Here is a 72,089-nt window from a genome sequence, read left to right as displayed (position 1 = left end):
TCAGAAACTCCATCTTTGGAGCTCTCTCCTTTCCTAAATAGTGACTTTGTTTTCTTAAAAATATACTATCTCCCCTTTCCTTTTGCTACATTTATTTAAAGGAAAGACCGAGGCCAAAATCGGTACCCGAAAGTACCTTTACAAAATATTACAGAAACAAGTCAATCGTCCAAAATCTAAACAAACTAGAAATGATAAAGGATCCTTTTGACTCTTGAACACTCAAGGGTCGAAACTTCTTGTCATCTTGCTACTTAGGTAATGTTCTGATACACCTTTCCACCTGCTGCCTCTGCCATGCCCACTTCTATCCTGTCGCTGTCCGTCATCAGATTATCCGGTGTTTGACCGCTGGATCAGAGAAAGGCTCCAACTCCTCTTTGGCAGTAGCGAAACAAGCTGTTTCCAGATTGTTTGGCTTCATCTTTACTTATCTGTGAAAAACATTAATCAGCCCTTCATTCTCGCAATATAACAGAAAAACACCCCCATTCATTTATAAATATCGTGTTAAAACTTAGTCAATTTCATGCCTAACAGCGACCCTAGTCTAAATCGACCGCAGGTAAATGGCTCTTTCTAGCGACCCTAGTCTAAATCGACCACAGGTATATAGCTCTTTCTAGCGACCCTAGTCTAAATCGACCGCAAGTATATAGCTCTTTCTAGCGACCCTAGTCTTTATCTCGACCGCAGGTATTCTTTCGTTTTTCATATCTCGAAATCAATCGTTCGACCCTAATCTCTACATCGATCGTAGGCGTTTTCTTGTATTGCAGATCTCCAAATCGAACATCCGACCCTAATCTATACATCGATCACAGGCGTCCTTTCGTTTGCATATCTCCAAATCAACCGTTTGACCCTAATCTCTACATCGATCGTAGGTGTTTTCTTGTATTGCAGATCTCCAAATCGAACATCCGACCCTAATCTATACATCGATCACAGGCGTCCTTTTGTTTGCATATCTCCAAATCAACCGTTCGACCCTAATCTCTACATCGATCCTAGACGTTTTCTTGTATTGCAGATCTCCAAATCGAACATCCGACCCTAATCTATACATCGATCGCAGACGTCCTTTCGTTTGCATATCTCCAAATCAACCGTTCGACCCTAATCTATATATCGATCGCATGCGTTATTTGTTGATGATAGTTGGGCTTTATCACTCGTCCGAAAGTTTTTGACCGCAGTCGCTTTGATATTTGGGCTTTATCACTCGTCCGAGAGTTTTTTACCGCAATCCCTTGATGCCGTAGGCCGGAGTCTGTAGCGGGGCCTGTGCCCATTGATAATGTCGTAGACCGCAGTCCGTAGCGGGGCATGTGCCCATTGGTGATGCCGTAGACCATAGTCCGTAGTGGGGCCTGTGCCCATTGATAATGCCATAGACCGCAGCCCGCAGCTGGGCCTGTGCCCATTGGTGATATCGTAGACCGCAGTCCGTAGCGGGGCCTGCGCCCATTGGTGATGCCGTAGACCGCAGTCTGTAGCGGGGCCTGTGCCCATTGATGATGCCATGACAGCAGTCTGTAGTGGGGCATGTGCCCATTGATAATGCCATAGACCGCAGTCCGCAGCGGGGCCTGTGCCCATTGCCGTAGACCGCAGTCCATAGCGGGGCATGTGCCCATTGCCATAGACCGCAGTCCGTAGCGGGGCTTGTGCCCATTGATAATGTCGTAGACCGCAGTCCGTAGTGGGGCCTGTGCCCATTGATGATGCCGTAGACCGCAGTCCGTAGCGGGGCCTGTTCCCATAGCTTGAATTTGAATTTGCCTATCTGAGCCTGCCTAGACTTGCACGGATTTCATGGAGCTATCCGGGTATTTCCACGTGCGGCTTGACTTGAGTCACGCCCATTACTTGGTGAGTATTTTTATTGTATAACCTCGTGTAGTGATATGTATGCACATGATTATGAATGAATGTATATATATTTTTCTTCTCTTTTCTTTTTTATTGCTTTGCTCCTATTTTTCTTTACAGGGAGACCTCCATTCTATTGACCGGAGAGTATAGGAGAGTGTGGCGGTCGGGCGAGAGGAGTCACTGCGGGATGATGACGCTCAGATCGGACGCCATAATGAGGGGATGGAGGATGAGCGCTCTAGCTGAGAGGAGTGAAGCCGGGCGACCGAGGAGAGGAGCCGTGTGGATATAGAGGCTCGGCGAGCTGCTAAGGAGAGTTTGCGGATTGCGGTGGAGGGCCGCATAGTTTCAGATGAGGGTTGGCGGGCGGCTATGGATGCCTATCGAGTTGCCTAAGAGGCCTTAGCTGAGGAGCGGGCTACTTACTTCACAGATTTTGATCCGCTAGGGCACTTTTGGGATCTTGGATTTCCTCCGCATTGATATGACGGTCATTGTTTTGCCTTGTATCATCCCGATGTATAACTTGTATATATGGAAAGGAGTGGATATCGGTGTAGGCTTTTTATCTCTAGTTAGAGAAAGGGAATGTATAACTCATGATTTATAATACAATGCATTCAATCGATTATAACTATTCCAATCATTCTCTTCAAATATATTCATGCCTTTATTTATTTACAAACAACAGAAATACTTAGCCAATTATACATCATTTTTGTAATTGCTCAAGATATAACTACTGTTACCAGGACCCGCCTTTTTTCGGTTTTCAGATCCCAGCGATTTTTCAACTCTCCTTTTATTATCCCGGAATTTTCAAATGAGCACCCTCTTGGGTTTTCACTCATTGGGATGTCCCTTATTGTTGCATAGATCGCCCTTTGCGGGTTTTCAACCTATCGGGAATTTTTATTTCTCTTTTTTTTACGAAAAGTATTTCTTAAGCCTATCCAGATTGGTAGGCTCGGAGAACTCAATGCCATCCCTCGTGGTTAGTTTCATCGCCCCCTTGCTTAGCATATTCTTCACGAGAAACGGTCCTTCCCAGTTTGGCCTAAACTTGTCCCCAGGGTCGGTGTGCGTCATCCGGATCTATTTCAGCACCATGTCTCCTTCTTTGATAGGACTAACCTTAACCCTTTTGTTGAAGGCTCGGGCCATCCTCCTCTGATATAGCTGTATGTGGTAAAGGGCCTCCATCCTCTTCTCGTCGACCAATGCCAAATGTTCATACCGTTTCTTCACCCATTCCACTTCGGGAATCTCTGCTTCTACCGCGATTCTCAGCGATCGCTTCTCAATCTCGATCGGCAAAACTGCTTCTGCCCCATATACTAAGGAGAACGGTGTTGCCCCAGTAGATGTTCTGATAGTCGTGTGATAGGCCCACAAAGCAAGTGGAAGCTGTTCGTGCCAATTCCGATGTGACTCCACGGTCTTTACGAGAATCCTCTTTAGGTTCTTATTTACCGCCTCTACGGCCCCATTAGCTTGCGGGTGGTATGGAGAAGATCTGTGGTGCTCAATACCATACTCTTGGAAGAGATTTTTCACTTCTCCCTGAAACTGGACCCCGTTATCTATGATCATGTGATGAGGCACCCCGAACCTTGTGATTAGATGTTTTTCGATAAACTTCCTCATCTGCTTAGATCCCAACTTACTAAACGATTATGCCTCGACCCACTTGGTGAAGTCATCAATGGCCACTGCGATGAACTTGTGTCCGTTTGATGCATTAGGTCTCACCTCGCCGATGATATCGATACCCCAAGCCGCAAATGGCCAAACCGGTGCCAACACGTGCAGTTCCATAGCTGACAGGTGATTATAATCCCAATGGATTTGACAATCATGGCATTTCTTCGCATATTCGTTGCAATATCTTTCCATGGTGAGCAAATAGAAGCCTTGCCTTACGATTTTCTTTGCTAACACTGCTCCTCCCATATGGGCTCCACAAATTCCCGAGTGCACTGATTCCATCGCTTCACGGGCTTCTCCCTCGTCTAAACATCTCAATTGTAATCCATCGACGTGCCTTTTGTAGAGCAAGTCATTGTGGATGACGAACTGCTGGGCTAACCTTCTGATCACGGCCTGATCCCTAAGCTCTGATTCTGCCGGATAAGTTCCACTTTTCATGAAGTTCACGATGTCGAAATACCAAGGCTTTTTGTTGTCCTCAGATGAGACTCTAGCAAGTGCACTAGATACAAGTAATAAAATGATAAGTAGAGTATCGTCTCCACAGGGATTGATGACCAAATTTTACTAGAAAAACCTTGCAGAACATGGTGTTTGTGGTGTGTGATTTCCTTTAGTTGAGAAATATTGTGATGTGGTAACAACAATACTAATTAAGATATTCAGTGTAATAAAATGAGTTTTGATACTGATAAAAAGAGAGAATAGGCTAGGCCTCAGCGGAACAGGTTACTTTCAGCCTCTAAACATCCTATTTATTCATGAATGACATAAAGTGAAGTCAAGGTCTCTGTTTTAAAGCTCACTTAAGTCAACTTTCGTGTGTTCTTAAGATTCTAAGATGTACTACAACCTTAAGGGCCCTTAATGTTGGTTCTTTCTTGCATTACGAGCGAAACAACATTTCTGTTTAGAAAACCCTTGATACAATCCCCTAATATTCCTATTTCGGGTCTTAGACATTTGATAGAGAGTTCGGTGAAGATGAAAGTAGTGTCCTATCATTCATCTTACACTAAGATACATGAATATAATCATGTGAATAAAAGCTTTATCAAACACAACATCATATATTATCATTCATTCATAAAAAGGAAAAATAGAAGACTTACATAACCAGCCCTTGCTGGCCAAGCCCGTTCAGTTGACTACTCAGTCATAATGATGAGTGAACAACCACAGAAACTACAATAAATCTCCATTAATGGAGTTAGGTCTCCAAATTAAAGAGAACTCTCGTGAAGATGAAGTTTCAGCTCCCCAAAAAGTTATCTCTCTCTCCTCTCACAGTAATCCATTTAATTAGGAGGAAAGAAACATAAAATATACTAAAAAGTACTAAAAAGTACACTAAACAGACCGTTCTGACAGATTATGGACACTTGAACACTTCAAGGCCCAAATATTCTTTAACAAGCTAGATCTCCACTGGTCCCACGTCTTTGCTTGGTTGTCTTCCATCTCTTTACATGCTATTGCCCTTTGGTTCATAGATTTCCCTTTACTTTTTCCTACAACGGGCTGTTTAACAGCTTTCTTCACAAAATCTGCAAAAAAAGGTTCTTTAGTCCTAAATTAATAACAATTAACAGCCCATAAGCCCATTTTTAGTGAAATAACATATGGTTATTAGGATCAATTATGAACCCATCACTTTTCATCCACTCCTAACAACATTACATCTTCATAGCACGGTTTGTGGGACCTCCTCAACACCAGAGGCTTTGAGGCAAGGTTCCGAGGATTATCCCATACCGACACCAACGTGGCCAAAGCATCCGCCACTTGGTTCTACGCTCGAGGAATATGATAAAAGCGGCACTCGCTGAACCCATAGGCCTTGGAGGTGCTTGGTTCATCCACCGCTCCCGTAGTTGCCTCAGTAGTGATTACCTGCTCCTCGGCATTCAGGTCAAGCATCATGATCTCCTCCATGAAGCAGCTTGCCTCTCCTTTGCCCCAGCTGGTGACATCGTTGAAGATCTCGAAGCCTGACAGGACCTTTCCTTCAGCCACTCGGTCCGACCTCGTCATAATAGCAATTTCCGGCTCTTCATCAGACTCATCCCAGATATTGACTGGAGCTGTTTGATTGATACCTTCCTCGTCCAAGGAACTTCCCCAAATATCTACGACCATCAGATCCATCATGTGAGGGATGTTCGGATTTATGTAGGAAGGGTCCGACGATCCATACCGAGCCCAGCCTATCAGTTCGTCATAATCCTTTAAGAACACCCTACTCAACCTCTTTGCCATAAGTGGAATAGCCCCTTTTCGGATGCACATGAGTTGCTCCTGATCGCTCAAGGTGGCCTGACACGAGGCATACTTGAACCTCCATCTTCTTGCGTAATCCACGAATGCTTCCTCGGGAAACTGCTTGATCCTTTCTAAATCCTCCAACGACCCTATCCACGGAATGTATGTCTCGTATCTCAATACAAAGGCCTCCATGAGGGATCCCCAGTCCCCTTTTGTCTTTCCCGAGAGCATTCGGTGCCATATCAAAGCTTCTCCTATGAGCGTCTTTGGAAAATGCTGAACCAACTCGCTTTGATAGAGTCCCACATCATACATGTAGGCACGGAAATAGTTTATGTGATCGATGGGGTTCTCATCTCCCTTGTACTTAGCCATGGTCGATACCACCTCAGGTGTCTCCTCATCGGGTAACACAGGCATTTCCTCTGGATGTCCCCATGCGGTGTACTTCTTGATGAATCTCTTAGTCATTTCAGCGCAATTCGTCTTGACGTTCATCAGAAGAGACATATACCACACCAGTGATTCTCCTGCCAACGAGTTGCAAAACAAACTCGTAATTTCCTCCTCTTTGAAGCCCAGGGGACCCATAGCAGACAGATAAAAATGCAAGTGCTCCATGGGGTCCTTGCCTTCATTATACTTGCTGACAGTTGGCAACGGGCGTTTGATAGGCCCAATTTGCATCGCACTATGTTTCACCGCCCGTGCTTTGGCTTTTCTGTACTTCATCAAAAACAAGCTTGACATCAGTGACCAATCATGCTTAGTCGATTCAGGTAGCAACTGAAACCACCTCAAAGGTTCACCCACTAGCGATAGATAGAACCACGGAGCGACATCTTCCACCTCATATGGCTCTCTAAACATGGCGCAAACATATCCGAACAAATGGGCTTCGGGATCTTCTATCCCACTGAACAAACTTAACACAGGCCTGACCCTCTGAGATGACACCTCTTTAGATTTTCCTTTGTCATTTATCACCTCCTCTGTTAGTCCTTCTCCTAAGACGGATACATACGACCCACTTCCCATCTTGATCTTTTCATCGGAATCCAACATTTCCTCTTCATCATTCCCGGAGGGTTCTACTATCAAGCTTCCTTCCAGTCCAGATCCGATTATGCTTACCCTATGATTAGGCAATGGATTGCGCCTAGCGGAAGGGTTCGCTAACGATGGATCAACTGTCTTCTTTTCCTCTCGCTTTCTCTTTCCCGAACGACTTGTCACATAATCCTGATAGTCATCCTCGTTCCCGAAACGAGGATCCTTGTTCGCACCATTCTTGACACGTTTACTACCACTCTTACCATCTTTCAGTGCCAGCCCCGTTAGCTGGACTAAAATTGCAGTCAACTGATCGCTGATGTCGTTTACGACTCTTTCTAACCCTGCAATTCTCTCATCTGGCGTAGACATACTGACGGAATACCGAGCTGACTTGAACAAAGATGATTTAGAAGCCACTACTCTCGATTTAGAATTGACAATCTGTAACTGGTCGAACTGTCTGACTAGCCGATTACTCTCATGGAACCACAACCTCTTAATGATGACGTCTGCACGAGCGATACCCATTAGTATGTATGCATGATTTTATATGTATGATTCGTGGTGTGTGCATTTATTATTTACGGATATATAAGATAAGAAGAACAAATGTCAGTCTAATTACACGTATCACAACATCTCTCTTCCACCCTTATTCCTCCACACACTCGATGGTCCAAGTCTCTTTCCTAGGATTTTGGTTTGGGGGCTCACATTGCGGTCCAAGGGACGCGTGATGCCGTCGATTATTACGGAAAAATAAATCATCCATCAAACAATACAATTCATTCTGACGCATCAACGTTCAGTGACTAAGATATCGACCAAATTAGATTGTCCTTTTGAATAACTCATCTTTTGTTACTTCGCGAGACGCATTAGTTCGGGTTTTGACACCCTTTGAGCGCATCTCGGATTAGGCGTGGTACGAGTTATTCTTTTGGTTCATGTTTCGTTATTGACAATGATTCGTCCCCTTTTATTCGCGTGGGTTCGTATCTCGATTTTTAGATTACAACGGGATCTTTCGGATCTATCGAGAGACACAACCACGTGTTTGTTTAGTGATGATATCACTTTTGTATTTTATTTTAGGGAACGGAATCACCGCGTAACATGTTTGTTTCTAGCGTCAAAATCCGCTTGCTCGTTTTAGCTACGTGAAAAGACGATGAGTCTTATTCGAGCGCACGACAATCTTTCGGCTAGTAACAACTCTTTATTTCTTCCTATTCACGGGATATAACATCCTAGCGTGGTTATAGAAAATCAACGTTTCGTTTAATCACATGCTTATTCGAAACAAGGATATTACCGTTCTTTTCACTTTGGCACAAACTAAGCAAACACGCAAATCGGGCCATATTTCTTGTAGTTTTGGTAACGGTCGAAATGATTGAGCCATTAGTCAAACCCACAGTCTCGTCCATATGGTGCAATTATGCGGTTTAGCTTAATTCGGCTTCGTGATTTTTAAGCGGCGTATATGCCAGTTCGAGGCACGTATTTAACGATATTGGTTCATTTTCTTTAACTACTCTCGGGATTGACATATATCGTAGATACGGAAAGATTTTGGTCGTTTTTATTTTTCTTTTATTTTCTTAGTCACTTTTACGGATACGTCCATTTCTCCTTAAAACAACACAAGGTGTAATGTAAGAGCTCGTTTTTTATTCAAAAGGGACGGGCCACGTTTACTAAACTCCTTACGTTACAACAGGGCCGTTCAAAACAAAAATGTTCTTCGTTTTTGTTTTGTCATAATCTTGATTTATCCCAACGTATTTAAAGAATGTGAATAACGGCTATCGTTAATATAGTCTTTTGAATCGAGATATAACTATCCTTAATACCAAACTGATTCGTACTAATACGTGCTTACGTCATAACGTATTTCCTGAACATGTGCCTTCTTCGGGACACGGAAAGGGACCAGGCGGGTCGCACAAGTTCATTCATATGAGATGACTCGTCTTTAGTTCAAATCGTTTCGATGTTTTGGGTTGTTTGTGTATCGGTTTAAGAGTATATATTAACGTCTCGTTTCATTTTCTTTATGTATTTTAGGATTAGACACGTATCATGGTAATTTGAAAACACGAATTGATTCATTTATCATATCAAAATTAGTAACGGGTAATCCTATGGCAACTTCTAAGGCTACTATATGCTGACACGGCTGATCGCGGGACCTCACAGGACCGCACAAATTCGCCCCTAACGAATGGATGGGGACCCTTTGGCGCCTTACTGCAAGGGGGAACTTACACTAGCCTCTTTCGAGCGACGAATGGACTCTCAATAAAGGTTTCGCGGAAATTACCCAAAAGGTTTTGCAATAATGCTTATGAATGCATACGTAAAGAAATAATACGATCCGTCCCCATTATGGGCTTAATACACGCCTTCCGGACTCAAATTTCTCGCTTCCCCAGCAGAGTCGCCACTTGTAGGTGTCGCGGCCTCACCCGAAAGACCCAAGGGGTGGACACCATTGACGACAGATGCTGTGATTGGCGTCGAAAGCAACCAATCGCGGAATCAAGTTGCTCGGCAGGGCCGAAGCTCGGAGTATGAAAGAGTCGCCACCCACGAATGGGAAATGAACACCGATCCGTTGCGGAAGACCGGTGAGGGTTTGGGAAATTTGGTTACGAGCCGAGAAGGCTAGCTCCTTTCTGAAGAAAGGCTACTAGGCACCCCGACATCGCCTAGTTCTGAACCACCGGCCTCCTACTTAGCATGTTAGGCGCTAACGGACTAATCGTATATTTCAAGTTTAAAATTCATTTGAAACCTTTTCTTTCTCGTTTTGAAAACCGTTTTGAGCATATTATTGAAAGCCACTTTAGTAAAGAATCACCCATTTACATGAATTAGGATATATAGAAGAAAGAGGGAGATAGAAGGAAGAATTGATTTATTTACAATGTGAATTATGCTTTAAGCTATACATTCAATCTAAATTAATCTCACTCCCCGAAAGAAGGTTTATTTACATGGTTTGTACCTTAATCGCCGTTGGAACGATTTAGATACGTTTCAAAACCCTGTTAATTTACATGCTTTTCACTCGAATCGCCGTTGGAACGATTCGAGTGTTTGAAAACGTGAAATAAGAAGCTTTAACCAAAAACGTGATTAAGCATACAAGTCCATTTATTTTTGTACAAAGCCGTTTAGATGGGAAAATGATTCAAAACTCTATTATTTACAAGAAAAACAGTTTTAATTACAAGGTTCGCTTAATCCATCGTTGGAACGGATTAAGGTTTCAAAATGTGATATTTAAGGAAGTCGTTTAAAAAGGATAACGAACCAAAACCTTTTGTTTAGGAACCTCTAAAACCATTAATTTAAATAACCAAATTGAAATCTCTTTTTGTGATTTATTTTCCCCTTTATCACTCAATTAATCCATACTTGAGCACAATTACAACCACTTACAAGTCAAGTCCAAATTCACTCAACCAAATACATTTGAAGTAGAGACATTTTGGTAAAAATGGTATTTACACCTATAGATTAAAAATAAGGTAAAACATAATATACACTATGGTCATTGATATGTACTAACAAAAAGGAAAATAATACTAAGTATAGTATACTTATTATTAAAACATGTAAAAATAATGAATAAGGCTCATAAATAAGAAAATAGCATTTGACCCAAAATAGTTTTTACATAAGAAAATAACCTTTAACCCCAAAATAGACGTTATGATAAATATATAGAAAATAACCCCTAATAACCTAAAAGCATTTAGTACTTAATTGTTCCCAAGGTTCAAATCAATAACCTCCCAAAATAATAACTAAACCCAAAAAAAAACTATATATATACGTGTAATTTTACAAAGAACCAAATTAATACAAATGAAATTTAAATGGAAAATAGATAGATATATAATACATAATTATTAGTTATAGAACCCCAAAATAATTTTAATAAATATACTACATCGTTAGGGGGCGCTGTTAGTTACCTTCTAACCGACACCCAATCCTCTGGGGCTTTCTTGTGATTTTTATTTTTAAACCAATGGAACCAACCGCTTTAACCGTCCATTGTGGGTTTTCGTCACAGGTCCTCCGACTCGGTGTCTACACCAGGGTCACGGTAATGGTAGGGGTAGGGGTTGTAGGTTATGGTTTGGGACATGGAACATAGGCTCTTTAACAGGAAGATTAGTTGAAATTGTAGATGTTATGAAGAGGAGGAGAATAAATATAATGTGCCTACAAGAAACTAAGTGGGTTGGAGCTAAGGCTAGAGAGATAGCTCCTTGGGGTTATAAGCTTTGGTACTCAGGAAAGGATCATGGTAGAAATGGAATAGGTATTCTTATTGATAGGGAGTATATTGATGATGTAGTAGCGGTGTCTAGAAAGAGCGATAGAATTATGAGTGTTAATCTTATGATAGGGGATGAGGTTGTGAATGTCATAAGTGCATATGCGCCATAAATAGGATTAGATGTCTCTATAAGACAAGCTTTTTGGGAGGACTTGGAAGAAGTGTTGCAACAGGTTCTTAGGGATGAAAAGATGGTACTAGGTGGTGATCTCATTGGACACGTGGGTTCTAAGCGAGATGGGATTGAGAGTGTTCATGGAGGGCATGGTTTTGGAGATAAAAATGAAGCAGGAAATGATATTTTGGAATTCGCATCAGCCTATGACTTGAGTATCATGAACATATTGTTTATGAAAAGAACATCCCACTTAGTGACTCATCGGAGTGGTGGTAATGCGAGCCAAATCGACTTCTTCCTAGTAAGGAGTGCTTGGAGGAAGAGTTATATTGACTGTAAGGTGATCCCTGGTGAGAGTACGACAACCCAACATAGAGTAGTAGTGCTTGATTTTCGAAGTAGGAGATGTTTAAGAAAATGAACACCACAAGTGGAGACTAAGATTAAGTGGTGGAAACTGCAAGGGGAGAGTCAACAAAAATTTGTGGATGAGATGGCCAAAAAAGATATTTGGACTCGTAATATGGATCTAGATATAGATTCGATATGGACTAAGATGGAGCATAGTATAAGGGAAGTAGCGAAGGAAGTTCTAGGTAAATCTAAAGGTAGCATACCACTGGGTAAGGACACATCTTGGTGGACAGAAGAAGTGCGACAAGCAGTAAAGAGTAAGCGAGAATCCTATAAAATATTGGGGAAATGTAGGAGTGGTGAGAACTACGAAAAGTACAAAGAGGCTAAAAGAGAAGTAAAGAAGGTCATACGAGAGGCTAGAGCAAAGGTGAATCAGGATTTATATACAAGGTTGGATACGAAGGAATGGGAAACAGACATATATAGAATTGCTTGGATGAGAGATAGGAAGACGCAAGATCTCGGAAAAGTTAAATGTATGAAGGATGAGGACCAAAAAGTCCTAGTTGGAGATAAGGATATCAATGAACGATAGTGGTCCTATTTTGATGACTTATTTAATGGAGATCGCAGACAATATGTTGTAGATATAAGTATCCCTCACGATATGATAAATCGTGACTCCATGCGGAGAATTCAAAAGGGGAAGTCAAAATGGCATTAAATAAAATAAGATTGAAGAAAGCAGTAGGACCTGATGACATCCCTATTGAGATTTGGAGATGTTTGAGAGAGAGAGGAATCGAATGGTTGATGCCGTTCTTCAACAAAATTTGGAGACACAATAAGATGCCATCAGAATGGAGGAAAAGTATTCTAATCCCTTTATATAAGAACAAAGGTGATGTCCAAGATTGTGCCAACTATCGAGGAATCAAATTAATGAGTCACATTATGAAACTTTGGGAGCGAGTGATTGAACAAAGGCTAAGGAGGATAGTGAAGATCTCGGAAAACCAGTTTGACTTTATGCCGAGAAGATCAACTATGGAAGCCATCCATCTAATGAGACAATTAATAGAGCACTATCGAAATAAGAAGAAGATTTGCATATGGTTTTCATTGACTTGGAGAAGGCATATGATAAGGTACCAAGAAAAGTACTTTGGTGGACCTTAATAAGGAAAGGCATTTCGCGAAAATATATTGACATTATAAAGGACATGTATGAGGGAGCATGCACGAGTGTACGTACCAGTGTTGGGAAGACTGAAGAGTTCCCTATTACGATTAGAGTGCAACAAGGTTCTGCACTAAGCCCATTTCTTTTTGCCATCGTTATGGATGAAATAATGAGTTCACTTCAAAATGGTATACCATGGTGCATGTTTGCAGATGATATTGTATTGGTTGATGAGACAAAAGAAGGTGTGGAGAGGAAGTAGGAAGTATGGAGACAAACTTTAGAATCTAGAGGCTTTAAGTTGAGCCGAAGTAAGACAGAATATTTGGAGTGTAAGTTTAGCAACGATAGGAGTAGGGAGGCAGGGACAATCACCCTAGATGGGAGAGTTGTTCAGGCCTCGGAGTGCTTCCGGTATTTAGGATCTATTATCCAAATGGATGCAGAAGTAGATGGTGATATTGCTCATAGAATTATATCTGGTTGGGCGAAGTGGAAGAGTGATATGGAGTTGGTGAGACATTTGCAAAGTTCAAGGAGCTAATCTACTTTTATGGACAAGTTTAGGAAGCTGGTCATACGAAATAAATTTAGAGAGCTGGTGAGACACTTGCAAAGTTCAATGAGCCAATCTACTATTTTAGACAAGTTCAGTAAGCTGGTGATGTATTAGACCAATCTTTTAAGTGATGATGGGAGAACTCCAAGTGCCCGAGATTTTGCAGAAAACACATATAAGAAATCACAAGTACTATATTGTCAGCCACAAGAAGAAAAACACAACACATTAATGGGATTGGAGAAGAATTCTAATGTTGATATTATTAGATATCATATTATTCCTCACTTATCTGTATATTCAAAATATTAGTTACCTATTATATAGGAATAGAGTTTCACTGTAATGTGAGTTGTTCACTGTATATATCAGTTTCACATATCAATAATAATCAAGCACTTACACGAAACCTTATAGATATATAGAACCAGAATAAATGTAGTGAAGGTTTGAATGAGTTCTAACTGATTCCAAGATAATACTGTATGCTTCTTGGCACCGATTTTTCATGTACTAAAATTAGGTGGTGTATTATTAAATATAGGCAAAAAGTATAATTAAGTCCCTGAATTTTATCTGTTTTAATGATCAAGTCTATGATCAATTATTTTTCTACATTGAAATCATTGAGTCTGTTATGGATTTGGCCCTTATTGAACTTTTTCGTTGAGTTTGGGCGGCATGTATTGTTAGGAAAATTTGGCCTATTGACGTGGACAAATAAAAATAAGAATATATTAACTACCATAGATAGAGAGTGAAAAGTAAAAGGAAATTATAGAAATCAATTTCCAGTAGGTTCTTCCAAGCTCGATCTTCTCATCACTCATTTTGCAATTTTTAGCATTAGAATCGTCAAATCGATCTTCTCATTTCCCAAATTCGATGAAAAAGTTAAAAAGGAGCCAGATTCATAACAAAATCAATGATCAATGGCTCAGTGTGGAAAAATAATTTATCAGAGACTCAATGTTTAAAACAGATAAAGTTGAAGGGTTTAATTATGTTTTTTTTTTGCCTTAAATATATAAGGCAATTGCTCAAGAAAAGGTTACTGCATGATAAATGAAGCATGATTTCAAAAAAAAAAAAATTCAAGTTATGATTATACCGGACATTAGTAATTTTTCAAGTAATAGTATTTGGCCCGTGCGATGCACGGATGCATCTTAACATATATATATTAACAAAAAATATAATCAAATAATTACAATTAATGATATAAATGTGCTTTTTTATGATATCTGTAATGTTGGTCACTTTAGATTTCGCTGATTTATTTATTTTTTGTTTTTTCTTATTTTATTTTGATACTTTGTTTTTCTGTTTCCCCCATGTGTTACATTATTTTATTTTATTTTTAATAATATCGGGTTTTCAGTGCGTGCTCTTGGGGTGCCAACCTAGTTGGGATTCCAGGATCATTGCTATTGTATCGTCCCAACTTCTATAAAAAAAATTAAATATTATTATTTTATTTTCACATTTATTTTAAATAATCTTTTTATAGATAAATATAATAACATAATTAAAATTAATATATTATACATTATATTATATTTTTTATCAGTAAAAAAGGAGGAAGTGACACATCATCTCCATCACTACTGTTTTATATTATGTATAGATATGCAGAGAATTACAGAGATTTTAGGGATTAATTTAAATTCTGTAGAACTCTTAGATATAGTATGGATAAAATAATCTTTTTATAGATAAATATAATAATATAATTAAAATTAATATATTATATATTATATTATATTTTTTATCAGTAAAAAATGAGAAAGTGACACCCTTATTCCATTGTTACTGTTTTAAATTATATATAGATTTGTAAAACCTTCTCTTTCATTTCAGGAATTATAGTTAATTCATAACAACCAAATTTCACTTTTTGTGAATTCAAAGTCACTCTTGATTCCACATTTGGTGGCTTGAAAATAGATACTGTGTCCACAAACCACACATGATTGTCCTTAAATTTTTTTACCCGCAAAATCACACGCATAAAATGTTGAAACATCTTTCCACATGATTTTGATTTGATAAAATTATTTAAGTTAATCCATGATTAAAGACAATTAAATTTATGTGCTTTGATTTAATTGTACTAATTTGTTTGTTCAATGTTGAGCATAATTATAAATGAGATCAGAAATAAAAAGTAAGACAGAACGAAGTCAGCATGAGACACAGCACAAGCTGAGTACAGGTATAACTCAGCACAATAGAACATAAGTCTTCCTCAGAACAAATGCTTGAAGACGAAGCTGTCAGAAGACGCTGAGTGGAATGTTACTCAATCTCCGATAAGAGATAAAGAACAAAGGCGACGTCAATAAAGTCAAGCTGAGTGTCTGCCAGGACAGCGCGAATGATCCGTTTGCTAAAAGACAAGATCCGACAACTGTCTGCACCAATACAGAAGCTTTGGAATTACGCACGGAGACAGTTTCGAGATGCATGGGTCAACTGGCATCTGGCTAAAAGATGAAACTGGCGCTAGAAGACGAATCTGGAGGAAGAAGACAACCCTGACGCCTGCTAATTTCAGACGACAGGATTGGCCTGCAAAATCTGTATGCTGACCAGTGAATGATGCAAGAAGACCGTTTGGATTCAACGGATAGTTCCGAATTCAAATGATTAAGCCATCAGATTTCACTATAAAAGGACAAGTTCATCTCTTGGATCCTTTGCCGAAGTACAAAAAGAGAAAAGCATACAAACAAGAAAAAGAAAATACTTACACCCAAATCCTATTTCTGTGTAAAAGTCTAGATTGAATTTGTATTCATCTAAAGTGTTCTTCATCTAGAAAGAACAAATTTATATCAATTGTAAAGATTGAGAGAGTGGTGCTGAGTACTCGGTTTTAGTACTCAGCGGTAGAGAAAATCTGAGTGTTCGGTTATAGCATTCAGTAGGGTTGAGTAGACGAATAGAGGAAGGTACTCTTGCATATTCAACTGCTTGTAAACAGTTTGTGCTCTGCCTTTAAAGAGCTCAGTATTGGATTGAAAAAGCCTAGAAGGATTCTGGGGACTGGACGTAGGCGGTGAGGCCGAACCAGGATAAGTCTGCTGAGTAATTTCTAACTCTTTCTCTCAATATATATATGTATGTGTTGCTTGCTTAAATTACTCAGGATATAAATTGTATAAGCTGACACTGAGTAATCAGAGTGCTGAGTTGGAAGCTGACCTTAAGTGTCAATTCCCAACTCACAAGTAAAACGGTTCTAGTCAGCCTCTGACTAAAGCTGTCTTACAACTTGCTCGGCCTTGCTGACCAAAACTGAGTGAAGTAATTTAAAGAATCATATTAAGTCAGCATAATTAAGCGAAAAAGTGGTATCAGAGTCAAGTAGCTCACTACTCTAAGATAAAACTATCTTGAGCTGATCCCTGTAAATGGCTGAGAACAGCACTCGTTTCCTTCCTGGAAATCAAACAACACAGATACTCCCTGATGGATGATCAATTAGTCGGCCTCCCTTGTTCTTCGGATCAGACTATACATTCTGGAAGAACAGGATGAAAATTTTTATTCAAGCCACAAACATGAGTGCATGGCTTGCAATAGTCCAAGGCCTGTTTGTGCCTTTCAAAATGGTAAACAACGAGAAAGTCGTTAAGAGTGAAACTGAGTGGTCAGAGGATGACCTTAAAAAACTACAAAATAACGCTTCGGCTATCAATATGCTTCACTGTGCTTTAGATGCTATAGAGTACAACAAAATTTCAGGTTGTGAGTCAGCACAGGAAATATGGAAGAAGCTCGAAGCGACCTATGAAGGCACAAACAAGGTCAAGGAATCAAAGGTGAACCAACATATGAGGCTATACGAGCTGTTCGAGATGAATGAGAATGAAGACATCTCGGAGATGAACTCAAGGTTCAGAAATATCATAAATGAGCTTAAACGACTCGGCAAGAACTTCATAGAAGAAGAGCAGGTGAAGAAAATCTTGAGAAGTCTACCCAAGAGCTGGCAAGCTAAAAAGACAGCTGTGGAAGAAGCTCAGGACTTGACCACGTACAAATACGATGAGCTGATCGGATCTCTGCTGACCCATGAGATCTCCATGAAAAACTTTAAAGCTAAAGAAAAGTCAGAAGACAAGAAACAAAAATCAATTGTCATGAAAGCTGAACCAACAGAAGCTGACTCATCGGATGATGAGGAGATAGCCATGTTTACCAGAAAGATGAAGAAGCTGTTCAGAAAGAATGACAAGAACAGCAAAAGGCCATTCAAACGAAGTGATAAATACAAGGCTGAGTCCAGTGACAGCAGATACAAAAAGGACAGCTCCAAGCCTGTCACATGCTTTGAATGCCATCAAACTGGACATATTAAATCAAGCTGTCCCACTCTGGAGAAAGATAAGAAAGGTAGCAGAAAAGCTATGGTGGCGACATGGAGCGATAGTGATGAGTCAACCTCATTAGAAGCTGATGCCACTGAGTCGGTGAACATATGTTTCATGGCTGACGAAACTGCTGACCAATGCTGATCTGAGCAAACTGACCCCTCAGATGGTTCTGACCAAGAGGAACACTCCAATGAGGTAACATCTATTCTCTTGGTTGGAAATGAAATGGTTAACGCCCTGAGTGATCTATATACACTAACCAAAAAGTGTAACAATAAAATAAAGGCACTCAGCAGGCGATGTGATGAGATTGAAGAGGTCAAACTAAGTGACCTCCGACATCTTCTCTAAGACAACACCAGGCAAGATGAAAACCTAAAAATCATGCATCGGTTTGTCTCGGAAGTCCAATCAGATTCCAAGAAGCTGAGAAAGGACATCACAGTTATACAAAACCAGCTGAGTACATCAGCTAAGAAAAGGTTCTATCCAAATGCTGAGTATCATGGTATTGGTCAGCATAGACAGTACACTCAGCAGAACAGTCAATGTGACTGTTGTGGAAAAAGAGGACACACCATAAATGTGTGTTGGTATGCTCAGCACCATCGTGCTGGCCAAAAGAGGAAATACCCTCAAAGGATAGTGTTTTTGTGACTATTGTGGTAAGGATGGCCACACCATAAATGTATGCCGTCACAAAATAAAATATGATGCTTCACCTGTTCATGCTAACCAATGAGGACCCAAAAAGAATTGGGTACCTAAAGACGAATAGTTTAAATTGCAGGTGAGCCTGAGGTGCGTGGAGAAGTCAAAGCTTTGGTATATTGACAGTGCATGCTCGAGGTATATGACTGGTGATGAAACTTAGTTCATCACATTTGAGCATAAACGAGGTGGAAGTGTAAGCTTCGGAGACAACAAAAAGGGTAAGATAGTAGGATCAGGTACTATCGAAGGAAACCCTACTATTGAGTCAGTCTCCTTAATCAGGGGTCTCAAACATAACCTATTGAGCGTGGCTCAGCTGTGTGACAGCGGTAGAAAGGTTGTGTTTGATGCCACTGAGTGTCGGGTACTCGAGTGAAAAACAAATGAATTAATTTTAACTGCCCCTCGTGTTGAAAATGTCTACATGTTGAGTCTAGAAAAGAAGTTTTTGAAAAACATATGCTTAGTGTCAAAGGAAGACAATTCCTGGCTATGGCATAGGAGACTTGGTCATGTAAGCATGGACCTCCTTGCCAAATTAGCAAGAAAGCAATTAGTTGAGGGTTTGCCCAAACTTAAATTTGAGAAAGATCAATTATGCAATGCTTGTCAGCAAGGTAAACAAACCAAAAAGTCTTTTCAAAGTAAAAATATTGTCTCAACCAAGCGTCCATTGGAATTACTACACTTGGATCTTTTCGGACCTGTCCAGCCACTCACCTTGGGCGGTAAGAGATTTTCCTTGGTATTGTAGACGATTTCTCTCGGTACACTTGGGTCATCTTGCTGAGTAGCAAGGATGAAGCTTTTGAGATGTTTTCAACACTGATCAGAAAACTTGAAAATGACAAAGATTTAAAATTAGCTCACATTCGAAGTGATAATGGCGGAAAATTCAAAAATCAACAATTTGATGAATTCTGTGAAGTCAGCGGCATTGACCACAATTTTTCTGCTCCTAGGACTCCTCAACAAAATGGGGTAGTTGAAATGAAAAACAGAACATTAGTTGAAATAGCTAGGACAATGCTGAGTGAGAATAGGCTTCCAAAGTATTTCTACGGTGAAGTTGTCAACACAGCATGCTATATACTCAATAGGGCCTTAGTTAGACCTATACTTAAGAAAACCCCCTATGAACTTTGGAAAGGACGAAAACCCAACATTGGATATTTTCGTGCCTTTGGTTGTAAATGTTTTATACTCAATACGAAAGACAACCTTGCCAAATTTGATTCTAAAGCTGACGAAGCGATCTTTCTAGGGTACTCAACTAACAGTAAAACATATAGGGTGTTTAATAAACGAACTCAAGTCGTAGAAGAGTCTGTCCATATCGAGTTCGATGAAACTGACCCTGCAGGAAAGTCAAGTCAGTTTGCCGAAGATGACCTATGCTCAGCTTCCGCTGACCAAAATGGAGCCGCTGAGTCATTACCGCACGGGCTGACCAAAGGTAAACACGAACCTGAAATTACCTTTATTGACCAATCTAAAGCTGCAGAGATGATTGTTGAAACACTCGCTCCTGACAACTCAACATTACCCAAAGAAATCAAAATTCCAAGAGGACACTCGGAGAAGTCCATTCTTGATGCTGCTGAGAACAACCTGATGATAAGAAATCAACTCAGGAGATATCTTAGCAATGTTGCGTTCGTCTCAGTCCATGAACCAAAAAACTTCACTGAAGCTGAGCACGACGAATTCTGGATCAACGCTATGCAAGAAGAACTTGATCAATTCAAGAGAAATGAGGTATGGGATTTAGTACCAAAACCTAGGAATCAAAAGACCATAGGAACTAAGTGGGTCTTTAGAAATAAGCTAGATGAGCAAGGTAATGTAGTCAGGAACAAAGCCCGACTTGTAGCTCAAGGCTATAGTCAGCAAGAAGGCATTGACTACGGTGAAACCTTTGCTCCCGTTGCTAGGTTAGAGGCTATACGAATATTGTGTGCATATGCTAGTTTCATGAACTTCAAACTATTTCAAATGGACGTCAAAAGTGCATTTCTTAATGGATTTATAAACGAAGAGGTATATGTTAGTCAGCCTCCTGGGTTTGAAGATCCAAAATTTCCAAATCACGTTTATAAACTCAAGAAGGCCCTGTACGACCTGAAGCAAGCACCACGTGCATGGTACGAGAGTTGACTAGTTTCCTGTTGACCAGGAACTATGTCAGAGGTAAAGCTGACACGACCTTATTCATTAAGAAAAATGGTAAAGATATCATGCTGGCACAAATATACGTAGATGATATTATCTTTGGTGCTACTAATGAATCTATGTGCAAAGAATTTAGTAAACAGATGCAAACTGAGTTCAGGATGTCTATGATGGGCGAACTCAACTTCTTCCTTGGACTTCAAATTAAGCAAAGGAAGAACGGCATCTTCATTAGTCAGTCTAAGTATGCCAAAGAAATGTTAAAGAAATTCGATATGGAAGAATGTAAGCCCATATCTACCCTAATGGGTACTGACACTGTCCTTTGCGCTGACAAGAAAGGTAAGTCAGTAGACAGCAAGTTATATTGAGGTATGATTGGCTCTCTACTTTATCTAACCGCTAGTAGACCTGACATTCAGTACTCAGTATGTTATTGCGCAAGATATCAAGCTGACCCCAGAGAATCTCACTATATTGCTGTAAAAAGAATTTTTAGATATTTGCAGAGCTCAGTTAATGCAGGTTTATGGTATCCAAACTCAAATGACTTTACACTCATTAGATACACTGACGCTGACTATCGACAAGATAAGCTAGAGCGTAAGAGTACTTCAGGAGGATGTTACTTCCTAGGAAGCTGTCTAGTATCTTGGTTCAGCAAGAAGCAATCATCAGTGGCCCTGTCTACAACTGAAGCTGAGTACATTGCTGCTGGAAGCTGTGTGGTATAAGTCCTATGGATAAAGCAGCAGCTGGAGGATTATGGAGTACAAAGAGAAACAATCGAAGTCAAATGTGACAACAAGAGTGCCATTGACTTATCCAAAAATCCAATCCAACATAGCAAGATGAAGCATGTCAGCATAAGGCATCACTTCATCAGAGATCATGTACTCAAGGGTGAGATCAAGCTGACCTATGTTCCAACAGATTAATAGCTTGCGGATATCTTTGCGAAGCCCTTGGCACGTGAGCAATTTAACATACTAAGGGAAGCTATCGGTATGTCTAATCCTCTTCAATAATATTCTATGCTTAAAATGAATGATATAAAATCACCTTATGCCAAGTAAACATACACACTGCGTGATTATCATAAGCTGAGTTACTAAGCATACAACTACTCCCTTCTACGTAACACTGTGCACTCAAAACCTCAAACGTTTAGTATACTAAGAAGCTGAGTAAACCCACTTGCACAATTAATGCTAGCACGCGCATTAAGTAGCCACCTAGGATGACGTAAGCGCAATAATTAGAAAACACATGCGCCGATTGTGTCATAAATGCCAGGGATAACTGTCGATTGATCATCTCGAGGTCAAACCGCCATTCCGACGTATCAGATCAACTCGGCATTCCTATAAATAGTGGACGATTTCCCACTGGACTCTCTTTACACTTGAAATCTTTGGCATTCAATCTTTCCCTTTCTCTTAGATCCCAAATCCTCTCAAAATCTCTCAAAAATCATGTCTGACGATTCTCAGAACATCTCCGGTGCCGATTATGACGAAAATCGCTCCGATGAAAATCCTCCTTCCCCTGCTCAGCAGGACTATGAAGAGACTTCAACTGAGTCTCAAGGACATGGTCAGCATGACCAATCTAAGGTCAGCACCTCCGGCAAAAACCCTCAAGCTGACCAAGCAACTCCGTCAAAGAAACAGAAAAAGAAGAAGCAACCTAAGGAGAAGGTATTCCTCCCTGTATACAACAGCGTAAAAGGGTGTGAGGTACTCCGATGTCGTTGGTTCTCTAAAGGATTCGTAGAGGCTGAGAAACCTTTCTGTGAATGGATCTACAAAAACGGCTGGTCTAAACTCTTCTCTCTCCCCGGTAACACCTATCCACAGTTGGTAAGGGAATTTTACACAAACCTCAGAGTTGACGAGGACAATGTTGACCACTTAGTGACCAGGGTCAAAGACAAGGACATCACGATCACTCCATCCTATCTAGCAACTCTGCTAAAGCTGCCAGCCAAAGGTACAGAATTCAGGACCACGAACGACCACTCTAAAATTGGCTATCCTGTTGAGTTCTGTAAGCCGAAGAACCACAAAGGAGAAATAGCCAGCACGTGTATGGGTCAGTCTCAGAAAATGGCTCATTACATCCTGACCAACTTCCTATTCCCAAAGGTCAACTTCTCCTCATCGGCCTCAAACTTTGAGCAGTGCTTCATCTGGCACATGATGACCTACCAACCACTCAACATGCCTGTCTTCCTTGCCGGCGCATTCCAACGAAGTACCGGGAAACTCAGGATGGGCTCCCTCATCACAAAAATTCTTCAGGACCACCAGGTGAGCACAGTCGGAGAAATAGAAGTTTGGGGAATGGAAATCACAGCGGCACTGCTATTCGGCTTAGCATATGATCAACCCATCAAGCCTAAGAAAGGAAAAGGGGTTGATGAAGAAGGGGATAATATGGTTGAAGAAGCACAGGATGTGCCAACCAAGAAAGGGAAGAAAGTGTTGGTAAAACCCACTGACCACACTAGGCAAGACAAGAAGCGGAAAGCTGACCAATCCGCAAGAGATATTAACACAGCTCCGAAAAAGATTCGGATAATCTCCAGTGTGAAGAAAGCTGCTGCTGAGCAAGCACAAGGTGAACCTAAGTCAGCGGAGAAACTGAAAAGGCAAGTTGAGCCTGAGGAAGAAAGTGAGGAAACCCCTGAGCAACCTTTGAAAAAGAAGAAGAAAAATTCTGGGTTGACACTAATCGAAGCCAACCCACTTGACTTCGTGGTTACTCCTGACTCCCACTTCGTACGGAGTCAAGACATTGATCTAGAGAAGACTCCTACTGACCAAGAGGAAGAACAAGGTGATATTGGAGGTCAGTTTCAAGCTGATAAGACAGGTTTTGCTGATCCAAGTGTGACAGTTGTTGCTGAGAAAACTGAGAATCAAGCTGAGACAACAGCAAAGGACAGAGTTGTGCAAGATCTCAATGCTGACCTAGGACTAAACTCCTCTTCTAAGTCTCTTGACTCAATTGCTGCTGATCCCTCACCTCCAACCACAAAGGTCAGCTCGGACAAGCGTTTCAAACGCAAAGCTCAAAAATCAAATCTCGTCGATCTGTTGGATGATTCCCCGCTCAGAGAACCAATCACTGACCTGACCGGCCTTCAGTTCCAGTTTTTCACAAATGTAGTTGAACCAACTCCAGACCAACTCAAGGAAAAGCAAGCCTCTATTTCTCAAGCTGAGGAACAAGCCAATCTCCAAGCTCCTCAAGGTCCAATTTCTACCGAGCAAGTGCTCGAAGTCCATGCTGCTCAAGACTACGAGCTAGCAAAGGAAACTCCTGCTCAAGTCAGCTCTGAATTACCTCAACCTTCACATTCCACTCAACTTCAGACTGACGCTGAGCAGGTCAATATCTCTGCTGATCCACCTCTTCCTACTCTTTCAACACAAAATGATAACCAGTCAGTTCCTGCTGCTGACCTGAATCAAAGTCCAGCTGTTGACCACGCTGGCACATCTGCTTCTAGACAGCATCAAACTCCTCCTCCATCCGGTGATATTCCAATTCCGGCCTCTGAACCACAAACTGATGAATCTTATGCTTACTTGCATGCTACTGAGTCTGGAAGAAGAATCATTGACTCAGCTCAAGCCCTCCTTCAGGATATTCATCAAACACATGCCGATGCTGCTAGGTCTGCTCATGTTGAGCCAACACAAATCTCCTCTGTCACTCAACTTCTAACTGAAATCAAGGGTCTCAAGGACTTAATGAGTGTCATGACATCTTTTGCTTCTCAACAGCCCAAGCAAGAATCAATAGTGAAGCTGGATGAACTCCAGCTGACGATGGTAAATCATATGAACTCCATCCAGGGCCAACTTAATACCTTGTCAGCTGCGAACTCAACATATGCAACCTCTGCTGAGGTCAATCAACAATTCACCCAGCTGACCACTGAGCTGACCGAGGCTCGTGAACTAATCTCCTCCTCCTCTCAGTGCTCCATAGAACAAATTGGTGAAGCCATTCGCCTACTCAACTTGAGCAAAGAGGAAATGGACACTGACTAGGTAAAGACAAATGAGATTTTGAAGTACACTCAGTCCATATTTGCGCAAGTTCGGCATACCAATGCTCAACGTCAGTTCTATGATGCTGCGTTGCTCAAAATCACTACTAGAAAAAATCTGTTTACTGACGGAATTAGCTGACGGAAGTATTTCCGTCAGTAAATTATGACGGGATTTCCTTCAGAACGAAACCATCAAACATTATTGACGTAATTGTTGACGGAATTTCTATTTCCGTCAAAATTGTTGGCGGGAATTTTCCCGCCAACATGATTGACGTATTTCTTGACGGAAAATAATTCCGTCAACATGTATTGACTCATTTACTGACGGAACAATTCCGTCAATTACTTTCTCTCTTACTCTAGCATAGATAGGCCTTCGGTACATTTATTTGTATAAAATATTAAATAAGAATACTGTTTACAAAATAAATTAATGAAATATAAATAAAAACATTTATATTTGCATATAAATTTTTTATACTAAAAAGTTTTTTATATTTGCAAATAATTATTTTATACTAATCGACATAATGAAATTAAATAGGATGAAAGAGAATTGGAAATTAAACCTAAATTAATTGCTAGCTAGAATTAGGTAATTAAATGGTTGGGTTGAAACTTGGTTTAAATTAATAAAAAAAATGCCCAGTCCAACATTCAGGGATTAATTTGGAATGTGGAGTGATGAAATTAAAAGAATTTAAATAAGTAGGTACTGATTTGAAAATACAGAGGATGAATTGAAGGGTGGAGGGGTTTAATTGAATCAAATTTAAATAATAAGGATTAGATTGAAGAATGCAAGGGCTAAATGGGAATCACAAAAATACAGGGTATAAATTCCTATTTCCAGATTTTAGGGTTACGCACATCCCATTTCCCACACCGCCTTATCTTTCTTCTCCTGTTCTTTTATCCCTTCAAACCCATTTGAGATAAAAAAAAATATAAAGACACAGCAATCGCCGCTCACCATCCGAGCTACGCCGCTTCCTGCCCTTCCAAATTCGTTGCTGCCTTTCGATACGCCTCCTCAACTCCTGCTGTTCGTTGCTCCGTCGTATGATGTTCGCTGCTACATCGCCCTCTGTTCCGCCATCTGAGCTTGCTGCCATCGGTCGGAGCTCCCGTTCGTCAACAGTCTACTTTGGTTGAAGTATGGTTTTTCTTTATTTTTAATTTCTGTTATTTATTTTTTATAGATCTGATTTATATATACAAAAAAAAAATTGATATTATTTTTTCCTTTTTATTACGAAAAAGTCTATATTTTTTTAGATCTAGATGTATAAAGATTTTTTTCTAAAGTTTTTACATTTTTAGGTTGCTTCGATTTTCATCTTTTTATTTTTTTGAATTTGAAGACAACTTATTCTGCTTTGATAATTTGTTATAGATATTAATTATTGGTTTGGAGTTTGTAATTTTTATTTATTTAGATTTATGATTTTATTGTTCTAAATTTCCTTATTTTTGTGTAGCTCTTTGAAGAATGTGACGACAATGGATCCAGGTAGAAACAGGTAAAACTAAAGTCTATTAATTTAATCATAGTTTTAATTATTAATGTTAGCTTATATTAACTTTTTTAGGTTATGGATTTGTTATGTAAACTAAAAAAATGAAGTTTACATTTAGATATACTCTCATGAACTACGACTGCTGGAAATAATTTGTCATGTCCACCACCTCTTTGAGCAAACAGAGTAATATATGCATCCAAGGCAAAAGTTACAAGGCTGTATTCATTGTGAAAGCGGCCTTACTCTCAAACTTACCTTGGATACATAAAAAAGGCATCTGTATTCGCTCATACAAATGGTAATTTACTTTATTTTTTGCTATGAAATATTCTAATTACTTATAAATAGTAATTATTTTCCCTAAATTTCATTGATATTTATTTTCTATAGGCATAATTTTTAGTAAAAGGTTGAAAAAGTATTCTATTTTCCTGGTATGTATTGATTACAATATTTTGGCTATTTGATTTTTTATGTTTCTGAATTTCTATATGTTTTTGTGAACTAGTTTGATTATTTATGTGTTTTTTTAATTCCTTGAATTGATTGATAAAATGTATTGAGGGATTCATTCTAATGAGATCTAGAATTGGTTAGCATAAGGTTTACATTCGATTTTTTCAACCATGTAGTGCATAGAAATGTATAGAACTAATATAGTCACTATGATTTGTTTTTATAACATATTTATCTAGGTCAATTTCACATTTTCATGCACATTTTTCACCTCCTTGTAAGTTATTCGACATGACAACTTTTGTCAATTAGCATTTTTTTTTTTGTAATGTTGATTCCTTTATGTTAATATGAGCTCTAACATGTTTTTAAATAATTTGAAGGGTGGTCGTTTTTCCGTGATTTTTATTCTAATTCTTCTAAGAGTAGTAGTAGATGATGTCTTGCTGTCAAATGATGGTTGTCTCTAATATACTGATTTATATGTGGTTTATGGCTATTTGTTGTGGATAATTGTTTGAAGCCACTTCTCATGTAGTGTAACACGATTTATATGTGGTTTATGGCCATGTGTTGTGCATACTTGTTTACAATATATTAAGGTATGGGTGTCTAATCTGATCTGATTGCTAATTTTATAAAATTCATCTTGCTTTTATAAAGAACCCCATTAGAATGATTCAAATTGGGATGCATATATGGTTAACTTAGTGTCAGAATTAGTCTAGTACTTCTGTTCCCTTTTATGCTCTATATTCTACTGGTGGCATATATGACCCGCAAGTCACTAGCTTTTTGCATTTAGCAAGAGTGACTCCCACTATTAAGTTTTTATGTCAGCTTACATTCTATAACTTTTCTTGATTACACATCTTATTGCTCATTCATGTTCTCTTTCTTGATAAATATGTTATTTTAGGGGATGACTATGTTGCTTTCCTAGCGCTACAATGAATCTTTCTAATGTAATGGCTCAAGCTTTGACGATGTAGGCAACGTAAGCAAAAGTTCTCGTGAATCTTCTTGTGATGTTGTTAGTGGTCATGGAGTGTGAGAATTGGGGTGAATTGACAGAAATGCATTATTCCTTGGACACAGAGTCTTAGTAGTCTTATGATGAGTCAGTTTTGCTCAGTTTCATGCATTCCTATCAATTAATATGTTTCATACAACTGATGCTTATTAATGAGCAACAGAACATGCATGACCTATAGTCATCTTTAATTTGCTAATACACTTTGACCCATTGTTCTTTAGGTATTAATATGATAATTTTTACTTGTTGATTTGTTAGTTGTGTTCAATTAATTATCATTTTGCAATTTAGATAACATGTGACACTTGATTAAAAAAATAGTAATATACATTTACATTTCTTATAATTTTTGGATTTATATTTTGATAGTAGCTTCCTTCAATCCAAATTATAATTATCTATTTATTTTATTATTATTATAATTTGTTTTTTTTTTCAATTTTTATCCACATTACTGACGGAAATTTCCGTCAGCAACATATAACAGTTTGAAATGTCAGTGGAAACGTCAAACAAGTTTGACGGAAATGATATGTCAATGGAAACGTCTGTCTTACTGACGGTAATTCCGTCAGAAGACCGTAAAAGTATTCCGTCAAGACAAATCTTTGACGTGGCTTTTATCCACGGATTTCAACCCGTCAGAGTTCCGTCAGTAAACCTATTTACTGACGGAATTTAGGTGTTTGCTGACGGAATTTTCCGTCAGTAAACAGGTATTTTCTAGTAGTGAATGTATCATCAATCATATGCCAAGCTGACAGAATCTATAACTTGGATCAGGAAATCTCAAGAGTATCTCTTAAGTATGCTCAGTGCCAACATTAAGATCCCCGCTTCCACTATGTCTGATGGCATGAAAGTCTTCAACGGTCTTCGGGAAAGTACGAGTCAACTCCAAATGTACTCATCGAAACTGACTCGTGCTGTTCTTTAAGGGACATTTACTCCTCCTTCATCTCATGCTGCTGGCAAAACGGGGGAGACATCTAGTTCTGGAACTCAGCTGAAGCCTGGCTCAACCTCGGCTATTCCGGGCAATCAGGGTCAGCAACAAAGAACCGCCAAAGGCAAAGGACAAGCTAACCTAGCCCAAGTCAACATGAAGAAATAGATTAGCTAGTCCTAGTTCTTGACTTGTAACTTTATCTGGCGTGTTCTATTTTGTTAAAGCTGACCATCCATATATATATGCATCTTTTATTCAAAACCGACCTTACATATGCGATGCTTACCTATTGTGCTCATATGCTGATCTGTCACACTCATTGAACAACAAATTAAAATCTTGTGAACATAAGGAACAAACAAGTAAAATATACTCAGCACACATAACTCTGTACCTATATGATAACTTTGATACCAATGTGCAATTCTGAGTAACAACTATGTGTTCCAAGCATTAAACTCTTCTGAAAGATGACCTAGGCTCATCTGAATTAGATCTTGGAAGGTCTAGAATTGAACTAAGTCAGTAAAGGCATGACTTAACTTCACTCGATTAAATCTTAGAAGGTTTAGAGTTAATTTAAGTCAATAAGATGCAACCCTTACGGGGGAGTAACTTCAGAAGTATAAAAGGAATTTCAATCATGGGGAATCTCAATGCTGAGTTCCACAATTAAATATTTTTGCCAACATCAAAATGGGGGAGTTTGTTGAAACACCTTTCCACGTGATTTTGATTTGACAAAATTATTTAAGTTAATCCATGATTAAGACAATTAAATTTATGTGCTTTGATTTAATTGTACTAATGTGTTTGTTCAATGTTGAGCATAATTATAAATGAGATCAGAAATAAAAAGTAAGACAGAACGAAATCAGCATGAGACACAGCACAAGCTGAGTACAGGTATAACTCAGCACAATAGAAGATAAGTCTTCCTCAGAACAAATGCTTGAAGACGAAGCTGCCAGAAGACGCTGAGTGGAATGTTACTCAGTCTCCGATAAGAGATTATGAACAAAGGCAACGTCAATAAAGTCAAGCTGAGTGTCTGTCAGGACAGCGCGAATGATCCGTTTGCTAAAAGACAAGATCCGACAACTGTCTGCACCAATACAGAAGCTTTGGAATTACGCACGGAGACAGTTTCGAGATGCATGGGTCAACTGGCATCTGGCTAAAAGACGAAACTGGCACTAGAAGACGAATCTGGAGGAAGAAGACAAGCCTGACGCCTACTAATTTCAGACGACAGGATTGGCCTGCAAAATCTGTATGCTGACCAGTGAATGATGCAAGAAGACCGTTTGGATTCAACAGATAGTTCCGAATTCAATTGATTAAGCCATCAGATTTCACTATAAAAGGACAAGTTCATCTCTTGGATCCTTTGCCGAAGTACAAAAAGAGAAAAGCATACATACAAGCACATACAAACAAGAAAAAACATATACTTACACCCAAATCCTATTTATGTGTAAAAGTCTAGATTGAATTTGTATTCACTTAAAGTGTTCTTCATCTAGAAAGAACAAATTTATATCAATTATAAAGATTGAGAGAGTGGTGCTGAGTACTCGGTTTTAGTACTCAGCGGTAGAGAAAATCTGAGTGTTCGGTTATAGCATTCAGTAGGGTTGAGTAGACGAATAGAGGAAGGTACTCTTGCATACTCAACTGCTTGTAAACAGTTTGTGCTCTACCTTTAAAGAGCTCAGTATTGGATTGAAAAAGCCCGGAAGGATTCTGGGGACTGGACGTAGGCGGTGAGGCCGAACCAGGATAAGTCTGCTGAGTAATTTCTAACTCTTTCTCTCAATATATATATGTATGTGTTGCTTGCTTAAATTACTCAAGATATAAATTGTATAAGCTGACATTGAGTAATCAGAGTGCTGAGTTGGAAGCTGACCTTAAGTGTCAATTCCCAACTCACAAGTAAAACGGTTCTAGTCAGCCTCTGACTAAAGCTGGCTTACAACTTGCTCGGCCTTGCTGACCAAAACTGAGTGAAGTAATTTAAAGAATCATATTAAGTCAGCATAATTAAGCGAAAAAGTAATATTAGTTCCTAACCCCCCCTTGGAACTAATTACACGGGACCAACATAAAATTCTCTGTATTAACAAATACTAGAGGTGCACACAAAAATACGTAAACCGAAAAATCGAAAAACCAAACCGAAAATAAGGTTAACCGAAACCGATAGACTAGTGTACTGTTTTTAGTGTACTGTTTTTAATTTTAAAAATAGTGGTTAATGGTTACGGTTACGGTTTTCATATTCTAAACACCGCGGTTAACCGAAACCGGTCGAATTTAATTTAATATATTTATTTATATTTATATTTATACATATAATTATACACTATCCCACTTAAATAGAAAAAATTTAATAAGAAACACTAATTATTTTTGGTGATTAAGACTCAACGATGGAATATTTCATCCCAAATGTCGTGTACTATCAAATTTGTCATAAAGTAGATAATTAGTGAAATTAATATAAATGGATAGGGCATAGTTGGTAAAGCTCGGATGATAAGAATTCTAGTCCAAAAAACATAGTAATTTAATGCCTTAAAGAGTTTCTATAAGGGAAAAATGCAGTATCCAATCCATAGTCCACACACACATAACGCACGCCCATCTCCCTCTCTGTCGTTAATCTCTTCAACTCGCCATTGACCCGTTGTGCCACTGACAATAAAATTTAGAAGTTTTATTATTATTATTATTATTTTATTTACTAATGGTTAGAAACCGAAATAAAAGATTAACCGACCGAAATAATTGGTTAACCGATTAATGGTTAATTGAATTTGCTGGACTAGTGTATAGTTAGTGTTTTCAAAAAACCGATAAAATGGTTAACCGACCGAATTAACCTTAATAGACTGGTTAACCGACCACGTGCACCCCTAACTTCTCTTCTCTTTGTTCATGTTCCTAGTTTTTCCCAAAATAAATTGTAATATTATATTCTGCAACACCGTAAGTAATTGGATATATTTTAGGATTAATGTGCAAAAATACTCCTAACATTTTGTGTCAGGAGCAATTTTACCCCTAACGTCTAAAATAGTGTAATTTTACCCCTAATGTTGGAAGGCATGAGCAATTTTACTCCTAACGTTGATAAATTTGGTCAATTTTAGACACTATTATAAAATACAGTCATTTTTTTCTTTATTTTGCACAAATTGCATATCAATTTGTTCTAAAAAAGGATATAATGTTTTTTGTAATTTAATAATAAAATTGGAGATTAATATTTATAAATTCGGTGAATTTTTTGAATTTTTTTTTGTCTAATTCGTATAAAAGACAGTATATTTTAATATTTTTTTCTTATTTTTTTCACATCCCAACATATGTTTGTGATTTGTTACTCATAAAATAACGCATGTGTGAAGTGTAGATGATAAGATTCATGACCGAGAAGACAGTTTGATGAATTATTTCTCAAATTGACCCAATTTATCAACGTTAAGGGTAAAATTGCTCTTGGCTTTCAACATTAGGGGTAAAATTGCACTATTTTAAATGTTAGGGATAAAATTGCTCATGACCCAAAATGTTAGGGATATTTTTACACCTTAACCCTATATTTTAGTAAGTAATTGGATATATTTTAGTGGAAAAAAAAATTCTACATAATATATGTCAGGATACTATATTCTTCGTAGCATTTGGTTTAGGGTTTTTTCCTATTTGATTATTTACAATTACATCTAAACTTATTAGAGTTTAATGGACATTCAAAACATCTCCAAACTTATATTTAATAAAATTAAATCTAACAGTAAATAATTAAATTCATTTTATTGTTAAAATTCGTCAAAACAATGTTGACTTAGGCCTTGTTCTTTATCACTTAATTTCAGTAACAATCAGTTCAGTTCAGTTCAATTCAGTTCAGTTTAGTTCAGTTTCAGCATTCAGTTTCAACATCCACTTTCAGCATTCAGTTTCAGCATTCAGTAATTTATCATTATTTATTATATTATAATTATTATTATTATTTAGCTATTTAAGCTAGAAAATGCTGTCCAGGTTATCTATAATTTATCATGATTTATTATTATTATATATTATTATTATTATTTATACTTTATCATTATCTATAAATTAAATAAAAGTCAAGAAATGATAGTTTATTAAAGTATATATCGTTTAATAAAAAAATTAAAACTAAAGTATGCATCCATATTTAAAAATTAGGAATTGCATCCATATTATGAATTGTTTCTAAAATTTACCGAATTTATCAATGTTAGGGATAAAATTGCACCATTTTAGACGTTAGGGGTAAAATTACTCCTGGCCCAAAACGTTATTTTTGCACTTTAACCCTTAATTAGAATAAAAAGTTAAGAGTTTATATTCATATGAAAATTTGTATTTAATTTCATAGGCTTTATATTATATATAAATTTGTGTTTGTATGTAATTTATATTTTTAATTTAAATTAGACTCATTTTTATTTAATTTCATAGACTTTTATCGAGCCAAGATTTTATCAACCCGAGCTTTTATTTGATATTCAATTTAGTTTTATCTTTAATAATATATTTATTTATTATTGATATTATTAAATTTATTAGAACCATTATTATTATTATTATAAGTTTATTAATGTCCAATATTATCATTAAAATTATTTTAAAGTCTAATAGCATCATTATTGTTAAGTTCGATTAAGTTCGGTTAAGTTCAGTAGCATTCAGTTAAGTTCAGTAGCATTCAGTTAAATTCAGTTCAGTGCAGTTCAATTCAGTTCAGTATTCAGTAGCATTCAGTTCAGTTCAGTTCAGTTCAATTCAGTGCAGTTCAGTTCAATTAAATTCAGTTCAGTTTTTTTCAACGATAAAGAACAGAGCCTTAACTACTTCTTCTTGAAGGTATCAGCTCCGCATAGAAAGACCAATTTTCTAACTATTTCCTGATTTTATTTTTCCTATTTTCTTCATCTTTCTTTTCAATGCTGCGTGAGACTTCTTTTTAAGATGAATTAATACATTGTTTAACCATTTCTTCATACTTTCCATAATATATATACACTAATTAAAAAGAAAAAGTTAGGGGGCTTGTTCAAAATAAATGAAAACTAAAAGCAGTTTTTGATAAATGTAAAATTCTTTTTATTAAAACCTAGTTAAATTGTATTCAAGAGAATCTACAATTTGAAGTTTTTGGATAAAATAATTTTCATAACTTATCAGAGATGTGGTATTATATTGGATAAAAAAAAGCCATATCTTTCAATATAACCAAATATATAATATTATTTTTTATTTCATAACTTTTTAAAACTTTTATTACATATATTAACAAACATTTATCAGGTTTTTTCTCATAGCATTTTTCTCCACAACACTTTTTCTCACTATATGTTCTGTTGGTCTTAACAATGTCAAATGGCTCTTAGAATATTGCACTTATTGAAAAAAATAATACAAACTCACGAATACAAATGTCATAGAAATGATTGATGCTCCATAATAAGGATTACAACTAGACCAATCATGTAATTGCTAGAAAATAAAATTTTCTTAAAATTATACAGTGATCCAAGACCAGTATATCTTACTACTACAATAAAGTGCTACTTAGACGCCAATTATTTTTTAGAACTTCCCCATACAAACTTAACCAAAGAAAAAAAAGTTTATATTACATTGGAATTGGATTAATGACCAATGCATTGACCATTGGCATCATGTCATTTCCATAAGTAAATAAATCAGTCCCTTGGTAGAGAAAAATACTGCTACGAGTATAGTTGAAAGTGTACTTGAGCAAACTTCTCGACACCATAGTTGGCTGTAGCAAACCTTCATTCATTAACTTCCATTTATTTTCAAGAAATTTTACAATGGCTTCAACGGCCTCATCTTCCGACATTCCATATTGTATCATATAACAATCAACAGCTTTCGGAAACTCTCCTCTTGATTCACCCTTCAAATATAGATTTAATCTTAATTAAACAAAATTAAATTTTTTTATCAAAGCACACTATTCAAACATGCATGAACAAAAGAATATTGTCATTTATTCATATCAGGGAACTAATTGACTAAAAAGTTTAAGTTGATGAGTAAGATCCAAGAATAACTTTTTATTATTATCGCTGAAATATTCTCTTACACAAATATCTTATGGATTCTAAACGTGTAGAACACAAACTTATCTTAATTACTATGTGTTGTAATTCCATGAACAAATGGATTTCAAGATTTGAAACTTCGATCACTTGAGCCGAAAGCTTAAACCGTTAGGTAATAACCAAAAATAGTTTTTTATTTATTACTTCGGAATTCTAATAGAAGTCATTTAAGATTTTTCACTAAAACAAATAAAATATTGATTAGACTATTAAAATTACTAATTTACTTTTTATACTTCTCTCGTAAAACTTTATTTTGTATGCAAAAATTCATTTTTTCTTAAATATTATGCATTATTAGAATAATTTCCATTAATACTAACTCTCTCTATTACCATAAATAAGGAAATATTTGAGTTAAATTATCAAACATGAATTGATAATATAAAACATCATATAAAAAACAAATTAATAATCCTAGGACGACATCTATGAGGAATTATTATTTCTAACCATTCACAAAATTAATTAAAGAAAGTTGATCAAATTAATTAATTGATGAAACCTACCTTCCGTACTCCACTAACGTCGTTTAGGAAACGAGCATGCAATTTGGCACCAACAATCATTTCCGAATCATTTCGTACCCACAACACTTCATCCATACCCATATTTTCTGCTCCAAGAAGGAATGCGGATGTAAAAGCCTCATAACCGCATGTCACTTTACCATTTCTCAAATACTCATCGAAGGAAGGTGCTTTCTGTTCTTTTCGCCACATTGCCTCATTATGGAGCCCTATCGACAACTCTTTTAGCTGTGATAATATACCAATATATTAATAATATATAACTTATAAATAAATTATTATAGAGTTGATGAAAATAATATGTTACAGAACTTTAATTTTTGAATTATTTTAGTTTTGAAGTTATTTTCGTGTTATTTGACAAGGAAAGAGAATACTCGTAAATGGAGATTTCAAAAATCAAAAACGAAGATTTCATGAAAAATATAGTTCTAATTTGTTTTCGTTTTAAGATCGTAATAAGCAATTTTGATGTTGTTAACTTTTATAAGAAATTTTTACAATAGTGAAGGGCAAAGAAAAATCATGAACTTTTATGTATTGTTTTGAAGATAAAGGGCTATAAAGAAAATAATACCTAAATTGAGGTACCATATATATAATTCATCATTTATATTGGGTTGATAAGGAGAAATAAGTCCAATTCTTTTGTTTTAAATAAAAACCATGAATATAAACTTAGGATTACGTATGTTAATTGCATCCATGATTTTTCAACTATCCGAAATGAAATATAATTGTCGCAACACTTTAATTCTTGACGAGAAACTTTCATAGTTTATATTTTTCTCTTCTATTTTTCTTTTGACCCGAATTCTGTAAATATTTTGGCCGGAGATACAACATGAGTGATAAGTACACACTTTTTTAACGTATGTTGCGTCTCCGGATAAGAAGTTTGTTGAATTCAGGTCAAACAATTGCATGCTTTTTTATTAAAAATTAACGTGTTATGATGATTTTGTTACATATTCGATGAAAAGAATATCATATATGCGATTAACCTATATATAATCGATAATTCATAGTATATTCATAGTGTGTATATATACCATTTCTTTGGCAAAAGTGGCTTTACAAGAGCATCCTTGAGCGTGATGCTTCTCTGCTAATTCAAAGACAAGGCCGCAAAGCGATTTTATATATTCTGGTAGTTCATCACCATCGTCCATAACGAACCTGGATTTCCACAAATAAAAACGTGTAAATTATAAATCGATTGTTTTTACTTGGAAAAAAAAAGTAAACTCAAAATTGAATAGGAAAAATAACCCATTTACTTATGAAGATGTTAAAATTAATCCTTTTTTGGTCAATAAGTGTGATTAATCGGTTGGAAGTTATTCAAGCATTTTTTTAGATGACTTCTCGGGGTGGTTTTCAGGGGTGCCAGCATTGCTGGGATGTCTGACAATCCTCCCCCATTCCCAATCTTTTAAAAAAAAAAAATCCTATTTCCTATACTAGGACATTGAACTCGAGATATCTAGCTTAAGCACAATGAGATGCTTATTGCTAAAGTCAATCTTAATTAGTACTTTGTACTTTGAATAGGGAACTTCTTACTATTGAATTTTATTTTCATCGAAATATGACACCTTTTATCGGAGATATTTTTCTAATACTCCTACAATGTGTATTCCCTTTGTTGTAAAAAAGAAATATATATATTGTTTTGTTATACCCTAAAAGTTTTTAGTAGTTGATAAAGAATCATTTGACCAAACTTTAAACTTATAGTCAGATCTGAGAGAAACTTTTTTTTATCTCTCGCAGTTCCCACACTTGAATGCCACTTACAATGTGTGTCCAACATAAACATATCTTACCATCTGTTGAAACTTCATTAACAAATGGAGTTATCAAGATTTGAACCTTCAACCTTATATCGGGAAACCATTTGACCAAAAAAGGTTAAACTTTTATTATTATGTCTCACATCATTACCCATATATCTTCAAGGAGTATCATACTCCAAGAATATTTTAACTCTTTTCCTCTAACGACTCTATCATGTGTGAGATAGAGATAAAAGTGTATTGTAAAATTTTTCCTCTAACGACTTTATCATGTGTGAAGTAGAGATAAAAGTGTATCGTGAAAGAGTGGTAAACTTAGTCTAAAAAACTAGGCACAAAGCTCACTTTCACCTCCTTGCTACTCTATTAATCTCTATAGCTATATTACCTTTGAAGTTGTGCTGTGAGAAGTTTGATTTCATCAACGGTACCGTACGTATCATAAAAATCATCCAATGGTGTTGCCACTGCCACATATTTGGATAAAAACATTCGAGAAATACTGTATTGTGGCTCAAAAACAGCTCCAAGTGACCACATGTATGCTTCTATAAGTCTATCTCTTGCATATGGAAGGTTTTCCACGACATTTGAATCTTTCCACCACCTAAAACATTAAGATACATAATTATTTTTAACCTTGTATACTCTTAGACTTGACCAAAGGCTGAAAGAAAAATATTCGATAATGAGAAATTTTGCTATACGTCTAATGCACCATGTCATCCATGCGTGAGACAACTAATTTGATGTCACTTCATATATTTTAAGATCTAGGATTTATAATTTAGAATATAGTATTTTATAAACAATTAACTAAAAAGTATATAATTAATTATATACAAAGTGTTATTATTTTTTGTTTAAATGTAACATGACATCAAAGTACTACTACGCATATCATAAAGTGGTAGGTCAGGCATATAGAAAAATCTCTCAATAAGAATTACTTACTTCGAGAGTATAGCTAACTCTTTTTTATAGAGTAATTGTAGTGCATTGTAATCCATCTTGGCGAATTTAAGAAGAGTTTCATCTGCAGATTCTTCTTCCCTATAAAATGATATATAATGAAAAGCATTAAGTCTTTCGGTGGTGCGGTGGGATGGGTTCATCAAAGTATTCCTTATATGGTTCTGAAGATGAGGGCTTGAATTTTCTACTAAATTCTCCAGATGTTTTCTCGTAAAAGCAATGGCTTCATCCAATATATCTTCATCAGGAACCGCCAGAAAACATGCTTCATACAAACAAAGGAGACCTTCGACATCATTAGCGATGTCCTCCTTGAATTCTCCATCTCCGCCTTTGAACTTTTCAAACACATCTGAGTTTGTACATTCATAATTAAGTCAAAATGTACTGAGTATATATATAAGCGTGTGTTTTGATGAAAAGTACTTACCACATGTCATTTTGTATCCATATTGTCTTAAAACTCGAAACAAATTTGCAAAAGTAGAAAGTTCATAGTCATTATCTTCCAAGAGTTTAGGAAGCATATTGAAAATACGACGGAGTTGTTCATCGATTTCATCCTCAAAATGATACGATACACCAAGACGACATAATAAATTTATGAATTTAATATTTTCCGGCAACTCTTTTGTAGAGCACTCAAGTAACATATTCTTCACTTTTACTTTTAATGCGTCCACCTCTTTGGATTGTGATTCCAATTCCTGTGAAATTATCATATATATGTAAGAGATACTATAACAGATATTTTCGAACACAAACGCTTATTGATAAAGTAATTGAAAGTTTAAATTTAAATTTAAATTTATGGTTATTGAGTGAGAACATATTTAAATTCATGTATCTATAAATATGCTTTTGTTAAATTTATTATTTTATAGTCTGCCATCCAAAAAAATATAAGTACTAATATTACCTAATTTTATGGGTGAATTACGTAGAAATCATGAATAAATACATATTTACAATTACTCATACTCCAAAAAAAAATAAATTTTTATTATGTCAAATTTGTCAGTTTTTTTATCCGTACTTCAGTTTTTTAATTTCAAAATTATGGTTTTTTTAATACTAAAAAAGATAACTGAATTTGACAAAATTAAAAAAAAATAAAAGTATAGATTGATAATACACAAATATAGAAATTACTTAAATGTAAAATAAAGTTGAAACTTGAATTTTGATGTAATTTCCTCTAATTTTATAGGTAGATAGAATTTAAATTTATTATTTCTCAATAACTATAAAATTAAAAGTTAATTTTAAAAAACCTTTTAAAAAACCTCCTAATTCACTAACTTGCAGATATGTATCTGTGGTTTTTTATATTAAAAAAGGTACTGTAATTTTCGTCAATTTGCAAACCAGTGATTTTTAGACCACCATTCCCAATTTGATTATTGATGGCTTCAGAATAGAAAACTCCAATTTGTTTTGGAAACAAGTTTTAGATTTTGCAAATTCATCATTTTTTTTGTTTTTTTTCTCCTAACCAAACAACACATAAATAACTTCAAAACTAAAAAGTTCAAGAAATAAAATTTTTTAGAATATCATCAATTCTTGAAATTTTATATATTTTAATGTCATCAACGATCAAATTGCAATTTCAACCTAACAGTCATTGATTTGCAAATGAACGAGAACCTCTAAAAACACACACACACACATCCATTTGCAAATTAACGAAATCATGAGATTTTTTTTTTTTTTAAATAACCCAATGATTAATTGTACACATAGCTATAATTAATTGAAAAAAATAAATATTACCGAATCAGGTGGGGCAAGTGAAGCAAAGGTTTCTCCCCAAACACTAGGCAAAAGGTCTTCCTCTGATTTTGTTGGTGTCTCAACATCTGCCATTTTAGCTCTTGATTTATTCAACTTTTGAGAAGGGAAAGAATGCAATTTATTAGGTAACCTGTCATAAAAAGTGTAAATTTGTCACTCTAAACAATATTAATAAAAAAATACTTATAATTTTATTAACTATCACCATCAATTTAAACTTTTACTTTCTATCAAAAAAAAAAAAAAAAACCTTTTATTTAAATTTATTTCTTATTAGAGTTTCTTAAATTGTGGAGAGTTTGAATTCTGATAACCCCAATTTTATAATGCAATTCAACACATTCAAATGCAAGGTGTGTAAGAAAAGTCGTAAATGATGATAATATTTATTATTTAATCAATATTGGTAAGTTAATCTTTAATATATCAAAATTAAGGTTTTCCCTTAGTGGCGAATACACGATTATTCGGTTGGGGGCCGATTTTACACGTGCATTCGTAAAAAAAAATTACTAAATCGAACTTGCTCAAAATTTTTGTATATATGTGTTATAATTTGAATGGTCAAGAACCAACTTTTAATTATTAATGTACAATTTCTCAAAATTAAGCTAGATTTCGTTTAATAGTCCTAACATGTAAAAAAAAATTTGGATTTAGAGAGAGCTGAACAAGTAAAAAAATTAAAATTTTTGATTTCAGAGGGCCTACCAGGCCAAAAAAATTAATAATTTGGATTTAAAGAGGCCTAACAAGGCAAAAAACAAATTAGAAATTTGGATTTAGAGAGGCCTAACATACCAAAAAAAAAAATGGATTTATAGAGACCTAACAGGCAAAAAAAAAAAAAATAGAAATTTAGATTTATGATAAATAACTCTGTATAATTTCCTCTAATAAACGCCCCGGTTTGCCCTAACGATAAGTTATTTATGATAAATAATTTTCTGTACAATTTCCTCTAATAAAACATAATATTACACACTTAAATTTATCATGATTTACGGTTTGACACCCTGAACTTATACTCGAACCTAAACATGTCGTCTATTCTTCCCTAATGGAAACTACATAGCTATAAATCATATGAAAGCAGAAAAGAAAAGCTTATATATATATACCGAATCGTGTTAGGCAAGTGCAGCAAAGGTTTCGCTCCAGACGATACGTGGAGCCTAAATCCGTACTCTGTTGTTGGTTTCAAAACGGCCATGTTTGCTCTGGTTGTATTATACTTTTGAGAAACTGTACGAATTGTGCAATTTTCTAAGTAACCTGCCATGCTATTTATACAAAGAACTAAATCTCAGATATGTAACCTGGGTGCAAATTATTGACATTCTGGCATAAATAAATAAATAAATAGATAAATAAATAAATAAATATAAACTTTAGAAGCTACCTTTCGAGATTCACAATTTATTAAAATAGAGTTGAATTAGGGTTTATACATTAAACAAATAAGTATTAACTTTTAGGTTAAATCCAACTCATACTCATTATAAAATGAAGTAACCTATAAACTAGTTAATAAAAACCAATTCAACTGATTTCAAAAAAAAAAAAAAACCCAATTCAACTCATAAAATATCAAAATCAATAAGGTACATAATTTAATTATATAGTTATTGAGAAAAAGCAAGTTTAGTCTCTACGTATAAAATAGTGTAATTTTAAGGGTTAATTACAAATAACTACCATGCTTGCAAAATTTTACATGTTTTTTTTTCTTTGCCAAATTTGGCCGATAACGACCTCAAAATGAAAATTTTCAAGAATTAAACTTGTTTGGTATCATATTTAAAAGTTTTCAAGAATTAAAGTTGCTTAAAATATAATTTAACTCTTGAAAATTTTCATTTCGAAGTCGTTATCGATCAAATTCTGACAAAGTGAACTCAAATGCAAAATTTTACAAACCACAGGGTTGCGTTTGCAAAAAAAATACCACATATAAAGGTTTGCAAATCGGCTAAACCACAGGGTAGTTATTTGTAATTAATCCTAATTTTAATCTTAACGTTTATCAGGCGGTTAAACTTCAAACGGTACTAAAAAAATGAGTTTTTTTTTCTTTTTTGTGTGCAATTTCATACTCTCGTTATCCTGTAACCTCCACCGTTTTGGTCATCCATTACTGAAAAAAAAAACTTTTCTTCCATTGATAAGGTTTGAAATTGCACCATTCGATAAACATTTGGCTTAAAATTGCAGTATTTTCGCTCTTTCTTAATAACCATAGAGATGAATTTATAACTTGTTCCTAAAAGTACTTTGATAACTCAAATTTATGCATTAAATGCTTATTAGTTTTGAACTTGTTTGACAATATTACTTAAAAATTTCAGTTGAATCCAAAAATTATTAATTTCGACGAGTCAACAAATTTAACTTAAAATTTTAAGTTGAGTATCATTAACTAATATTTTTTAAATTCAATTCGTAATTTTAATATATATCAAACTTTTATATTAATTAATACTTTCATAATTTGTAATATGGAAAAGTAATAAAAAAATGCATTTTTAAAAATGCCCAATTTGCAAAAGTTAGTTTGCAATTTAAAAGTTTGCAAAATAGAGGTGTGTGGTATATTTTTTTTACAAAACAAATATTTTAAATTACATTGTTAAGTTCTGATTACGACTAATAACATTTTTACCTTACAAAAATTATATTTACATATCGACAAAACACAATTCTCTCCCAACACATAGCTCTCTAAATTAAAACAATAAATCATATGATGAACATTTTACGTTTTTTTTACTAATTTGAAAGATTATGAAGTAAATTGATGTTTAAGTTCATTTTATATGGGTGCAATTCGACTTTTGAGGTTTGTGTTTTATCAATATGTAAATATAAATTTTTAAAGATAAAAATGTTTTTTATTATCATAAGAACTTAACAGTGTAATTAAAATGTCTCAAAACTCTATTTGTAAATTTTTAAGCCATATATATATGTTTGCAAACCACGATCATTTTTCGTTGTACGTTACTTTTTATAATATTCAACACTTAAATACTTATATTTTCAGTTCTATCAAACACCATTTTAATTTGAATAGATTAAATTTGTTTTTTAATTCAAATATTTATATGTTTTCTTTTTCATTTTCTATTTAAAAATAATTTTATTATAAAATATTACTATAATTCACCTATTAAATTATATTAAAATAGTCATTAATTTAACTCAACTATCAATTATTTAAGTAAAGATTACTTAGTTGAGTGTTTGTTTTGTTTTGTATAAATAGCAACCTATGTAACTTTTTCATTAAGAAAGAGTAATATAATCTTCATTTGATTTTCTCAATTTCACACCAAATCATATGTAAATTATTAAGAAAAATATTAATTTCTCCTACATCATAGGATCTACATATAATTATATTGTAAATAAGACAAAATTATTATTAGAAGAAGAAGATAACATATAAAAATGAGTAAAGAAAAAATTCTAAAATAAATAAAAAGTGGAGCCCATTTTTTTTCTCTTTCTCCATTAATACAGACATCTCCCTATGGGTTGCTTTTATTTTTATCTTATTTATTTTCTGTTTTCTTCATTTTAAAAAATATATTTTCAGAAAGTCAAATTTTAATTTCAAAAATAATGCATGTTCTCTATGTTCCCCAGCATGTGGTTGTTCATGTGAAACCCACCTGACTCCCATACTTCACTAATCAATTATTATTACTTCATTTTTCATTACCATAAATATTTAATTGGTTGGTTAAATTTGTATTTATTGCTAATTTTGTATTATAGTAAATAATGTTCGATAAATTAATAACTTCGATTAAATAATATTTTTTTCCGTTCCCGACTTAGATTAATAAAATAAAATAATAACATTACATAGTGATAAATCCTTGAACCCACAAAAAAAAATATAAAATAATAATTATTTAAATATCTATAAAAAATTATATATATAATTCATAAAATAAAGTACTTTCTAAAGAAATTTAATTTTAAATTTTATGTTTTTCTAAAGTATATATCTATAGTCAATTATTTCTTCTTTCATGTAAACGGAATGAAATTTTCATCTTTAACTTTTTGAAGGATATAAACTACATTTGACATATTCTTCTCATTTTGAAACAAATAATTTTAGTTAATTGTTTATTTATTCATTTTTCTTAATTGCTGAAAAAAAAATTAATTAATTATTTTGAGAAATATAATATACGAGATAAAAATTATTATATAAATTAATAAATATTTATTTATCGATAAATTAATAACTTCATGGAAGATAATAATTTTTTTAAATCTCAAAGATTTTTTTTATGCAAATCAACCTTTATTAATCAATTGGAGAACTCTCCTTGTGAATTACATGCTCTAACTATGTCGGTAAAATATCCGACTCAAACAAATTAGCATTGGATCGAGCCTGTCTCGCTATCAAGTCAGCAGCCTCGTTCGCTAATCGCGAAACATAACAGACTGAATAGTCTGGAAAATTACTCAGGAGCTCCTTACAGTCATTAATTAAAGCTCCGAATTCAGAAATATCTCTCTTTGCCGATTGTATCCCCTTAACCACTACTTCCGCGTCGGTTTCGAACTGAACCTTCTGCTCTCCTCTTTCCGCCATCAACTGGATGCTTTCTCGTACAGCTAACGCTTCTATTATCTTCGGCTCCAGTATTCCTTCTAGTTTGCCGCTGTAATACCTTTTGAACTCACCGTTTTCCGCCCTGAGGACTGCCCCCATCCACTCTCTGACGACTCGGCAAACACCGCTCCATCGACATTGCATTTAAGGAACCCCTCGTGCGGCTTTTGCCATTTCGGTCTGTTTGCAACAGTACGGCCTCTGTTTCCTGTCTCTCCACGTCTACTCTTTCCATGCAGTTGCTATGTTATGCATCTGATTATAACCAATATCAGCCAGAATAATAGCCTTGTTCCATAGCCAATTATTTCGTTGAGTCGAAACAGTGTACAAAATGCACGCTAATTTGACCGTCGTACCATCGTCAGCTGTGTGGAACGTCCTCATCAGCCACTCCGAGAGTCCCCTCCCTTCTGCGACTGGTATTTCGACCCCCACATGCTGCAAACATTCTTTTGCAAATCGACATATGGTGAACAGGTGCCACAAGTCTTCATCCTGCGATTCACATAAGACACACTGCGAAAAAATTGGTACTCTACGAGCTGCTAAATGTGGTCGAGTCGGTAAGCATCCCGTCCCTAGCTTCCACAAAAATGTCTTTATTTTTGGCTGAACGCTTAAGTTCCACATCTTCTTCCATCTGTCTTCTTTAATTCCTGCTGCTTATTGCTAAGCTAACGCTCTATATCCTAATCTAACCATGTAACGTTCGTCTTGTGAGTGCTGCCATATAATTTCGTCCATTGCGGTCCTAATCGGTGGGATAATTTGAAGTATTTGGGCCGCCTCTTCCTCATTAATACACCCAAAAATCCTCTCCTTATCCCATTTGCGTGTTCCCGGCTCCATTAGTCCTACAATACAATAAGAATTAATAGTAAAGTCAGGAAGTCTTAGAACCCACGGGTCCTTCCATACTTTGATTCTGCTTCCATCCCCTACTCTCCATCTTACCCTAATTTTCAGTAAATCAATCGAGCCGCACACAGTCCTCTAGATATAACTGGGATTATTGCCCAATCTAGATAAAAACTCAGTATTCGGATAATATCTCGCTTTAAAGATTCTACTGACAAATGTCTGCGACTGAGGAATTAACTTCCATCCCTGCTTTCCTAGGAGTGCAATATTAAACTCCCTCAAATTCCTGAACCCCATTCCTCCTTCCAACTTACTTCTGTATTGTAACACCCTAGACGTATAATTTTTTTTTAAACTAAAGCTATTCATTAGATAAAAGCATATATTATCAACTTATACTCGTAGGTATATCAAACATATACACGTTAATATATACATATATATATCTTTATACATACAGTCTACAACTTATATAGTCCAAAAGTTTACTTATTCTACATGCTTATATTGAGAGGAGAGAGTGTGAGACGGAACCCAGCAGACCGACCTTTCATCCATGGAATCTACAGTTCTTTAAGCATCTAAAGTCCAAGTCTAACCTTCACTTCAACTAGCTGGAAAATTTAGCGATTTATATGAGTCGCAACTCAGTGAATATAAACAATCAATGAATACCAATCACACACAATCACGTAAACAAGTCTCACACCCAAGTCATACAAATGCAAATGAATGAACCGTTTTATTAATGTTGTGACACCACCAGTCAGTCACTACCCGGGATCAAATAACAGGTAACAGGTATAACATGATCTTGTTTCGGTCCATGTAATCAAGTGGTCCACGTATTGACCCTTTAGGTCCAAGTAGTCCAAATATTGACCGTATAGGTCCAAGTAGTCCAAATATTGACCATATAGGTCCATGTAGTCCATATATTGACCGTATAGGTCCATGTAGTCCATATAAATTCAAATAGTCATAACAGTGACTGAACTGGTATGTCACAACGCCATCCATTTATGTTTCATGCAATCGTGTACATATGTTCTATATCAATCAAATCACATTTAACATATACACATACTCCTCATTCCAATCCAACTATCACAAATAATATTCAACACATATCACATTTAACATATACACATATTCGTTTAAATCCAACTATCACAAATAATGTTCAACACGTATCATATTTAACTTATACACATACTCATTTAAATCTAACTATCACAAATAATGTTCAACAAGTATCAATTCAGATCTATTCAAGTCAATTACAATAATTCACATCAATATGTATCCAATCAAACACCACAATTCTCAAATCACAAACACAATTAAGAATTAACTTCACATTATGTTTATACTCACCTCTAAGCCGCTAATTTTCTCGATGACGGCTTGTACCCTCCTCCGGAATATCTTCAATATTACGAGCACCTATAATATAATTTAGCATATGATTCAATATAAGTTACACACTCTTTAAACCCAAAAATTATTTACTTATTACTTTTTATTTTCCATTTCATTACACTTGTTTCCACCAAATGATATTTGTACCTATACTAGTATGACCTCTTAACCTTAAAATCCTTATAACTCCTCTTTCACTTATCTAAATGAACTAATTATAATTTTATTTTATCCTAGACTCATATATGCATACCATACTAAAGTTTTATAGAATGTCCAAGTATACATAATTTATTACAAAATTTCTCTTTGGGTCTTACTTTAATAATAATTTCCCTGTACCAGTTCCACGAAATCACTCATAACTCAAAAGATATAACTCCAAATGGTATGATTCTTTTTCCTACTTAAACTATACAAACAAGAGTATACTATATCCAAAATTCAGAATTTTATAATCTCTGTACAATTTATAATCGAATTTATAATCTGACCCTGTGTCAACATATAGGCAACACAACACATATCAACTTCTTTCCTAGTTATATCCTAACTTACAAATTCAATAATAACCAAACTTTCCAGAACACTAACTAACACATATATGAACATTTATTATCTGTAACACCTCTCCAAATTAAGTCTTTAAATAAAAAACGTATCACAAAAACAGCTTCAATTATAGGATTCAACTTAGAGCTAGTCTAATAGATTATACCTTATCTCCTAAAATACTTAACCAAATTGCATGCAGTAAATTTTGAGAGTTACCTAAGATCTAAACTCAAAACTTTCGCTTCTTCAACTCCCTCAAAATCAGCTTCCAAAATTATGAAATAATTTGTGCAAGGTGGTGTATAAACATACCTTTCTCTTCTTCTCCTACTTCTTCTTCTTCTTCTTCTCTTTTTCTTCACTTTCTCACTCTAAAAGATGTCTCTCTCTCTCTAAAGTTCTGGAAAGTTTGAGATTAGAATCACCCATCTAACCCTTCTTCAAACCTATCTAATTATATTGGGTAGATTTCCCTTTTTGCCCATTCATATCACTTATTATTACCATCCTATAATTTCCATCACACCATTATTGTTATTATTATTATTATTGTTATTATTATTATTGATAACATAGAGATATTATCCCAAGGACCAAAAGGGATATTCGCCTTGAGAACGCCGCGTATTAACCCCCAAGAAGGGAGCCGGCAGGCGGATCTCCATGGTTCTGCTCAGAGAGATCCGCTGGCGGACCTATGAGGCGAATCTCTTCATTCACCTGATTCGCCACTATAACGGCTGGTCGCCGACTCGGCCATAAAGATCATTAATGAGTTATCAATTAGCTAACCGCTAGGTTAAAGATAACTTGTAACCGCCATTAATGAAGCATTAATGGAGACTTTCTAGTTGCTTGAAGGTTACGACTTCCTAGCTATATATATAGCCTGATTCCCTAGGCTATCAAGGTACACATTCTCACAACCTTTGTCAATTCAGTTTGATTCCTTGATTCACCTTACTGACTTTGGCATCGGAGCTTCCCCCCGTCGAACCCAACGATGCCCCCATAGGGACGGACGTTGATCAGAATTTCACTACTTGTTATCAATTGGTGCGGTGAAGGTGGAATCCTTAATCAAACAAAGGGTTTTTCATTCACATTAAGAAACTATGACAACTGGAGATCAGAATCCCTCTTCAGGGATTGAAACACCATTAGTTACACCATCTAGTGCTGGTCGCACAGATTCAACTGCTCCTGCGATGCACGTCGAAAGTAGTATGAACCCTGATGCTTTCATCAACATGTGTGCACAAGCCATCGGAGAGCGGTTTGGACCCGAGACGGGGAATCGCCTGCGGTCGTTCATGACCCTCCCTCCGCATTGGAGCATGGCCTCCACATCAACTGTATCATCCTGGCCCTTGTTAAACTTTGGACCGGGCGCCCAGAGTTCTTCATTTCTCCAAGCTCATAACACAGATTCCATGGTAACTACTACGGCGGCAGTTGGAGAACGACAAATCAATCGGGAGTTATTCCCTAGTGGCGCAGAAGGAAGTCGAAGGAATGATTCAACCCATCCGGGCGGATCTACGGGTCCTAGATTAAATCTAGGCCGGTTCGATGTCCCAAGGCGCCCACGTACGAATCTCTCCCTTGGTGGATCCGAGGGGCGAACACACAAAAAGCGTAGAAGGGAGAAAAGTAGGCGGTCTAAATCACCCTCGCCTCGACGACCGAGATCCTCACATCGGGGCAAATCGCCCCCATCTACTGATCGTAGACAGAGTAAAAGGCCAGCAGAGACGCCCCATTTGAGTGGACCACCACCCCCCGCCACCCTCAAGAACTGTTGGACACATCCCGTTGGGAAGCCATGGAGGAGGTAGTGGGTAAGCTCCCCCAGGAGGGGGGGGGGGCAGAGGAGGTAGTAGCGGAAGAGGAGGCGGACGCGGAAGTGGAAGACAGCGTTCGCCATCAGATCCATCATCTGGGTCAAGTTCTTCTTCTCCAAGCCGATCTCCACGAAGGGGTCGCCCAAGGGCGGATCCGGAGAATTTCGATGATAGAGTTAGAGCTCTGGTGCTCCGTATGAATGAGGAAAATGCCAGGCATAATCCGTTCGCCAATAGAGATTCGCCTTTCGCAGCTTGGATTGAGGTAGAGGAAACTGATAGAGCTTTTAAAATACCTAATCTTGCTATCTACACAGGTGTTGACAATCCGGAAGCTCACGTCAGAAAATACCGAATACTGCTCAAACTCAACCGTGCCACCGAGCCTGTGCTCTGCAAAATGTTTGTCACCACGCTGGGAGGTCCAGCCTACGGGTGGTTTCAGTCTTTACCTCCGGGATCAATAAACAGTTTTGATCAATTGAGCAGGGAATTTTGTGCTAAATTCGCCGGTTGTATTCCTCCAGTGGTTAAATCAGGAAAGCTTTTTGAGTTAAAGCAGAAGGCGAATGAATCCCTTCGAGAGTACGTAGACACTTTTAACCAATTGTGCATACAAATCGTTGATGTAGATATCTCCGTAGCAGTGGAATGTTTTGTGAGAAACACCACTTGTAAAAGCTTGCAAGAAGATCTAATTCGAAAGAAACCCACCAGCATGGCAGAATTGATGGAGCGTTGTAAAGACTTTATCGAGGTGGATGACATTCGTCGAGGATCACTGTCATCACCCAAAAGAGACAAGGGCGAATCTCGCCATCGAGATAGAGACAAAGACAAACGTCAGGATTCTTCCTCTAGAAGCAGGCAAAGGGGTTCGAAGAACAAATCAACGTTTGTCACCTCTTTCACACCTCTCAACGCTTCTAAAAGTGAAGTCCTGATGTGGATCGAGAACAGTCAACACAAACGGAGCATTTCATACCCCGAACCAAAGGGGGGGGAGTACACCAATACTGCTAAAAATCCTAAAAATTATTGTAAATATCACAGGAAAAATGGCCATGACACCGATGCATGTTGGGAGTTAGCTCGGGAAATCGAGCGTCTCATCGAGAGAGGTAAATTGGATCGGTTCATCCAGAATGATGGCAAGAAAGGAGATGGTGATAGATCCAAAGAGGACCCAAAAAAGAAGGGGAAGGGTACCATTAATGTCATAGCACGCGGACCTGGATATCAACCAAAGCTGAAAAAGGCAAAGACTACTGCTCTTGACAGGGCATCGTTAAACCGCCCCTTTGCCGATGTAGGTCCTGAAATCTCTCCCCATGCGGATGCACTGGTCGTCACTATGATGGTGGAAGGATGGGAGATGAAAAGAGTGATGGTTGATACTGGAAGTTCGTGCAATGTCATCACCAGAGGAGCTTTTGCCAAACTCATGATTGATCCAGTCTAGGTAGAGCCAACTGTGGTCGATATCCTAGGAGCGACGGGACACACTATCCAAACAAAAGGCCAAGTCACTCTGGATTGCGAGCTTACGGACGATGATCAGGTCTGGAAAGGGGATCTGGAATTTTCTATCTTGGATGGTCAGTTAGCTTACAATATCATCCTCGGACGACCCTTTATCTCCGAAGTTGCAGCCCTTATCTCCATACGCCACTTAACGCTTTACATCCCCACGGCCAAGGGAGGTGTAATGATCAGAGGTAGCCAAAAGGTGGCCCAGGAGACATATACGGCATCACTAATGATTCGCCCCCAATCTAAGGAGGAGGATGAAGAGAAGCTCGTCACAATGGCCTTGGGCGAGACAGAAATGTACCTTATGGCGGATGAAAAGCAGGTGCGAATGGCTAAAGGGCTCAAGGGCGAAATTAAAAATGCAATCACCAAGGTACTCTGTGAGGCGGAGGATGTCTTCGCATGGAAGGATGAAATTCTCCCCGGAATCAATCCAGACGTGATCACTCACAAGCTCAACGTTGATAAAGATGCAGTTCCAATGGCTCAGAAGCGGAGAAACCATGGCCCCGAAAGGCAGAAGGTGATAGAAGAAGAGATCACCAAGCTCCAGCGGGCGGACGCCATTGAGGAGGTGCTTTATACTCAGTGGCTGGCGAACGTCGTTCTGTTAAAGAAGGTGGGCGGATCTTACCGCATGTGTATTGACTTTACGGATCTCAACAAAGCTTGTCCCAAAGACAACTATCCTCTGCCATGTATTGACATGCTTGTGGACGGAACTGCCGGTCACGCCATGTACTCCTTTACGGATGTGAAGTCAAGTTATCACCAGATCCCCATGGAGCCATCAGATAGAATCAAGACCTCGTTCGTAACACATCAAGCCACTTATTGCTTTAAAGTTATGCCCTTTGGGCTTAAAAACGTAGGTGCAACTTATCAGAGGATGATGAACAAGATATTCGCAGATAGTAAAGGGGATAATTATTCTGTCTATGTAGATGACATGATCATCAAAAGCACAACCATAGAAAAGCATGCAGATGATATAAGGGAGGTACTGGACGTACTCCGACGCCGCAACATTAAGCTGAACCCAGAGAAGTGTACTTTTGGTGCGACGTATGGAAAATTCTTAGGGTTCATGATCAGCGAAAAAGGAGTTAGCCCAAATCCTGACAAGGTTAAGGCTGTCCTAGAAATGCAAGCACCACGGAACATCAGAGAAGTACAACGCCTTAATGGGCGGATCATAGCCTTGGGTAGGTGGCAGATCATAGCCTTGGGTAGGTTTATCTCTTGTTCAGCTCGCAGATGTCAGCCCTTTTACAAGGTCATCAAGAAGAAAAAGGTGTTCGAGTGGAATGAGGATTGTAAAAAGGCCTTCGAAGGAATCAAGCGGTTCCTCACGGAGCCGCCCATGATGAGTCGACCAATGAAAGAAGAGGATCTCTACATGTATGTATCGGTTACGGATAAAGCTGTGTGCACGGTCATGATACGAGAGGAGGATGGCCAGCAGTTTCCGATTTATTATGTGAGCAAGGTCCTGAAAGACGCCGAAACCAGATATTCTAAGCTTGATAAAATGGCGCTGGCTGTTGTCACCACGGCAATCCGCCTTAGACCATATTTTCAAGCGCATACTGTGGTGGTTCGAATGAACATACCGATGAGAAAGGTGTTGCAGAAGCCAGACACTTCTGGAAGGTTGATGGAATGGGCAATCCGCCTTGGTGAATTCGATGTGAGATATGAAAGCAGGTCAGCTTTAAAGAGTCAGGTCCTGGCAGACTTTGTGAATGAATTCACTGATGAAGGGATAGATCACCCCAAGCCTCCAGTAGAGGAATGGACAATGTACACCGATGGCGCCTCTTCAGCGGATGGAGCTGGCGTAGGCGTTGTGATCAAGGGTCCCCAATATATAAAGTTACGGTGCGCAGCAAAATTAAATTTCCAAGCAACTAATAATGCTGCTGAATATGAAGCTCTAGTATTGGGATTACGCCTACTCAAAGAAATCACTCCTGAGCGGATTGTGATCTATAGTGACTCTAAGCTAATGGTCAACCAAGTAATCAAGAATTACGAGGTGAAAGATGATGTTTTGGCCAAATACGTAGCAGAAGTCAAAAAATTGCTGGATCATCTTGAGGCTAAGGAAACCAAATGGGAACTGATTCATGTACCAAGGGAGTCCAACACTGAGGCGGATCATTTGGCCAAAATGGCCTCTTGTGAGGAGAACTGGACAGATCCAGATTGTCCATTCGAAGTTAAAATAGCCCCTGCTTTCACTTCAGAGGAAGTATCCTTACTCACAACGGTAGAAGATGATTGGAGATTGGTCATTCGCCAATATCTGCTATGTGGAACTTTACCTGAGGATAAGGAAGAGGCACGGCGGATTGTTAGGAGAGCAGCTTATTTCTCCATAATCAACGACGGTCTCTACAGAAAATCTTTTAGCCACCCTTGGTTGAAGTGCATTCTACCGGAAGAGGGACAACAAATCCTCAAGGAGTTACATGAGGGATCATGTGGGGCTCATGAAGCATCCGCCACCATCCTGAAGAAATCCAGGTTAGCGGGTTTTTACTGGCCCACGGTCGAATTGGATGCCCAAAAATTGGTAGAATCTTGTCATAGTTGCCAGATTCATGCGAATGAATCACATACTGCCAAACATCTCCAAAGGCCCATCATAGAGGGGCGGCCATTCGCCCTCTGGGGAATAGACATTATCGGCCCATTTCCTCCAACTCGCCGACAGAGGAGGTATGTGGTAGTAGCAGTTGATCATTTCACCAAGTGGGTAGAAGCCGAAGCAGTCTCCTCCATCACTGCAGAACGAATGGTGGAATTCGTCAAGGACAACATCATGGGAAGATACGGTGTTCCGCACACCATCATCATCGATAATGGAACACAGTTCAACTGTAGCGAATTCAAAACTTTCTGTGAAGAGTTGGGCATTCTGAACCGATTTGCCTCTGTTTATTATCCCCAATCCAACGGGATGACCGAAGTCACGAATCGGACGATCATAAAAGGGATAAAGAAGAGATTGGGAGAGCATGATAAGAAGTGGGCGGATCAGCTGACAAGCGTTTTATGGGCTTATCGCACCACTCCTAGGACGGCCACAGGAGAAACACCATTCGCCCTCCCTTATGGTGTAGAGGCTGTGATCCCGGTTGAAATACAGGTCCCAAGTGATAGAGTGGCCTTTTATTGCGAAGAGGACAACGGCAAAAGGCTAAGGGCAAGTCTGGATCAGGTAGACGATCGAAGAGACCAAGCCTATGTACGCATGGCGGCGTATAAACAGCGGATCGCCGCTTACCATGATAAAAATACCAAGCTTGTGGATCTGAGTGTGGGTGATCTTGTGCTCTAAAAGGCCGAAAAAATCCAATCTCGAGAAGGCAAGGGCAAGTTAGGGCTCAACTGGACGGGTCCGTATCAGATAGTGGACAAGATTGGATCCGCCACATTCAAAATTCAGGACATGGAGGGCAACACATTGCCACGCACATGGAACCTCCAAAATCTCCGCAAATATTTTGTCAAAAAATGAGGTGTATACACGGTCTTGAGTACTCTTTTTCCTTTAGTAAGCTTTTTTCCCATGTGGTTTTTCTTACTAAAGGTTTTAACGAGGCTCACCTATAAGACCTGTTTGCTGTAATAAAGCATTTCTCCCATTAATAAACATCATTTGTTCTATTATCTGTGTTCTTTTTAAAGTTTATTGCAGCAATATTAATATTCCAGTCTTAAAAAGAAGGGGGGCATCCAACACTCTCCACATCGACAAAGTATCGCTATCTCATAGCTACTTTTTCTCCTTAGACAGAAGAGAGCCTATCTTATGGGCGGATCCATCTCTGAGAGGATCCCAATCTCAGATAGAGTTAAAACGATCCTTGGACGCAAGGTCTTTACACTCTCTTTAATATCCTTCCCATAAAAGGATTCACAAGTCCTACGGGCGGATCACTTCACCTCAAAGACAGGTAGCAAATTGATCCCCTACGCAGCTTTACTTCCTTCAATGGAATAAAACAACTTCTAACCTTCACAAAGGTCCATGCAATGGAGTATGGCTGGCCACCTACTCTAAAATAAATCCTAGATGTCTATACATTTACTTACGCAAACGTAATAGTAAAATAAATAGCTGCCATAAAAGGATTAAAACAAACTGTACTTAACGATTTTTTACAAATCACAAGAAAGCAACTAATTAACAAGGGGAGCATCCTCCTTTGCACTATCCTCGCTTACGGCGCTTGCCTGGAAAGCCTCCTTCTCCATAGTCCTAGATACGCCAACCAAAGCTACCTCCTTTTCCACGGAAGATGTGGGACCAAAAGGAAGGGCGTTATCGGTGATCGGTTCATCACCCGCCTTGGGGGCCACTTCCTCAAGCTCCACTAGAGGGACAGTAGTAGAGGGTTTGCTTTCTTCCATTGGTCCCTTCCCGAACATATTCGCGGATGTATTCCTTAACGTCTGACATCTTGTCATATTTGGCTACGTCTTCTGGTTCGGGGACGGCGAATTGCGGATCTGTGAAATCAATCTCGGGATGCGCCAGGGAAAAGTACGCCATGAGCAGTTCGCCATAATAGAAGGCTTGCTCACCCGCCATATATTCAGCTTCTCCTAGGGCGTCCTCATGTTTCTTGGCGTCTGTCACAATCTTTTCCTTCAGCTTCTCAATCTCCGCATCTCTAAGGACTAAGGCGGCTGTAGCAGAAGCAAGGTTCGCGTTAACAGAAGCAACGTGCGACTTGGCATCCGCTACCTCTTTTTCCAGTTTTTCAATGGTTGCCTTATCCGCCACACCTTGAAGGAGCTCGGCCTCCATAGCACGTATGCGAGTGTACATCTGTCAAAAAGAAACAATCTCGGTAAGAGAAAAGAGTAAAGGGACAACTTTTTCTACAAGAAGAGATCCCTTCTAGGGGACTCACCATAAGGAGCTCTGTTTTCCCCTTTTGCGCATGAATGGAACCAGGAATTTGGTTCTGATTCCTTTGCACTTCGCCCACCTGATCCAGGGCTTCATCCAGGTCGTTTATGATGGACTCATTCTCAAAAGATCCTTGAGCACCATACTTGGCGGACCAGTATCCGCCCATATCAGGCTTCGCCATCTGCACAAACATTCAAGGGTCAAAACTTAAAACTTGATGGACAGGTAAAAATAAAAGGCAACTTACTTGTTCTATCTCCCCAACAGGCCTGGCGGACCTCATGGCATCCGCCATAAGCTTAGGGCCTCCAGTGGCTATAGGCTTCCTTCTTTTTAGTGGCGGCTCGACCACTGTTTTCGAAGGGCGTTTTCCAGTATCCGTTTGAGGATTCGCCACTTGATCTTTCCTACGCGCTTCACCCTCTAGAAACTTCCTACGCTTCTCTACAATAGCGTGATTGGCCTTAGATAAACCCCTGCCAAAGAAAACATTGAAGTAATCAAAGTTCGAGAAGAAATAAAAGTTACCTTGGTCAAATTGCGCAATCTTGGAGTAAATGAATTGCTCCCCCTCTCGGCGAATCAACGGAATATCGCTCATCATGAAGGCTAAAGCGTCTGCGTATGTCCATGCATCCGCCTTAATCTTCTTCATGAGCTCCACCACCACTTCATCACTATCGGTCAATATTCGCATATCGCCCGCCATGTGTAAGGGCTTGAGATTCCAAAACAAGGGAAAACCTAGAGATTCGCCCTCTTTTATCTTCACGAAGAAGAATTTCTCATCCCAACAATGGACATTGGACATTTTGTCACTAAATGGCGAATATGTCCCGAATTTGGCGAAAGTGAGATAGGATTCGGACTTCCGTTGTGAGGGTTTATGGAAAGCTCTAAAAACACGACCCGTATATACCACTCCTAAATTTGAGGCGAGGTAGCAGTCTAAAGCAATATCCAACCAACCGTTGGGGTGCAGTTGGCTGGCTGTAATATCAAAGTAGGAGAGGATGTCCGCCATCATCTTTGGGAGAGGAAGCTGGAACCCTCTCTCTACATGACTGCAATATACTGTTAGAAAACCGCTGGGCGGACAGGAAGGTCGTTGATGGGCTGCGGCTAACTGAGTCTCATAATTATTGATCCAGGGGAAGTGACTCGCCAGATCCACTAGATCCGCGGCACTCATACGAGACGGAGTGGACTCTGCTCGAGGGTTCTTTTTCCTAGGTAGGATAGAAGAAGAGGCCATTTTCCCCGGAAAACACCTAGCCTTAACGGCCGGAGCGGTACCAGAGACAGAGGTAAAAAGAGCTGGATATCTGGTGGAACGAGTTTGGTAGTGATTACACGCCAAGTTACTAAACCCAGCTAAATCGGAGTTAACCGTGTCCTCGGAGGAAGAGGAGTTCTCCGATGACGAAGTGGTCCAACTAAAATCAACTACTATTTCGGGAGAAGGAGTCGAATTAAAAAGCTCTGAAGTTGATCTAGAAGAAGAAGACGAACTTCTAAACATTCAGAGAAAAGTTAAACAGAAAAAGATGAACTTACATGTGAAGTCGGAAGCTTGGAACGAAACTCTGAAAATTCCCAGGAAAAGCTTCGAACAATAAAGGAAAAAATGAAGAAAAATGGAGAAGAAAGAGAAAGCGAAAGAGGAAGAAGGATGTTTTCTCCTTCCTGGGACAGTGTGTCCACTACACGTGTCATTCATCAATTGGCATCGAACAGGGTGCTCATTAATGCAGATGTCTATGACGGCGCGCGGAAGCTCAAAAGCCCTAAAGGACTTTAAGGGCTTTTTGGGGGGGGGGGGCTTCTGATAACATAGAGATATTATCCCAAGGACCAAAAGGGATATTCGCCTTGAGAACGCCGCGTATTAACCCCCAAGAAGGGAGTCGGCAGGCGGATCTCCATGGTTCTGCTCAGAGAGATCCGTTGGCGGACCTATGAGGCGAATCTCTTCATTCACCTGATTCGCCACTATAACGGCTGGTCGCCGACTCGGCCATAAAGATCATTAATGAGTTATCAATTAGCTAACCGCTAGGTTAAAGATAACTTGTAACCGCCATTAATGAAGCATTAATGGAGACTTTCTAGTTGCCTGAAGGTTACGACTTCCTAGCTATATATATAGCCTGATTCCTTAGGCTATCAAGGTACACATTCTCACAACCTTTGTCAATTCAGTTTGATTCCTTGATTCACCTTACTGACTTTTGCATCGGAGCTTCCCCCCATCGAACCCAACGATGCCCCCACAGGGACGGACGTTGATCAGAATTTCACTACTTGTTATCAATTATTATTATTATTATTATTATTATTATTAGATTTGAAATTATATGATATATTATTTAGATTAAAATTTTCACAATTTACATTTAAGTCCATATACTTTTAAGATCATTCAATTTAGTCCCTATACTTTAAAACACACTTACACATCTATTTCATATACTTTCACTTATCCTAATATTATTATTTATATGTATTAAATGATATAATGACATGTAAAATGCAAATATTATCTTCTAATGTTCCTAATAATGTCATGTAATGCATATGTCAATATAAAATGAAATGCACAAAATTGAGATGTTACATTTCTCCCCCTCTTTAAAGAATTTCGGCCTCGAAATTCATTACCTGATTCGTGAAACAAGTATGGATATTCTTTTCTCATATTTTCCTCCACTTCCCATGTAGCTTCTTCTACTGAATGACTTCTCCACAGAATCTTAACCAATGGTATCTCTTTATTTCTTAACTGTTTCGTTTTATACCCAATGACTGCCACTGGCTCTTCTACATAACTGAGGTCATCAACAACTTCAATTCTTTGGTCGTTTATTATATGTGTAGGATCTGATCGGTATCTTCTGAGCATACTTACATGAAAAACATCATGAATTTGAGCTAACTCTGGAGGTAATGCTAATCTGTAAGCAAGAGGACCAACCTTTTCAAGAATTTCATACGGCCCAATGTACCTTGGACTTAATTTTCCTTTCTTTACAAATCTTATCACGCCTTTCCAAGGTGAAACTCGAAGAAATACTATCTCCCCTACATCATACTCCATCTCTCTTCTGTGTTGATCTGCATAACTTTTCTGTCTGTCTTGGGCTGCTTTAAGTTTGCTTCTGATTACCTTCACTTTCTCCACTGCATCTTGCACAATTTCAGGACCTTCTAAAACACGCATGCCTTCTTTGTCCCAATAAATAGGACTTCTACATTTTCTTCCATACAATGCCTCATACGGTGCCATACCTATACTGCCATGATAATGATTATTATAAGCAAATTCTATCAAAGTAATATATTCATCCCACGCACCTTTGAACTCAAGAACACAAGCTCGAAGCATATCTTCTAATGTCTGAATTGTTCTTTCAGATTGCCCGTCGGTCTGAGGATGAAATGCAGTGCTAAAATTTAACCGTGTACCCAAAGCATGTTGTAAACTCGTCCAAAACCGAGATGTGAATCGTGGGTCTCTATCTGATACAATAGATACTGGCACCCCATGTAATCTAACAATCTCATTCACGTACTTCTTAGCCAAATTCTCAAGTGAACAACCCCACCGTATAGGTAAAAAGTGAGCTGACTTTGTTAACCGATCCACAATTACCCAAACAACATCATTCTTGCTTGGAGTCTTTGGTAGTCCATAAACAAAATCCATAGTTACCCTTTCCCATTTCCAGACTGGTATAGATAATGGTTGTAGTTTTCCAATTGGAGCCTGATGTTCTATTTTTATCTGCTGACATGTTAGACATTTAGAAACATATTCTGCCACATCTTTTTTCATTCTAGGCCACCAAAAATGAGGCCGCAAGGTATTATACATCTTTGTCATTCCAGGATGCATGGCATATGGAGCAGTATGAGTCTCTTCTAGAATCTCCTTACGTAGATTATCTACATTTGGCACACAAATTCTTTGTTCTATCATCAAAGTACCATTTTCAACTGCAAAGTTAGTACTTTTCCCCTGTTCTACACTTTCCATTATTTCCTTGAACTGTGGATCCTGGACTTGGGCTTCCTTGATTCTATCATGTAACACTGGTCTCACCTTAAAGTTAGCCAACAAAACTCCATTCTCATTCAAATCTAACTCAACATTCATAGCACGTAGTTGCACCAAATAAGGAAATGTAGATACTTGAACATGAGCCAAAACACTACCAGGTTTTCTGCTTAAAGCATCTGCTACCACATTCGCTTTTCCAGGATGATACTCTATTGTGCAATCATAATCCTTTAACAATTCCAACCATCTTCGTTGTCTCATATTTAATTCTTTTTGACTCATCAAATATTTCAAACTTTTGTGGTCAGTAAAAATTTGAAATGTTTCTCCATACAAATAATGTCGCCAAATCTTTAAAGCAAACACCACAGCAGCAAGTTCTAAATCATGCACTGGATAAGATAATTCATACGGTTTTAATTGTCTCGATGCATATGCAATTACCTTACCATGTTGCATTAGAACACACCCTAAACCTTGATGAGACGCATCACTATATACCACAAATCCTCCCGAGCAAGAAGGAATCGTCAAAATTGGAGCAGAAGTCAATCGTCTTTTTAACTCCTCAAAACTTTTCTGACAAGCATCTGTCCATTGAAATGAAATGTTCTTTCGTAATAGTTTAGTCAATGGAGCAGCAATAAGAGAAAACCCATCAACAAAATGTCTATAGTATCCAGCTAACCCCAGAAAACTTCTTGCTTCTGCTACAGACTTTGGTGCTTCCCAATTAACTACTGCTTCAATCTTCTTAGGATCTACCTGTATACCCTGACCTGAAATCACATGTCCCAGAAATAAAACATGATCCATCCAGAATTCACATTTGCTAAACTTTGCATACAACCGTTTTTCCCTCAATATCTGCAACACAATTTTTAAATGATGTCTGTGCTCCTCTTTGCTCTTTGAATACACAAGTATGTCATCAATGAAAACAATAACAAACTTGTCAATGTACTTTTGAAATACCTTATTCATTAATGCCATAAAAGCTGTCGGTGCATTTGTCAAACCAAACGGCATCACAAGAAATTCATAATGCCCATATCGAGTTCGGAAAGCCGTCTTTGGAACATCTGATTCTGAAATTTTGAGTTGATGATACCCTGATCTCAAGTCAATTTTTGAGAATACCCGTGCTCCCTGCAACTGATCAAATAATTCATCTATTCGTGGTAAAGGATATTTATTCTTCACGATGACCCGATTCAACTGTCTATAGTCAATACATAATCGCATTGTGCCATCTTTTTTTCTTAACAAACAAAACTGGAGCACCCCACGGGGACACACTCGGTCGGATAAACCCTTATCAAGTAGTTCTTGTAATTGTGTTTTCAACTCCTTTAATTCAACTGGCGCAATTCTATAAGGTGAGATAGAAATTGGTGCAGTTCCTGGAATCAAATCAATTGTAAACTCTGCTTCTCGACTAGGAGGTATACCCGGCAAGTCTGAAGGAAATACATCTGGAAATTCATTTACCACGGGAATATTCTCAAGTGATACATCTGTTGCTTTGGTATCAATAACATGCGCCAAATATGCTTGGCATCCAACCTTCATTAAACGGAAAGCACTGACGGCAGAGATTAAACAAGTTGGTACAAGCTGACGGTCCCCTTGAAAGATAACTTTTGGTTGATCCGGTGGCTCAAAAATAACCTCTTTAGTGAAACATTTAACAGTCGCATGATGCCTTGACAACCAATCCATACCCAGTATCACATCAAATTCTCTAATATTCAGCAATATCAAGTCTGCACTCAATTCTGCCGAGCCAATTTGAATCAAACAATTCTGATACACCCGATTTACTATCACAAACTCTCCCAATGGAGTCCCCACAGTTAAATCAAACCCCAAGGATTCACAATCTATATGCAAATGTGATGCCAAATTTGATGATATAAATGAATGAGAGGATCCAGAATCAATTAATGCATAAGCTTCTAGATTGCAAATCGAAAGTTTACCTGTCACAACTTGTGGTGCAGCAATAGCTTCCTGTATATTGAAAGCAAATGCTCGAACTTGAGTTTGTGGTCTAGAACCCTGAGCTTCAGATCTACCAATGCCTCCAGCAGTACTCATTGTCGCTCCTCTGCCTCTACCTCTACCTGTTGGTATAACAGCCCCACTCGCCCTTGTATTCTGTACTGTAGCCTCTGAACCTTCTCTGCCATATACTCCCCTTTTTGGACAATCACTTAGCAAATGATCGAAGGAACCACAATAGAAACACCCCCTAGTCAATTTCCTACATTCTCCCTCATGATATCTTCCACATATATTACAAGCTGATTTCAATACTGAGCTTTGCCTTTGACTCTGTCTTGAATAAGATGGAGCACTAATTCTTCCCCCCTGTTAGCAAAATATCCACTTCTAGCTTTTGACTGTGAAGGAGATGAATTAGCTTGACGTTTGACAAACTTGTTACTCTGCTCAGCATTAGAATGACTATAACCCCTTTTAGCTTGGAAATCAATTCTTTCTTTTTCCAACCTCTCACCTCTAATAGATGCAGCTTTTAGTTTCTGATAAGTTTCAAGATCAGAAGCTATAATTTTACTTCGAATATCATATTTCAAACCTTCCTCAAACTTCTTGCATTTGTCTTTTTCCGTAGCCACCAAAGAAGGAACATAAGCTGACACTTGATTAAATTTGACTTCATATTCAGCCACTGTCATTCTTTCTTGTTTCAGATTCATAAATTCCCTCCTTTTGTCATCTACATACACCTCTGGCATATAATTATTACGAAACTCACGAACAAAGTCATCCCATGTGAACACAGGGGGCTGAACTGTGCTATTAGGAATAGTTTCCCACCAATCATATGCATCTCCCTGGAGTAAAAATACACCATAATCAAACTTTTCTTCAGGAGTGCACTTCATCAAATTAAAAACCCTTTCCAATCTCTTCAACCATCTCTCTGCTTGTGTAGGATCTATGGTACCAGTAAATTCTTCAGCACCCTGCTTTTTCACTTTATCGAACCGCCTTTCTCTTGGAACCACTGGTTCTTGTATGTGCCTATGAGGAGGAGCTTGATAGTGTACATTTGATGTATGAGAATGTGCAGGTGATGCTAGTGAGTTATTAACTGGTGCTCCTACAGAAGGTGGTCTGACTGGTTCATCTCTCCTCATTTCATTTTCATTTCTATTCTGTTCTCCAACTTCTTCTAACCTATATGATTGTAATATCATATTATTAACAACTGATATGTATGTCATGTAAAGTATGCTTATGTATGTCCCTATGGCCATATTCCTGCTCTGATACCACTAAATGTAACACCCTAGACGTATAATTTGTTTTTTAACTAAAGCAATTCATTAGATAAAAGCATATATTATCAACTTATACTCGTAGGTATATCAAACATATACACGTTAATATATACATATATATATCTTTATACATACAGTCTACAACTTATATAGTCCAAAAGTTTACTTATTCTACATGCTTATATTGAGAGGAGAGAGTGTGAGACGGAACCCAGCAGACCGACCTTTCATCCATGGAATCTACAGTTCTTTAAGCATCTAAAGTCCCAGTCTAACCTTCACTTCAACTAGCTGGAAAATTTAGCGATTTATATGAGTCGCAACTCAGTGAATATAAACAATCAATGAATACCAATCACACACAATCACGTAAACAAGTCTCACACCCAAGTCATACAAATGCAAATGAATGAACCGTTTTATTAATGTTGTGACACCACCAGCTAGTCACTACCCGGGATCAAATAACAGGTAACAGGTATAACATGATCTTGTTTCGGTCCATGTAGTCAAGTAGTCCACGTATTGACCCTTTAGGTCCAAGTAGTCCAAATATTGACCGTATAGGTCCAAGTAGTCCAAATATTGACCGTATAGGTCCATGTAGTCCATATATTGACCGTATAGGTCCATGTAGTCCATATAAATTCAAATAGTCATAACAGTGACTGAACTGGTATGTCACAACGCCATCTATTTATGTTTCATGCAATCGTGTACATATGTTCTATATCAATCAAATCACATTTAACATATACACATACTCCTCATTCCAATCCAACTATCACAAATAATATTCAACACGTATCACATTTAACATATACACATATTCGTTTAAATCCAACTATCACAAATAATGTTCAACACGTATCACATTTAACTTATACACATACTCATTTAAATCTAACTATCACAAATAATGTTCAACAAGTATCAATTCATATCTATTCAAGTCAATTACAATAATTCACATCAATATGTATCCAATCAAACACCACAATTCTCAAATCACAAACACAATTAAGAATTAACTTCACATCATGTTTATACTCACCTCTAAGCCGCTAATTTTCTCGATGACGGCTTGTACCCTCCTCTGGAATATCTTCAATATTACGAGCACCTATAATATAATTTAGCATATGATTCAATATAAGTTACACACTCTTTAAACCCAAAAATTATTTACTTATTACTTTATATTTTCCATTTCATTACACTTGTTTCCACCAAATGATATTTGTACCTATACTAGTATGACCTCTTAACCTTAAAAGCCTTATAACTCCTCTTTCACTTATCTAAATGAACTAATTATAATTTTATTTTATCCTAGACTCATATATGCATACCATACTAAAGTTTTATAGAATGTCCAAGTATACATAATTTATTACAAAATTTCTCTTTGGGTCTTACTTTAATCATAATTTCCCTGTACCAGTTCCACGAAATCACTCATAACTCAAAAGATATAACTCCAAATGGTAGGATTATTTTTCCTACTTAAACTAGACAAACAAGAGTATACTATATCCAAAATTCAGAATTTTATAATCTCTGTACAATTTATAATCGAATTTATAACCTGACCATGTGTCAACATATAGGCAACACAACACATATCAACTTCTTTCCTAGTTATATCCTAACTTACAAATTCAATAATAACCAAAATTTTCAGAACACTAACTAACACATATATGAACATTTATTATTTGTAATACCTCTCCAAATTAAGTTTTAAAGTCTTCAAAACTGTATCACAAAAACAGCTTCAAGTATAGGATTCAACTTAGAGCTAGTCTAATAGATTATACCTTATCTCCTAAAATACTTAACCAAATTGCATGAAGTAAATTTTGAGAGTTACCTAAGATCTAAAATCAAAACTTTCCCTTCTTCAACTTCCTCAAAATCAGCTTTCAAAATTATGAAATAATTTGTGCAAGGTAGTGTATAAACATACCTTTCTCTTCTTCTCCTACTTCTTCTTCTTCTTCTTCTCTTTTTCTTCACTTTCTCACTCTAAAAGATGTCTCTCTCTCTCTAAAGTTCTGGAAAGTTTGAGATTAGAATCACCCATCTAACCCTTCTTCAAACCTATCTAATTGTATTGGGTAGATTTCCCTTTTTGCCCATTCATATCACTTATTATTACCATCCTATAATTTCCATCACACCATTATTGTTATTATTATTATTATTATTATTATTGTTATTATTATTATTATTATTATTATTAGATTTCAAATTATATGATATATTATTTAGATTAAAATTTTCACAATTTACATTTAAGTCCCTATACTTTTAAGATCATTCAATTTAGTCCCTATACTTTAAAACACACTTACACATCTATTTCATATACTTTCACTTATCCTAATATTATTATTTATATGTATTCAATGATATAATGACATGTAAAATGCAAATATTATCTTCTAATGTTCCTAATAATGTCATGTAATGCATATGTCTATATAAAATGAAATGCACAAAATTGAGATGTTACATGTATAGTCTACTCCAGTCAAACTAGTGGATATTTCTCCTTCCTCCTTCCTTCATTCCCCACCAGAATGAGTTCATCATTCTCTGCAATTCCTCAGTGATAGACTTTCGTAGTAGGAAGGTGCTCATGCAAAACGTTGGGAGAGTTTGAGCCACAGATTTTAATAGGACTTCTTTGCTTGCAGCAGAAAGAAACCTATAAACATCCAAATTTCTTCCTCAAGCTATCAATCAGAAAAGCAAAGATTCGTTTTTTTATTTCCCAATAAGTGATGGGAGCCCAAGGTACCTGCCAGTATCCAACGGAGCCGAAACCTGTACCAAAGTACTAATTTCAGTTCTTACCTCTGGCTTAACATTTTTGCTAAAGAAAATTTCAGATTTTTGAAGGTTGATTGCTTGCCCTGATGCTTCCTCACACTCTTTCAGTATGTGTAATATGTTGTTGGCTTCCTGAACAGATGCCCTAAAAAATAGAAAGTTATCATCAGTAAAAAATAAATGAGAAACTAAAGGTGCTTCAGGGCAAATTTTGCACCCATTAATTTTTCCTTCAACTTCAGCCTTTTTGATTAACTAGGAGAGTACTTCAGTGCAGAGGATGAACAAATATGGTGATAAGGGATCTCCTTGTCTCAGCCCTCTGCCTGGTTCAATTGGACCCACCATGTCCCCATTAACCATTACTGAATATGACACTGATGTGACACACAACATTACCCACTTAATCCACCTATCAGCAAAGCCCATCTTCTGTAAAACTGCTTGTAAGAACTTCCAGTCCACTCTATCATATGCTTTGCTGATGTCGATTTTAAACGCCACTTGACCTTCTCTTCTTCTTTGATTCCGATTCATGAAATGAATTGTCTCGAAAGCAATTTGTACATTATCTATAATAGTTCTCCCAGGAACAAATGCTGATTGACTATCACTGACAATCTCAGGTAAAAACTCCTTCAATCGATTTGCCAAAACCTTAGCAATAATTTTGTAAATCACATTGCACAACGAGATTGGTCTAAGGTCTTACATTTTGCGTGGTGCATCACATTTGGGGATCAATGCTATAATCGTGTCATTTAGGCTTGGTGGGAATTCTCCTCTCTCCATCCATCTTGTGCATGCCGCCACAATATCATTCCCATTCTTTCCCAGAATTGGTGATAGAATCCAGGGCTAAGCCCGTCGGGGCCTGGGGACTTGTCGGCTTGCATAGACATGATTGCCTCCTTGAACTCTCCTAGTCTGAATGGCGTAGTGAGTGCTACATTCATCTCGTCAGAAACCAATCGAGGGACTGTCTCCACTACTTGTAGTTGTGTAATCGGCGTTGGTTTAAATAAATTTCTGAAATAATCCCGAGCCAGTGCCCCAAGTTCCTCCCTTCCCATCACCATCGATCCCGTTTCATCTTCCAAATTTCTGATCAGATTCTGCTTTCTTCTCGCCTGGATGCACGCATGGAAATATTTCGTGTTTAGATCACCACTTCGGAGCCAGTGTGCTTTTGCTCGTTGGCGTGAGAAAGTTTCTTCCTCTTCCAGTAGCGAATTCATATGTTTCTAGACATCAATATACATGTCGATCGACTCTTTATCCACCCTGTCACATAATTCATCAAGTGCTCTTCGTAAACTTGCTAATCGGCCCGTAAATCTTCGATTATAATCCCTTCCCCACTTCTCCATCGTGCTTGCATAGCCCCCCAGTTTCGCTGTTAGCATCAAATTCCCGCAGCTTCTCTAGTGATTCCTTACCAATACGCTGAACCCTTCTTCCTTGGTCTATGCTGATTCATAACAAAATCTGCCCCTGCGGTTCCCTCTTTCACTAGTCTGCAAAGCCAAAATTACAGGGATATGGTCCGAGTAAGGGCAAGCTGTATTATAACATGAGTATTGTGTGAATTTTTATATCCATGCGTCATTTGCAAAGGCCCTGTCAAGCTTCTCATGGACCCAGTTGTCAGTGCCTCTGCCTCTTTCCCACGTAAACACACTGCCCTGCATAACTAATTCAAAGAGCTGACACTCATCCATAGTACTGTTGAACTCTCCGATTAAGTGCCTCGGATATTCTGCACCCCCAAGCTTCTCACTCTGATCCAAAATGCAATTAAAATCTCCCATGAGGAGCCATGGTAAATCTGACAATCCTGCAAGTTGTCGAATTAATGCCCAAGATTCCTTATGTCTGCCTCGATCTGCTACTCCATAGAATCCCACAAATCTCCAGTTACCGTTTATTGGATCCATTACTTCCATATCAATATGGTTGTCCGAGTAGCCCCTTAACGTCAACTTGTTATCCTCCCTCCACAGCACCGCCAAACCACCACTGTGCCCTCTACTGTTTACTATAAATTTGCCTTGAAATTTCAACTTTTTTCTTAGTATTTCAATTCTGCTATCGTCTACAAGAGTCTCCACTAGGAAAATTAGATCAGGTTTGCTAGCCCGGACTAGCTCGCCCAATGCCTGAACTGCTCGAGGATTTCCCAGACCTCGATAGTTCCAACTAATACAATCCATAGTCCTCGGCGATCCTGGCTTCCAGGATTCGCCGCTGCAATAAAAAACGAGTTCTCCTTATCCAAATCGGAAATAGAGGCCTCGTGTGACATTGTGCCTGATTGTTTAGTCAGATTTACCTCGTCCACCTTCTGGAGCCTAGCTCTCTATTTCTCCCCCTCTCTTCGTCGTTTACGGGCTTCTTGTAATTCTAGCCCTTCTCCCTCCTCATGTTCCATAACTAAATCTCCTTGTTCCTCCTGAACATTCTCCTCACGGACCTGTTTCCCTCTACTTCGTGCCTGGGCAGACAAATTATTCTGCATATTATGATCATCTAGCATTAACCTATCTGGATTGGCTCTTCTGGCTCCCTTACCATCCCAATCAGCTTCCTTTGAATCCAGATCTCTTAACCACTTTGATAACATTGAGATATTATCCCGAGGACCAAACGAGATATTCACCTAAAGAACGCCGCGTATTGATCCTCCAAAGAGATCCGCCTGGCGGATCATCAAGGTCCCATTAAAAGAGACCCGCCGGCAAACCTATAAGGCGAATCTCCTTGAACGCTCATTCGCCGTTAGAACGGTTGGGCCAACCTGGCCATAAAGACCATTAATGAGCTATTAATTGGCTAATGATAGGGGTCAAAAACCCCTATCTTTGGGTACGGTTTTAGGACGGGTTTTAGCGTTATTTAGTTAATAAGCGAGCAATTCTCGCATTTAAATGCTTTTGTGTGAGTTAGTTAGAAATTGGAAACGTTTTATTTACTTTTCGTTGTTTAGGCTCGTTTTATGATCAATTTAGGCAAATACGGCCAAAATGGCATGCATATTATAATTCCGTTATCTTTTGAAGCTAATTGATCCGTCAAAAGTCGCACCAAACGAAGCGTTTGCTCAAATAAGCGATTGGCGGGTCAATTTAGCCCTTGGACTAATGTTGTTTGGAGTTTATGTGCGTGTGCAGGTTAAAACATGATCAATTTCAGGCAAAGATCGAGTCTCGGGGACCCTCGGTAGTCGCTCGGCGAATTGAGCATCGGCGCGCAGCCCGGGCGCTGCTCGGCGAGCAGCCCAGGCACTGCCCAGGCACTGTGCCTGCTCGCCGAGCAGGTTGTGCCTGCTCGTCGAGCAGGGCGCTGCTCGTCGCGAGTAGCCCTGCTCGCCGAGCAGCTCGCCCTGCTCGGCGAGCAGACCTGCGGGAATTGGTCAAAAAGACCAATTCCGCCCCCACAAAGCCACGATGGACCCCACAACTTCCTACATCAATAAGGACACGAAAATAGGTCAAAAAGAGGGCCGAGCCGCGTCTATAAATAGGGTTTTTCCAATGTAAATTAGATATCTTTCGTTTTTGTAAATTATTTTAGCTTTCCCCTTGTAATTCCTCTTCATCTTCTCCATCTTCCTCAACCTCCATTGAAGCTCCTTCAAAGCTTTCTACCGAGGAATTACCAAGGTCCGTCCTTAAGATCAAGTCGCCGGCTGCAGAGTAAACAGGTTCCCTGAAAGGGATTTTTGTATCTCCTTTTATCTTTCCATGTTTGTACTCTTTGATACAGTTGCCGAACTTGACTTATTGTATCTTGTGACAATTATCTTCGCCTTTAATAATAATTTAGCTCTTGTTTTGTTCTATGATTATTTGTCTAATCTCTGTCTTACGCTTTATTCAATTGGTTTAACTCATTCAAAAGCCCCAAAATCTAGTAGGCACATATTGCGAGCTGAATCTGACCTAGTCAGAGCCTAGGAGATTGACAACCTCTTAGTTGATTAAGCGCCAATTTACTGAGCCTTAGACCTAGTTTCGGCCTTAGGGAATCACGCGCTAGGAACCTCAGGAGGGTAAGTAGGGTTAATCGCCTTGAATACAAGTGACTCAGATTAGGTTTTTATTCATTAGACTTGATAATCTATCTTTATTATTATCGTTCATACCATGTTCCTTCGAATAGTTTCATTAATGAAAGATCAATTAGGGGTAGAGTAACTCAGTTAGGCTTAGAATAACTTAGCTAGAATTAGATAATTTAGTTAGAATTAGATAACTTAGCTAGGATTAGCATAATTCAACCTAGGAGTAGATTAATTAAACAAACCAAACTCAAAACCCCCTAAGCCTAGATAACATCCGAGACCGAGTAGCTTGATACTTGCAGAAATAAATCCTGTGGACGATAACCTGGACTTAAACCAGAAATTTATTACTTGATAACGACGGGGTACACTTATCCCTTAGTGAGGTTTCGTAGAAACCGCATCAAGTTTTTGGCGCCGTTGCCGGGGATTTATTTCTTCTGCAATATCGAACCAAAGGTCGATTTGTTAGTTTAGGCATTCATTGTAAATATCTTTGTTTATATCGTCTATACTTATTGATATATAATTTCTTTATACTTTTCTATACTTGTTCATATCTATATACTGTTACTTATCAACTTTTGTGCTAGAACTTCACTTTTTCTCAGCATTCTCTGATCAATGAATTGGCAAGAAAAAGTCGAGTGGCAAGCTCAAAAGTTTACTATCCCATCAAGACAATACATTCATGCCCTGGAGAATGAGGCTCCCAATCCCTCCATGGCCGACTTAAATGAGAAAATGGATATCTTGATGGCGAAACTGAGCCTCAACACCAATGAAAGTGTAAGTTTTGTGGGTAATCACCAAAGGTATAATTCTAACCCCAATTCTTACAGCTTTTATGGTAATGATTGGAGGAGACCTCAACACTCAAATCTGTCCTACGGGAACCCTAACATGTTGAGGCCTCCAAATAGGTTTGTTAATGAGCACAGGGAAAACGAATTGGGAATGTTCCCTTACGAACAAGCAAGCCAAGTTCCTCCACAACCCTCTAGCTCACGAGATGAGGTGCTGTCCCTTTTGAAAGGAATATCAGCCCGACTTACAATCAACGAGGAGGTTTGCAAGGACTTGAGCAACCAATTGGCTCAAATAAACCATGAGATGCAAGAGCAATCCCGAGATGCTCTCCCAGGCATAAAGGAAAACATAGAAATCCCACAAAGGGAATCAGCTCAAGCCATCTCCTTGAGGAATGACAAAAAGGTAGAACCAAGTTCACTATCACATGCATCACTTGAGGTAAGTGAAGAACCAGAAGCGGTAAGCAACCCCGGTTCAAAATCTGAAATTCTAAATCATGTGATAGAAATAAATGATCAAATCGAAGCTTGTGTATATCAACTACCTTTTCCTCAAAAGTCAGAAAAGTTTGGATTTACTCCTTGTTCAGAAGTTTTCATTCTCTTCGACCTACCAAGAGAATCCAAAAGGGAGCAAACCAAACTTTTTCATAATATGTTTAAATTCAGCCTCCTACTTTCATTAAACTTATTTGAGGCTCTTAATCCGTTTTGTAGGTACAGATTATTTATTCAGGAATTTGAATTCCAAACGCGAGTAGAAGCATACACCTAGGCGGGAATTCTATGTCGAGCTCACCGACTATAACGTAGCGCTTCTTGGGAGGCAACTCAAGTTTTAATAAAACTTTTCAGGTTTGTTTTATTTAGATTATACATTGATCTTTTAGTTTAGTCTTTTTAGTTTTCTTTTACGTTTTTTTTAAGTGTTCGTTTAAAAAAAAAAAAATAATAAATAAATAAATATTTTGTTTTAGTTGTTTAGTTTTCTTTTCTTTTATTTTATTTTATTTAATTTAATTTTTATTTTTTTTATTTTTAAGTTTTCAGGTTTAAAATAACATTTAAAAAAAAAAAAAAATTTGGCCCCAGGAGGCCCAGCTCGCCGAGCTGGGCACTGCCGCCCAGCTCGGCGAGCAGGGCCCTGCTCGCCGCGA

General features: G+C 37.6%; 1 protein-coding gene and 2 long non-coding RNA genes across 3 annotated transcripts; 1 reads left to right on the top strand and 2 right to left on the bottom strand.

The window, feature by feature from the left end:
* The first annotated feature begins 25,694 nt into the window (after positions 1-25,694).
* LOC136202195 (uncharacterized) lies at positions 25,695-29,061 on the top strand. The gene is made up of 3 exons (XR_010674350.1): positions 25,695-25,979; positions 26,305-26,346; positions 28,622-29,061. It is a non-coding gene; the product is annotated as an uncharacterized lncRNA (long non-coding RNA).
* Positions 29,062-34,383: 5,322 nt separating this feature from the next.
* LOC136201974 (terpene synthase 5-like) lies at positions 34,384-38,930 on the bottom strand. The gene is made up of 6 exons (XM_065992374.1): positions 38,695-38,930; positions 38,244-38,616; positions 37,678-37,896; positions 36,543-36,669; positions 35,470-35,718; positions 34,384-34,752 (listed from the first exon to the last, which is right to left on the bottom strand). The coding sequence occupies exons 1-6, from the start codon at positions 38,915-38,917 to the stop codon at positions 34,465-34,467; spliced, it is 1,479 nt and encodes a 492-aa protein (XP_065848446.1). The 5' UTR covers positions 38,918-38,930; the 3' UTR covers positions 34,384-34,464.
* A 7,101-nt stretch (positions 38,931-46,031) lies between these two features.
* On the bottom strand, positions 46,032-65,274 carry LOC136202296 (uncharacterized). The gene is made up of 4 exons (XR_010674400.1): positions 65,189-65,274; positions 64,274-64,342; positions 46,942-47,010; positions 46,032-46,178 (listed from the first exon to the last, which is right to left on the bottom strand). It is a non-coding gene; the product is annotated as an uncharacterized lncRNA (long non-coding RNA).
* Between the last annotated feature and the right edge of the window lie 6,815 nt (positions 65,275-72,089).

This window comes from Euphorbia lathyris, chromosome 8 (genome assembly GCF_963576675.1).
Source record: "Euphorbia lathyris chromosome 8, ddEupLath1.1, whole genome shotgun sequence".
Lineage (NCBI taxonomy): Eukaryota > Viridiplantae > Streptophyta > Magnoliopsida > Malpighiales > Euphorbiaceae > Euphorbia > Euphorbia lathyris.
Note: the sequence above shows the minus strand (reverse complement) of the source record. Positions and strands in the feature narration are given on the sequence as shown.

What these genes read in the sequence shown, in the direction of transcription:
- LOC136201974 (XM_065992374.1), bottom strand. Translation starts at nt 38,917, where the DNA reads ATGTTACTTGAGTGCTCTACAAAAGAGTTGCCGGAAAATATTAAATTC. An exon ending in TGGATACAAAATGACATGTG is followed by an intron (nt 38,617 to 38,694) that starts GTAAGTACTTTT and finishes GTACAAACTCAG; the next exon opens with ATGTGTTTGAAAAGTTCAAA. An exon ending in CCACTTTTGCCAAAGAAATG is followed by an intron (nt 35,719 to 36,542) that starts GTATATATACAC and finishes ATATTATCACAG; the next exon opens with CTAAAAGAGTTGTCGATAGG.